General features: G+C 37.3%; 3 protein-coding genes across 4 annotated transcripts in view; all 3 read right to left on the minus strand.

Annotated features, from left to right (window-relative positions):
- Positions 1 to 2,994: 2,994 nt before the first annotated feature.
- ctsbb (cathepsin Bb) lies at positions 2,995 to 18,282 on the minus strand. The gene is given in 10 exon segments (NM_001431146.1): positions 2,995 to 3,681; positions 7,709 to 7,837; positions 7,947 to 8,063; positions 8,138 to 8,281; positions 10,254 to 10,339; positions 11,283 to 11,398; positions 13,692 to 13,806; positions 15,305 to 15,390; positions 16,000 to 16,117; positions 18,255 to 18,282. Coding segments are annotated over 9 exon segments (981 nt in total). The 5' UTR covers positions 16,111 to 16,117; positions 18,255 to 18,282; the 3' UTR covers positions 2,995 to 3,604.
- Positions 18,283 to 24,052: 5,770 nt separating this feature from the next.
- fdft1 (farnesyl-diphosphate farnesyltransferase 1) lies at positions 24,053 to 55,984 on the minus strand. 2 transcript variants are annotated; one of them, NM_001202525.1, is made up of 8 exons: positions 55,886 to 55,984; positions 44,732 to 44,829; positions 40,329 to 40,512; positions 37,497 to 37,625; positions 33,974 to 34,165; positions 26,865 to 27,041; positions 26,334 to 26,486; positions 24,060 to 24,419 (listed from the first exon to the last, which is right to left on the minus strand). In NM_001202525.1, the coding sequence occupies exons 1-8, from the start codon at positions 55,982 to 55,984 to the stop codon at positions 24,195 to 24,197; spliced, it is 1,257 nt and encodes a 418-aa protein (NP_001189454.1). In that variant the 3' UTR covers positions 24,060 to 24,194. The 2 variants fall into 2 exon arrangements, with proteins under 2 accessions (XP_021324186.1, NP_001189454.1); XM_021468511.3 differs by lacking the exon at positions 55,886 to 55,984 and having other exon boundaries at positions 24,053 to 24,419; positions 44,732 to 45,166.
- Positions 55,985 to 68,842: 12,858 nt separating this feature from the next.
- The window catches only part of gata4 (GATA binding protein 4), a 15,759-nt gene continuing 12,512 nt past the window's right edge, over positions 68,843 to 72,089 (minus strand). Inside the window, 4 exon segments of the mRNA NM_131236.2 lie at positions 68,843 to 68,940; positions 69,272 to 69,393; positions 69,852 to 69,933; positions 70,039 to 70,164. Of these exon segments, the coding sequence (NP_571311.2) occupies positions 68,854 to 68,940; positions 69,272 to 69,393; positions 69,852 to 69,933; positions 70,039 to 70,164 (417 nt within the window). The 3' untranslated portion in view covers positions 68,843 to 68,853.

Consider the following 72,089-nt stretch of genomic DNA (forward strand, 5'->3'; position numbering starts at 1 on the left):
ATAAACATATTATATAAGCATAAATGTAGCTCCTAAATCAGTGAAAGTTGTAGCAAGTTATATATACAGTTGAAGTCAGAATTATTAACCCTCCTGTTTATTTTTTTCCATAATTTCTGTTTAACAGAGAGCAGATTGTTTTCAGCACATATCAAAAATAGTTTTAATAACTCATCTCTAATAACTGATTTATTTTCTCTTTGTCATGATGACAGTAAATAATATTAGACTAGATATTCTTCAAGACACTTCTATACAGCTTAAAGTGACATTTAAAGGTTTAAATAGGTTAATTAGGGTAACTAGGCAGGTTAGGGTAATTAGGCAAGTTATTGTATAATGATGGTTTGTTCTGTAGACTATCGAAAAAAAAATGAGCCAAAAGAGGCTAATAAATTTGTCCTTAAAATGGTGTTTAAAAAAATTTAAACTGTTTTTATTCTAGCTGAAATAAAACAAATAAAACTTTCTCTAGAAGAAAAAATATTATCAGACATACTGTGAACATTTCCTTGCTCTGGTAAACATCATTTAAGAAATATTTAAAACAGAGAAAAAAAATCAAAGTGGGGCTAATAATTCTGACTTAATCTGTATATATGTATATATATATATATATATATATATATATATATATATATATATATATATATATATATATATATATACACTGCTGTTTGAGTGATATTGCTTATATATATATGATGATATATGATTGCTTATATATATATAAATAATGATTTTCCTTGCTTTTAAATGTTTAGATATTAAATTATAATTTTCTTCTAGTGTTAGAAATGAATGTGTTTTCTTGCAAAATTATTAAGCGAATAAATCTTTTTATGCATATATATATATATATATATATATATATATATATATATATATATATATATATATATATATATATATATATATATATATATATATACATATATACAGATTAAGTCAGAATTATTAGCCCCACTTTGATTTTTTTTCTCTGTTTTAAATATTTCTTAAATGATGTTTACCAGAGCAAGGAAATGTTCACAGTATGTCTGATAATATTTTTTCTTCTAGAGAAAGTTTTATTTATTTATTTTATTTTTCTGGTCCATTTAAAAAAAAAAAAAAAAAAATATATATATATATATATATATATATATATATATATATATATTTATTTATTTATTTATTTATTTATAATGCATAAAAAGATATATGCATAAAAAGATTTATTCGCTTAATAATTTTGCAAGAAAACACATTCATTTCTTAAACTAGAAGAAAATTATAATTTAATATCCAAACATTTAAAAGCAAGGAAAATCATTATTTATCAAGTTTTTAAATGTATATTTATATATATATATATATAAGCAATATCACTCAAACAGCAGTGTGATATGGCTGTATATCGGTACTGGTGGGAGGCGTGCGTTGACACAAGGACGCAAGCCAAGTGCTTTAAAGCCTCACCTGTGACAATATACTGCCAAATCGCTCACGCTACAAGTGTGGTATTGCATTTATACAACAGTTTGACGGCATAATCGTGTATATAAAAAATCAAACACTGAGATTCTCAAAATCCTTTTGCATGAGGAACTACTTTCTTCCGCCATTCATTCACATCTACAGCTGACATCAGAACAGCAGATCATTCTGCTCATTCACCAACGTCACTGTAGAGCTAGTGTTTGAATGATTCTCTAGCCTTATGTCTAAAATGATGACAAAACAGCTGATTTTGCTCACATTTTAAGATTATGAGGCTGAACAGCATGAAATGACCCAATAAATAACCCTGAAAAAGGCAAAGCAAAGCAAACACTTGCAGATTACTGTTGTGTTTGTGATAATGAAAAATGCTTAACACATGCGGGCATTTCTTCTTTCTTTCTGTTTGCTCTAGTCTGCAGTAACGAAAACAGGAGACGCATTAGAAACAGATGGCCATCTCCGGTTTTAAGACTTTAAGATGAGTCCCATCTCACACTCAACACCCTACAAATACTATGGTATAAATACAGCACTACCATATACAAGAGAAAGAGAGAGGTCGACTTAAAGTCCTTTATCTGTATTATAATGATTTGATCAGCTGTAGTTTAAAATTACGCTGTATTTTTCCTTCTCTAATGGCTTACTATAAGGTCTCTGTCACCATCTTGTGGCAGAGCATCAGCTGTCATTGCTCTGCTCAGTATGACAGAATGATGGCTGCCAAATGCTTAATCTCCGAGATTATAAATATTTTAAAATAGGCTGTTATCTTTATAAATAAACTGCATAGTTTCAATCTAAACAACTACATTCTCACCTAAGCCTCAAAAGTCCATTATGTTGTCCAACAGCTGCAATATTTGTCAGACTGTAGTGAGTTTATTGATCTGTTGTCACTCTATGTGGGCGGAGTAATACAGAAGGGTGAAAAGGCTGTACAAGTGCTAATATTACTTTGTTATCTCCAACCAGATTCGAGAACCAGACAAAACTGTTGTACACACACGCTTATTTCAAAATATACACCAAAAGACAACCAAAAATATATTTATTTTTGCAAATGTATGTTCTATAAACCCAAATTTGCCCATGTTTTTTAAGAAACACATTTATTTGTAACACCAGAAGATGTTTATTTAATGTCTAAACGTTCAAAAGCAAGGAACTTACTAATAACACTGACAGACTCCTCCCCCTTCCCATCAGCCAATCACTGTCTGCATAGTTAATAAGCATTATGACATAATCCATGGCAATGAGGTAAACCCTGCTCTCACTCTCAGCTGAAGACTTCCTTGAATGATTTCAGCAGTTTTGTGACTGCGAGATGTTTGTTGTGGCACTGTTCAGCAGAACTCTTGGTACGATCAGATGCTTGTGTAAACACGGGTCCAGGTCAAAATACTGGTTTGTCTTTTCAGCATCATTACTCCAGTCTCCAGTGTCACATGATCCTCAGAAAGGTAATAACATTTCAGTATATTGAATGTTCTATTCATATGTAAATTAGACAGCTTATAAAACGTGTTTTATTTAAAATTTTGTTGTTGTACCTCATAGAATCGTTCATTTTTGTTGTAGTTTCTCACTTGTAAAACACTTTGTGACTGCATTAATATGTTTAAAAAGTGCTATATACAGTAAATAAACACTTCCACACTTAAATGCTCCAGCTTACTGACAGAACAGCAACCACTGTGGAGGCGGGGCTAAAGATAGTGAGGCTCCATCGGATTGGTCAAATTTAGATAAACAACCAATGCATAAAATAAATCTAAATTATCACACATCTGCAATACTTATATTGCATATGCAGTACTATAACAATCATTTTGCAATACATTAAGCAGCCCTAGACTACATATATCCTATTATTTAATACAGAATATGTTATTGCATCGGTAGCGTAGAGGTTGCATTATTCATTATATTGCAGAATAGAAAAAAAGAAAACATACTTGTGTAATTTTTTATTTCCGTGCCATTCTTATCAAACTAAAAGTCCCAACTTAATGATTGTGTTTGAGTGTGATTTAGAAGCAGCATGACTGTGTGTGTGTGTGTGTGTGTGTGTGTGTGTGTGTGTGTGTGTGTGTGTGTGTGTGTGTGTGTGTATTCAGAGCTTAGGGAGTCCAGCCACCATCTCACTCTCAATCCCACATTCATCATGGCCTCTGAGGATCTTAAAATAACCTGCACAGATTTACACAACAACTGCATCAGATTGAGCGGCAAAACAATATTGACAGAACATTGCCATAATGTTTGTCATTACATTATGAAGCAATAATTTATCATAAAATAATTACGCTTTTTATGTAAAATTTAATAATAACTAATTATTTGAATAATAATGAATATATTATAATTAATAAATAAATAATCTACTTTTTATGAGTTTCAAACAGTTTTTAGAGATAAAAAATATAGTTATGTATCTAAGTGTTTAAAAAGTAATCTATTCAACCGGATGAACAGTAATCTATGTGGTTGAAAAAATAATATATCTAAGCCGTTGAAAGGTAATCTAACGGTTAAAAAGTAATCTAAGCAGCAGAAAAGTGATCTATTCAACCGATTGAAAAGTAATCTAAGTAGATAGAAAAGTAATCTGTTCAAGTGGTTGAAAAGTAATCTATCTAAGCAGTTGGAATGTAATATAAAGGTTAAAAAGTAATCAAAGCATTTAAAAAAGTAATCTATCTAAGTGGTTGAAAAGTAATCTAAGCATTTGAAAAGTAATCTATCTAAGTGGTTGAAAAGTAATCTATCTAAGCATTTGAAAAGTAATCTAAGTGGTTGAAAAGTAATCTAAGCGGCTGAAAAGTAATTAATTGGTTGAAAAGTAATCTTTCTAAGTGGTTATAAAATAGTCTAAGCTGTTAAAAAGTAATCTATCTAAGCGGTAGAAAAGTAATTATCTAAACAGTTGTAAAGTAATCTGTTCAAGAAGCTAAAAAGTAATCTAAGCAGTTCAAAAGTAATTAAATGGTTGAAAAGTAATCTAAGTGGTAGAAAAGTAATCTGTCTAAGCATTTGAAAAATAATCTGTTAAAGTAGTTGTAACGTAATCTATCTAAGCAGTTGAAAAGTAATCAAAGCAGTTAAATTGTAATTGCCTAATAAGTCGAAAAGTAATCTAAGCGGTTGAAAAGTAATTTAAGTGGTTGAAAAGTAATTAAGCAATTAAAAAGTAATCGAAGTGGTCGAAAAGTAATTATCTAAGCATTTGAAAAGTAATCTGTTCAAGTGGTTAAAAAGTAATCTATCTAAGAGGTTGAAAGTAACCTATCTAAGTAGTTGCAAAGTAATCTATCAAAGCAGTTGAAAAAGTACTCTAAGTGATTGAAAAGTAATATATCTAAGCGGTTGAAAAGTAATCTATCGAAGTGATTGAAAAGTAATGTATTTTAATGGTTGAAAAGTAATCAAACGGTTAAAAAGTAATCTAAGCAACTGAAAAGTAATCTATTTAAGCGATTGAAAAGTAATCTAAATAGATGGAAAAGTAATCTGTTCAAGTGGTTGAAAACTCATCTACCTAAGCGGTTGAAATGTAATCTAATGGTTAAAAAAATAATCTAAGCAGCTGAAAAGTAATCTATCTAAGCAGTTGAAAAGTAATCTAAGTGGTTAAAAAGTACTTTAAGCTGTTGAAAAGTAATTATCTAAGCATTTGAAAGGTAATCTGTTCAAGTGGTTGAAAAGTAATCTATCTAAGAGGTTGAAAGTAATCTATCTAAGTAGTTGAAAAGTTATCTATTAAAGCAGTTGAAAAGTACTCTAAGTAGTTGAAAAGTAATCTATTTAAATGACTGAAAAATAATCTATCTAAGTGGTTGAAAAGTAATTAAACGGTTAAAAAGTAATCTAAGCAGCTGAAAAGTAATCTATTTAAGTGATTGAAAAGTAATCTAAGTAGATAGAAAAGTAATCTGTTTAAGTAGTTGAAAACTAATCTATCTAAGCGGTTAAAATGTAATCTAACGGTTAAAAAAAATTGAAGCAGCTAAAAAGTAATCTATCAAAGCGATTAAAAAGTACTCTAAGTGGTAAAAAGTAATCTATCTAAGCAGTTGAAAAGTAATCTGTTTAAGTGTTTGAAAAATAATCAATCTATGCAGTTGAAAAGTAATTATCTAAGCATTTGAAAAGTAATCTATCTAAGTGGCTGAAAAGTAATCTATTTAAATGACTGAAAAGTAATCTATCAAAGTGGCTGAAAAGTAATCTATCCAAGCATTTAAAAAGTAATTTAAGTGGTTGAAAAGTAATTTATCTAAGCGGTTGACAAGTAATTAATTGGTTGAAAAGTAATCTTTCTAAGTGGTGGAAAAATAGTCTAAGCTGTTGAAAAGTAATCTATCTAAGAAGTTGAAAAGTAATCTATTTAAATGACTGAAAAGTAATCTATCAAAGTGATTGAAAAGTAATAGATCTGAGAGGTTGAAAAGTAATCTGTCTAAGCAAATAAAAATTTACTTTTCAAGTTATTAAAAAGTAACCTGGTTAAAAGATTAAAAAGTAATCTGTCTAAGCGGCTGAAAAGTAATTAAGCATTTGAAAAGTAATCTAACTGGATAAAAAGTCATTTATCTAAGTGGTTGAAAAGTAATCTAAGTGGTTTAAAAGTAATCTATTTAAGTGACTGAACAGTATTATATCTAAGTGGTTAAAAAGTAATCTATCTAAGCAGTTGAAAAGTAATCTAAGCAGTTAAAAGGTAATTAGGTGGTTAAAAGTTATCTAAGCAAATGGAAAGTAATCTACCAAAGCAGTTGAAAATTACTCTACGCTGTCAAAAAGCAATCAAAACAGTTGAAAGTAATCTGTCTAAGCTGTTGAAAGTAATCTGTCAAAGCAGTTGAAAAGGAATCTATCTAAGTGGTTGAAAAGTAATCTAAGTAGTTACAAAAAATAAGCGGTAAAAAGTAATCTGTTCAAGTGGTTGAAAACCAATCTATGTATGCGGTTAAAAGTATTCTAGCTGGTTGGAAAGTAATCTTTCTAAAGCAGTTGAAAAGTAATCTATCTAAGCATTTGAATAGTAATCTAAGAGTTTGAAAAGTAATCTAAGCAGTTCAAAAGTAATCTAAGCGGTTCAAAAGTATTTAAGCAGTTGAAAAAGTAATCTAAGTAGTTGAAAAGTAATCTATGTGTTTGAAAAGTAATCCAAGTCGTTGAAAGTAATCTATCTATGTGTTTGAAAAGTAATCTAAGTCGTTGAAAAGTAATCTATCTATGTGTTTGAAAAGTAATCTAAGTAGTTGAAAAGTAATCTATCTATGTGTTTGAAAAGTAATCTAAGTAGTTGAAAAGTAATCTATGTGTTTGGAAAGTAATCCAAGTCGTTGAAAAGTAATCTATCTATGTGTTTGAAAAGTAATCTAAGTCGTTGAAAAGTAATCTATCTATGTGTTTGAAAAGTAATCTAAGTCGTTGAAAAGTAATCTATCTATGTGTTTGAAAAGTAATCTAAGTCGTTGAAAAGTAATCTATCTATGTGTTTGAAAAGTAATCTAAGTAGTTGAAAAGTAATCTATGTGTTTGGAAAGTAATCCAAGTCGTTGAAAAGTAATCTATCTATGTGTTTGAAAAGTAATCTAAGTCGTTTAAAAGTAATCTATCTATTTGTTTGAAAAGTAATCTAAGTCGTTCAAAAGTAATCTATCTATGTGTTTGAAAAGTAATCTAAGTCGTTGAAAAGTAATCTATCTATGTGTTTGAAAAGTAATCTAAGTCGTTGAAAAGTAATCTATCTATGTGTTTGAAAAGTAATCTAAGTCGTTGAAAAGTAATCTATCTATGTGTTTGAAAAGTAATCTAAGTCGTTGAAAAGTAATCTATCTATGTGTTTGAAAAGTAATCTAAGTCGTTGAAAAGTAATCTATCTATGTGTTTGAAAAGTAATCTAATTTGTTGAAAAGTAATCTATCTATGTGTTTGAAAAGTAATCTAAGTCGTTGAAAAGTAATCTATCTGAGCAGTAAAAAGTAATTAATTGGTTTAAAAGTACTCTTAAGCAGTTAAACTAGCATTAACTAATGGACTAAATTTTTTAAAGTGTTACCGTCATATTTATTATATAATATAGTTTATTATTTTTGGTTAATATTCATAGTTTTGTAACAGTTAATTTGATACTGCATTATTTCTATACTAACAGTATTTTGCACAGAGACTATAGTGTTTTGGACCATTAGTGTGTGTTTTTTCTAACCGTTGTCGCCCCAGTCTGAGTTCCAGGAATTTGCCACCAGCCAGAAGGGTGTCCCGTTTTCTTCTCCCCAGCCGAGGATCTTCACTGCGTGTCCACCGAGAGCAGAACCAGTGAGATGCTGATAAACACCTGATGAACATAGTAAACAGGCTTATACTAACTACAGTATTATAATGGATAAGTGTGTGTTTGTGTGTAGTGTTATCATGTATAAGTGTGTGTGTGTGTGTTTTCTGACCGCTCTTATACAGTGGAAAGTCCTCATAAACAGTAAACGCCGCCTCTACAGGGCCGTTGGTGTAAAGTTCAGTCATGATCTGCTGCTGGTCCGATGGGACGTTGTACACTTTAGAGCCTGCAGGGGGCGACAGACTCAGTCAAGGGCTCTCAGTAGTGAACAGAGGAAGGCCAGCAGATACAGATACTCACCAAAGTGTTTGTCCTGTTTGTAGGGGACGCTGTATTTTGGGATACAAACCCCTGTGCATTTGGGTGTGTCCTGTTCACCTGAACACGGCGGTCGAGTGCCGTTCACATGATGCTCACAGGGAGCGATGGAGTACGGTCTGCAGCCTGCACACACACACACAAACAACTCAGAGACAAGGAAATATACCCTGTAATGCTTTGATTTGTTTTATTTTATTTTATTTTTTATGTTATTTAATTTTTTTTATTTTATTTTAATTAAATTTAAAGATTAGTTTGTTTTAACTTTTATTTCAATTTTATTTTATGTAATTTTTATTAAAATTTTATTTTATTTTATTTAAATTTTATTTTTTTTAATAAATTTTACTTTATAAAATTTTTATTTCAATTTTATTTAATTAAATTTTAATTTAATTAAAATTTTACTTAATTTTTTATTTACATTCTATTTCATTTTATTTTAATTCAGTAAAATCTTATTTTATTTAAATTTATTAAATGTTTATTTAAACATATTTTTCATATTTTTATATGTAGTATAAACTTTTAATTTAATAATAGATTTTTTGTTTGTAATTTATTTTAAATTATTGCCAATATTTAGTTATAATTTAATTTAATTTTTCAATTTTTATTACATCATCAGAAGTTGTCTGCCATTCCAGAGCAGAAGCAGATGGGCAGACATTGAATAATATTACTTATACACACACGCACACACACACACACACACACACACACACACACACACACACACACACACACACACACACACACACACACACACACATATATATATATATATACACAAATACACACACACACACACACGCACACACATATATGTGTATGTGTGTGTGTGTGTGTGTGTGTGTGTGTGTGTGTGTGTGTGTATTTTAGTGCATTAACGCGTGCGATTAATTAGAAAATTTTAATGCATTAAAAAAAATTAACGCAATCGACGCAGTTGCAGGTGGACGTGTGTTCAACATTCAAAGAAATATGGATAAGACCAAGGAAGCACTTTTTGAAGGAAAGTTTCAGTATAAAACAATTAATGTGGCATCACCATGCTCTCCAGAGATTCATGTAATTTCAGGTATTTCATTTTTAACTTTCGACTTTTTTTTCAATGGAATTTGAAAAACCTTCGCATTTCGTGACTCGGTGTTCCTTTAAGGTAATCAAAAATCGCTGCTTACACGGTAGACTTTTAATAAGAGTATAATCTTATTCACATTAAAATCGGAGTATTGGTGTCTTATGTAAATGTACTCAGAAAGTCTCTAGTGAAGTCGCGAGCTGTCAAAGATAGCGCATTACTCTGCCTTTCAGCATGCGCCCTCCAATGTTTCGTTAAGTTTAACGTGTTTCCTCATTAAACACAACGAATGTGTCAGCTTTGCGTCGTTGTGTCAGAATCCTTGTGAAATACAGCCATACTTAAGAACATTTAGTTTAAGCATATTTGATGAACGCGATCATGCGTGTTAAATCTGAAGGAAGTCGCTCCAGCGCGTTGTGTGTGCGTCTGTGTGTGTGTCTGTGTCAGGCACGTTGAGGGGTGGAGTGAGCGACGAACTTGAATGGGTAAGTGTGCACGCGAGACGTACCTAAAGAGCAGTGGGGTTGAATTGTGCGCGACGTACCTGAAGAGCTAGGAGGGATACGGTGGAGAGGGGTGTGCAATGTATTTAAGGACCGGGTGGGAGACGTGCGACTTATTATTATAATTTTCAATTTTCCATATCTGTAATGCCTGTATTTTGCCATTTTTGCAGTCCACTTAGAATCCAACATGGAAATCAATGTTTTCTTTATTGGCATTGATTGTTTTGAAATTCAAATGGCATTGACATGCCTGTGTTTTAATTTCTGTAAAAAATATGGCTGTCAAGCAGGATCTTGATGGTTTATTGTGATTATGTTGTTTACATGCAGAAATCTGTGTTACAAGTTAAACAAAATTTCTAATAATGAATTATATTTTGAATTTAAATAGTATTTGTCTTGCGTTTACATTAATTTTACATTTGATTAGCCATAATTACAAGTGTCAGTCTTTTAAATGCGATTAATATACTAACATATAATAAAGATGATCCAGACTCACCCACATCAGAGTTGTACAGTCCTCCAGTCACTAGGCCGGATCTTCTCCAGTAATCCCAGGCTTCAGCCGGAAAACCTCCAGAACAGCTGACAGAGAGAGAGATTCAATAAACATGTTCCACATGAATAAATACGATGGTAATTTAGAGTAAATAACTGTGTTTTGAACCATACTATAGTAACATATTATACTGTATACATTAAAGCATGGCGAAGCGGTGGCGCAGTGGGTAGTGCTGTCACCTCGCAGCAAGAAGGTCGCTGGTTTGAGCCTTGGCTGGGTCAGTTGGCATTTCTGTGTGGAGTTAGCATGTTCTGCCTGCGTTTGCGTGAGTTTCCTCCGGGTGCTCCGGTTTCCCCCACAGTCCAAATACATGTGGTACAGGAGATTTGAGTAGGCTAAATTGGCGGTTATGAATGTGTGTGAATGAGTGTGTATGGATGTTTCCCAGTGATGGGTTGCAGCTGGAAGAGCATCCACTGCGTAAAACATATACTGGATAAGTTGGGGGTTCATTCTTCTGTGGCGACCCCGGATTAATAAAGGGACTAGTCCAAAATGAAAATGAACGAATGAAACTGTGGTGTACTATAGTATAATATACTCCTATAGCGTCATTTGCTTATATAACTATAGTTGTTGTGTTCCCATAGCAACTGTAGAATCACCACAACAGATGAAATACTATAGTTGTTGTGTTACCATAGCAACTACGGAATCGACCTAAACGGATTAAAAACTACAGTGGTTGTGTTACCATAGCAACTACGGAATCACCACAACAGATCAATTACTGTAATTATTGTGTTTTCAAAGCAACTATAGAATCACCATATCAGAATATACTATAGTTGTTGCGTTACCATAGCAACTGTAGAATCACCACAACAGAATAATACTATAGTTGTTGTGTTACCATAGCAATTCTAGAATCACCATAACAATAAACACTATGGTTGTTGTGTTACCATAGCAACTGTCACCAAAAGTTAATTCCAGTACTTTAGTACAGTTCTTGATCAGACGCACCCGAATCCACACTGATCACAGCAGGACAGCAGATCTTCAGCTGAGATCTCCGGAGACTGCTTCCCTTTACTGTGGATGCAGATACGATCAGAGATGGACTCCACTGCACCGAACGCCTGCACAACACACACACACACACACACACACACACACACACACACACACACACACACACACACACACACACACACACACACACACACATATATAAAATATTGTGTGTTAATATTTTCAATATTGTTGTCTAATTGTTACAATATTTAAAAACAATTTCTGTACACACAACAACACAAAACATGCACACAAACAATACACACACACACAACACAACATAGAGACAAACACATACAACACACAACACAATGCAGTGCATCCTGAAAGTATTGATGTCGCTTCACTTTTTCCACATTTGTTTATGTTACAGTCTAGTTCCAAAATGGATTCAATTGATTTTTTTCCTCAACATTCTACACACAATCCCCCATAATGACAATGTGAACAAAGAGTTTGAAATTGTTACAAATTTATTAACAATAAAAAAAGCTGTAAAATCAGATGTACATCAGTATTCACAGGCTTTGCTCAATACTCTGTTGATGCACGTTTGTCAGTGATTACAGCCTCAAGTCTTTCTGAATATGATGCACAAGCTCTGCTCATCTGTCTTTGGGAATATTCGGCCGTTCCTCTTTGCAGTACCTCTCAAGCTCTATCAGGTTGGATGGGAAGCGACGGTGTGCAGCCATTTTCAGATCTCTCCAGAGAAGCTCAATAGGATTTAGGTCTGGGCTCTGGCTGGGCCACTCAAGGATATTCCCTGAGTTGTTGTAAAGCCACTCCATTGATATTTTGGCGGTGTGCTTTGGGTCATTGTCCTGCTGGAGGATGAAGCGTCGCCCCAGTCTGAGGTGGAGAGCACTCTTGTGCAGGTCTTCATTCAGGATGTCTCTGTACATCGCTGCATTCATCTTTCCCTCTATCCTGACTAGTCTTCCAGTTCCTGCTGCTGAAACACATCCCCACAGCATGATGCCAACACCACCATGCTTCACTGTAGGGATGCTGTTAGCCTGGTGATGAGCGCTGCCTGCTGTTCTCCAAACGTAACGCCTGGCGTTCACTCCAAACAGTTCAGTTTGAGTCTCATCAGAGCAGAGAGTTTAGTTTCTGATGCTCTGAGAGTCCTTCAGATGCAAACTCCAGGCGGGGAGTGTCTTCCGTCTGGACACTCTACCATACAGGCCTGATTGGTGGATTGCTGCACAGATGGTTGTCCTTCTGTAAGGTTCTCCTCTCTCCACAGAAGAACGCTGGAGCTCAGACAGAGTGATCATCGGGTTATTGATCAACTCCCTGACTAAGGCCCTTCTCCCCCGATCGCTCAGCTTAGATGTCCGGCCAGCTCTAGGAAGAGTCCTGGTGGTTCAACATCTTCCACTTACGGATGATGGAGGCCGCTGTGCTCATTGGAACTTTCAGAGCAGCAGAAATGTTTCTGTAAGCTTCCCCAGCCTTGTGCCTCCAGACAATCCTGCCTCAGAGGTCTACAGACAATTCCTTTGACTTCATGCTTGGTTTGTGCTTTGACATGCACTGTCAACCCTGGGCCCTTATATAGACAGGTGTAGCCTTTAAATCATGTCCAATCAGCTGAATTGAGCACAGGTGAACTCCGATGAAGCTGCTGAAACATCTCCAGAATGATCAATGGAGACAGAATGAACCTGAGCTCCATTTAGAGCTTCACACCAAAGGCTGTGAATACTGATGTACATGTGATTTATCAGCTTTTTTATAATTAATAAATTTGCAACAATTTCAAAAACTCTTTGTTCACATTATGTTCATGTTCTCATTATGGAGGATTGTGTGTAGAATGTTCAGGAAATAAATAAATTAAATCCCTTTTGGAATTCCTAATCTGCAATTGCCTCTCTGGATATACCACTAACTGTACTCAAAAAATAATAATAATAATAATAAAAAAAATGACTAATGCTTTCCTTCTTACACTTTACACACCTGAATCTTGCCTATAGCACTTATTCATTGTTGCTCTTATTGTTGTGTAAATTGCTTCCTTGTCCTCATTTGTAAGTCGCTTTGGATAAAAGCATCTGCTAAATGACCAAACGTAAATGTGGAATAAGGCTGTAACATAAACAAATACGGAAAGCGACATCAATACTTTCAGGATGCACTGTACACAAATAACATGCACAATACACACACAAGTCTGTCTGAGTGCACTTGTGTTAGTGTCTGTGTGTGTACATGTGTATGCATGTGTGTACTAGTGCGTTTTTGTCTGCTCGTGTGTGCGATGTATGCACGTGTGTGTGTGTGTGTGTGTGTTCGTCTGTCTGTCTGTGTCTCTATTGTGTGTGTGCATGTGTGGGTGTGCTTTACCCAGCAGGAGCCGCAGGACCCTTGGTCTCGGATCTGGTTGAGGGTCTTACAGTTCGGCCACTGGTCCCGCAGGTCAAAACTGTCTGGAAGCTTCACGTTTGTGGAGTGTTTCACACTGCAGATGGAGAAAACACACACACACACACACACACACACACACACACACACACACACATACAGAGAAAATCAGTTCATTTTCAACTGCACTCACAGAAAACTAGAAACCTTCTCCAGACTTTTGCTAATCTTTTAGCAAAGTTCTCTCAAGATTAGGAATAAGACTTTCTCTGATTTGTTTTCTTTACATTTGTTTATGCTTCTACTATAGTTGAATGCTTGATTCTGATTGGCTGATGAACCTTCTAGGGTGTGCTGTTATTCTGAGGAAGGTTTATTTCCAGAACCTTTACACTCTCTGTTCCTAAATAAATATTATAATAAACACAACCAAAAATGTGCTGCTTTACACTTCATATGACATCACACCGCGGGTGTGTTGAATGCTGTATTCTGATTGGCTGAGGTCATTCTGAGGTGTCTGGTTATTGTCAGATAAACGTACAGCACACACACACAAACAACTCAGGGACCAGAAAACGTACACCAATTTTTATTTAAATTACATCTTATTTTATTTAAATTTACTACATTTTATTTACATTTTAATTTAATAACATTTTAAAACATTTTATTTACATTTTATTTTATTTAACTTTATTTTATTTGACTTTTATTTACATTTATATTTTAAAATATAATACAGATTTTAGATTTATTAATAAATTGTTTGATTAAAATGATTGCCAATATTTAGTTATTATGAACTGATTGGCTGAGAATCACTCTAAGGTGTTAATGTCAGATAAATGCACAGCACACACACACACACACACACACACACACACACACACACACACACACACACACACACACACACACACACACAATTTTATTTAATTTTATTTTATTTGCGATTTTTTTAATGTATTAAATTTTATTTACATTTAATTAACATTTTTAAATATTTTATTTACAATTTATTATTTTTTTACTTTTTTATTTGACTTATTTATATTTTATTTAAATGTAATTTTTTTTAAGCATATATTTAATATTTTAAAATTTAATACAGATTTTAGTTTTAATAATTAAATTGTTGGATAAAACTTATTGCCAATATTTAGTTATTATGAACTGATTGGCTCATGATCATTCTAAGGTGTTCGGTTATTGTCAGATAAAGGCACAGCTAGTAGTTCCGGCAGGTTTTGAGCACATCACAGCTCCATATCTTTACGCTGAATGATTTGAGTGATTTCACAGCTACAACAATCAAATACTCAGCTCTGATTGGCTCATGATCATTCTAAGGTGTTCGGTTACTGTCAGATAAACGCACAGCTAAAGTAGTTCCGGCAGGTTTTAAGCACATTACAGCTCCATTTCACTTCACTGAATGATTACAGTTATTTCACAACTACAACAGTCAAAAATGACATCAAAACACAACAGATGGATTTGGAGGAGACGTGTGAGAAACTAGTGCTGCAGCTAAGCTTGCAATGCATTTGTTTAAATAATAAATTCCACCAACACATTAGTTTTGGACTCACGTATGTGGCAATCTTGGGCCCTTCAGAACCGTCCCACACAGAGATTTCAGATATTTTTTTGGCACATTGTCGAAATTGACACCTGCCTGTGAAGAAATGAAAGAAAGGATTAAGAAAAGAGGAACAAAGGAGCGTGAACAGCTGTGGTTCCACTGCATAGAGTTATATATAAAGATATTCAGTTTGAGAACAACACTAAAAATATTTCCTAAATGATGTTAAACAGATTGAGGAGTTTTTCACAGTATTTCCTATAATATTTTTTCTTCTGGAGAAAGTCTTATTTGTTTTATTTCTGCTAGAATAAAAGCAGTTTTTAATTGTTTTAGACCCATTTTAAGGTCAATATTATTAGCTCTCTTAAGCAATATTAGTTTTGGATTGTCTCCAGAACAAACCACTGTTATACAATGACTTGCCTAATTACCCTAACTTTACCCTAATTACCCTAGTTAAGCCTTTAAATGTCACTTTAAGCTGAATACTAGTGTCTTGAAGAATATCTAGTCTAATATTATGTGCTGTCATCATGGCAAAGATAAAATATATCAGCTATTAGAGATGAGTTATTAAAACTATTATGATTAGAAATGTCTTGAAGAAAATATTCTCATCGCTAAACAGAAATTGGGGGGAAAATACAGCAAAATATGTTTGATTAAATAATAAAGAGACGAAACTAACTCCACACTCACCGTCCATGTGCTTCTGGCTGCATTGATGAAGCTGATCATCTCATCATGTGTGTGAAGCTGTGGACGAGCACACGTAACGGACAGAAGAGCGAACACACACACACGCCACATCCTCACACTGCAGGAGGAGAGAAGATATTCAAGATCAATATTCACTATTACTGTAAATTAATAAGTGTAACTATTGATTCATTTTCCTTCGGCTTGGTCCCTTATTTTTCGGGGTCGCCACAGCGGAATGAACCGCCTTCTTATTCCAGCATATGTTTAACAGAGTGGATGCTCTCCCTGCTGCAACCCAGTACTAGGAAACACCCATACACACTCATTCACACACACTCTCATGCACTACAGCCAATGTAGTTGATCAATTCCCCTATAGCGCATGTGTTTGGACTGTGGGGGAAACCGGAGCACCCGGAGGAAACCCACGCCAACACGAGGAGAACATGCAAAACTCCACACATTAACACCAACTGACCCAGCCGGGACTTAGCGACATTCTTGCCGTGAAGCCACAGTGCTAACCACTGAGCCACCGTGTCGCCCATGCATAAAATCATTTAAAGCAAGTGATAAAACATTATTTAAACATTTGTGAATGGAAAATGCATTTCAGGACTAATAAAATTACTAATGATTTTTTTTATAAAACACATTTTTGTGCAAATCTTTTTTATTATTTTTTTTAATATTAGACTTTTATGTTAAAATATTAAACATTTGTGATAAGCATTGCTGGTTAGCGCGCTGACATATGTTGTGGTAGCACTTCAGGGCGTCCCGAGATCGAATCCCGGCTCAAGGACATTTCCCAACCCTATCCCCCTCTCGAAATGTCTGGCTGCAGACCTGGTGCAGTGCAATCTGTGCTGCATCCAATGCTTTTTAATGGGCTCACCTAACCCCACCCTTCGCAGTGACGTCACTCGCTCCATTGAGTGCATTGTGTCTGACATTGTATCGCTGAGTGATGCAATCTCAGCTTGCATCATAAAGGCTGCATCCAGATATTATGGTCTCTTTCTCCCACTTTGCTTCCAGTCTAATTACTGTCCTATCTATTAAGGCAAAAAAAAAAAAAAAACTAACAAAAAAACATGTAAATATATATATATATATATAGATTAAACATTTGTAATTTACTTTTAAACAAAATGTAATTTACATTTTGGGCGAGGCAGTGGTGCAGTAGGTAGTGCTGTCGCCTCACAGCAAAAAGGTCGCTGGTTCGAACCCCAGCTCAGTTGGCGTTTCTGTGTGGAGTTTGCATGTTCTCCCTGCATTCGCGTGGGTATCCTCAGGGTGCTCTGGTTTCCCCCACAGTCCAAACACATGCGGTACAGGTGAATTAGGTAGGCTAAATTGTCCGTAGTGTATGAGTGTGTGTGTGTGGATGTTTACCAGAGATGGGTTGCGGCTGGAAGGGCATCCGCTGTGTAAAAACGTGCTGGACAAGTTGGTGGTTCGTTTGGCTGTGGCGACCATGGATTTAAAAAGTGACTAAGCCGACAAGAAAATGAATGAATGAAATTACATTTTAATGATGACAAACATACGAATGAAAACTTTTAATAACTAAAAATAAAACATAAATTTTTTTTTTTTTAATTAGGCATCTAAAATACTCAATAAACTATTCATAAAATAACCAATGAAACAATAGCATCAATAATTATAAACAATAATAATAAAATAATCAATAAAATATGAAATATTTGTCACATTTCTAAGTCTATGAAAGATTTTGCGATAACACAATCCATATAGGATCACTGACTCTATAGTTCTGTAACTGGAAATGTTAAGATAAATAAATAAATAACTCTAACTAATGTGAAGAGTTCAGATGCAAAAACCTCTAAGTGCCGCCTGAATTTTTCTCCTTAAATTAGTATTTTTCTCGGTATAAGTTTTTACGTATAAGTTGAGTAGGTTCCCTTTTATGTCAATTAATTTGTTAGTTTCATTGCTTTTAATTAGTAGAAATAAATATAGGAGTCCCAGAAAAATGTTCATTTAAGAAGAAAATTTCAGATGGCACTCAGAGGCTCTTGCATATATATATATATATATATATATATATATATATATATATATATATATATATATATATATATATATATCCATATATATATATATATATATATAACGAAACTCCGATCATTGATAAACATCTACGATCATCACATGTTAAAATAAAAACAAAATTAAATACTAAAGTCATGTTTTACATTGGAAAAAGCAGGCTTTACCTGAGCATTAAAGTCTGTTCCTCTGTTCCTCAAGCTGAAGATTCACTAATGTGATAACATACCCGGGTTTTACTGCATTATAAAGCCTCATGCTGTAAACCATCATGTGACAGAACGTCAGGTGGAAGTTACAGCCATCACAAGACAAGCAAAGTCTAAACGGAGGAACTGTTGATGTGTGCAGGTGTGAACAGCCGAAAAACATCTCTCACTGTGAACGACTGACTATTAAAAGCCTAAAATCTCCCAGTAATACTGTGTGTTTGTGTATAAACAGTGAATAGTGACTATTCTATGGTTGCTAAGCTGTTGATAGTACTTACATTGTTGCTAAGGTGATTTGGATGGTTGCTAGGGTGTTACAAAGTGGTTGCTGTAATGTTATATTTCCTGGTGAACTGATGCATGTGTGCTATGGTATTTCATGTGTTTTCTAATGTTACTATGGTGATTAAGATGGTTGTCAGAGTGTTGCTAAGCAGTTGCTATGATCTTATAGTTCCTGGTGAACTGTTATGTGGTTGCTATGGTGTTTCATGTAATTGCTAAGGTGAAATGGGTGGTTGCTAAGCCGTTGGTATGGCGTTATAGTACCTGGAAAATCGTTGCTAAGGTGATTTGGATGGTTGCCAGGGTGCTACAAAGTGGTTGCTATGATCTTAATATTTCCTGGTGAACTGATATGTGGGTGTTTCATGTAATTGCTAATGTTACTATGGTGATTTAGGTGGTTGCCATGGTGTTTCTAAGATCTTAGAGTTGGTGAACTGTAATGTGATTGCTATGGTGTTTCGTGAGATTGTTAGGTGTTACTAAGGTGATCTGAGTGGTTACTAAGCCGTTGGTATAATGTTTTGCCATTAGTATGGTGTTATAGTACCTGGAATATCGTTGTTACGGTGCTGGATGGTTGGCAATGTGTTGCTAAGCGGCTGCTATGATCTTATAGTTCCTCATGTACCGTTTATGGTTGCTATGGCGTTTCATGTGATTGCTAAGGTGTTACTGAAGTGATCTGGCTGGTTACTAAGCCGTTGGTATGGTGTTATTGTATCTGGAATATCGTTGTTAAGGTGTTCTGGATAGTTGACAGGGTGTAGCTAAGTGGTTGTTATGATCTTATAGTTCCTGGTGAATTGTAATGTGGTTGCTAAGGTGTAACCAAGGTGATCTGGGTGGTTGCTAAGCCATTGGTATGGTGTTGTGCCATTGATATGGTGTTATAGTATCTGGACTATTGTTGTTAAGGTGTTCGGGATGGTTGCCAGGTTGTTGCTAAGCAGTTGCTTTGATCTTATAGTTCCTGGTGAACTTTTATGTGGTTGCTATATTGTTCCGTGTGATTACTAATGTTACTATGGTGATTTAGGTGGTTGCCAGGGTGTTTATAAGACCTTAATAGTTCCTGGTGAACTGTTATGTGGTTGCTATGGTGTTTCGGGTGATTGCTAAGGTGTTACTAAGGTGAGCTGCGTGGTTGCGAAGTCAATGGGATGTGTTATAGTACCTGGAACATCGTTGCTAAGGTGATTTGGATAGTTGCTGAGGTGTTACAAAAGTGGTTGCTATGTTAGAATTCCTGGTGAATTGATATGAGGTTGCTATGGTATTTAATGTGTTTTCTAATGTTACTATGGTGATTTAGGTGGTTGCCAGGGTGTTTATAAGACCTTAATAGTTCCTGGTGAACTGTTATGTGGTTGCTATGGTGTTTCGGGTGATTGCTAAGGTTTTACTTAGGTGAGCTGCGTGGTTGCAAAGTCAATGGGATGTGTTATAGTACCTGGAACATCGTTGCTAAGGTGATTTGGATAGTTGCTGAGGTGTTACAAAAGTGGTTGCTATAATGTTAGAATTCCTGGTGAACTGATATGAGGTTGCTAAGGTATTTAATGTGTTTTTTAATGTTACTATGCTGATTTAGGTGGTTGCCAGGGTGTTTATAAGACCTTAATAGTTCCTGGTGAACTGTTATGTGGTTGCTATGGTGTTGCGGGTGATTGCTAAGGTTTTACTAAGGTGAGCTGCGTGGTCGCGAAGTCAATGGGATGTGTTATAGTACCTGGAACATCGTTGCTAAGGTGATTTGGATAGTTGCTGAGGTGTTACAAAAGTGGTTGCTATGATGTTAGAATTCCTGGTGAACTGATATGAGGTTGCTAAGGTATTTAATGTGTTTTTTAATGTTACTATGGTGATTTAGGTGGTTGCCAGGGTGTTCCTAAGATGGTATAGTTCCTGGTGAATTGTAATGTGACTGCTTAGGTGTTACTAAGGTAATGTAGATGGTTGGCAGAGTGTTACTAAGTAGTTGCTATGATGTTAGTTCTTGGTAAACTGATATGATATTATCAGTTTTTTAGAAATTGCTATGTTATTTCATGTGTTTTCTATTGTTACTATGGTGATTTAGGTGGTTATCAGGGTGTTCTTAAGCAGTTGTTATGACCGGTTCCTGCTGAATCATTATGTGGTTGCTTTGGTGTATCATGTGATTGCTAAGGTGTTACTCAGGTGATCTGGGTGGTTGCTAACTTGTTACGAGTTCCTGGAGATCAGGTGTGTTGTTGCTTTCATGTGACTGCTAGTGATGCTATGATGATTGGTCCTGGTGTGTGACTATGGTGCTTTATGTGTTTGCTAGTGTTGCAAAGGTAATTTGGGTGGTTGCTAGGGTGTTGCTAATCAGTTGCTATGGCATTGTTTTTGCTATGGTCTTCCAGCTCATCCCTGGAGTGTTGCTAAGATGATCTGGGCGGTTGTTAGGGTGTTCTTTGTTTGCTTCTAAAAGCGAATACATGCATACACATCACTGAATCAAATAAAAGTGTCAATATTTTTATTATTTCTAAATTTATATACAAACCAAACTCCCACATTACATAGCAATGCTAATTAACCCGATCTCCCGTATGTACACAGTTCTCACTAGCTTTTCCACTTAAAAGCTAAATAATAAGGACACTTTACTCTCGTACGTCCAGTAGAAACGTCAGGTTATTTGGTTGTTCGCTCCACAGTGATTGAACATTCAGACTGACCCAATGAGCATGGACCAACTCATGTGTACATTCTGAAAACATACATGATGAACGACAAATTTAAAAACACAACAACAACAAAAGAAAACGACTGGGTAATTAAGAAAATACTTGTAGACCACAGGGGTCAAAGCCAGTTCGTGGAGGGCCACAGGTCTGCACAGTTTAAGTTGCGGTGACACTAGAGTTTGAGCTTGCGAAATTCTGTCGTACGTTGCTGTGAAAAAGGTCGGGAACAAACAATATGGCCATTTAAAAGGCGAGCGATTGCTCCTTATTGTATATTCCTATCCAGCAGTACGTAATTTGTGTGTTGTCAGGTCCCGGAACAGATCGTGGTAACGAATCCGGCATGTTACCCGTGGATGAAGAGGTATAATTGTGTAGCAGGGGAGTGGGGTGTAGGTCTTTGGGAGTTGTCGGGGATAAAACTTAAGAGCCGGGGGTGGGGATGGTTTGGCTTGGCGTTGGATGGCGAAGGGGTGTCGCGGATGAAAGTGAAGAGTGACGGGCTTATCGGAGACGAAAGTGAATAGGGTTGGGGAGTCGTGGAAGAGAGTGAAAGTGAACGGAAGACAGAGGAGGAGGGCTGTTGAGAAGGAGGAACGGTGGTGGGGGGCGTTGGATGGCGGAGGGGTGTCGCGGACGAAAGTGAATAGGGTTGGGGAGTCACGGAAGAGAGTGAAAGTGAACAGCAGACGGGGGAGGAGGGCGGTTGAGAAGGGGGAGCGGTGGTGGTGGGGGGGTGTGGGGGATTGAGTTGGCTTGGCGTTAGACGGCGGAGGGGTGTCGCGGACGAAAGTGAATAGGGTTGGGGAGTCGCGGAAGAGAGTGAAAGTGAACAGCAGACGGGGGAAGAGGGCGGTTGAGAAGGGGGAACGGTAAAATGAGGTGCCAGATTAGATTTCAAAGGTGTCGGATCTGGAGTGTTCCGGCACAAATTAAGCCCTGCTGTCCAGAGAGGTCATGGTCTGATCCTCGATTGGTCTCTTGCAGTCACGTGATGTGATTTCGCAGGACGGAGTTCACCAAGCTTGAACTTTTAACGCAGTGAACTGTCAAATTTGACGCACGAGCTTGCGCTTCCGGTCTGATGCATTCGCATGCGTATGAATGGAAGTCTATGGGGAGTAAAGACCAACGTGACCGCAGCTTTAGTTCCAAAGCCCTAATTAAACACATCTGATCAAACTAACGGAGTCCTTCAGGCTTGTTCTAAACCGACTGATAAAGTTTTGCAGCGATAAGTGCGACAAGTTTGCTGCGTTGGAAAATTCAACCTTGGTGACCTGCGAAATGGCATCACTTGACTGCGTGAGACCATTCGAGGATCAAAACATGACCTCTCTAGACAGAAGTGTAAAATATAGACCAATCGCTCTCTTTTTTAAACGTCTAATCATCTTGTTTTATTCCGCCACTGTACGACAGAATTTCGCAGGCTTAAACTCTAGTGTGACCACAGATTAAGTGTGTTGACGCAGGGCAGGAGCTAACCTGCGTAGAGCTGTGGTTGTGCTTGACACCTGTGATGTAGACCATTAAGCGTTTGTATATTAGTGACACTATTTATTTATTTATATTTATATATATTTATATATATATATATATATATATATATATATATATATATATATATATATATATATATATATATCTCAGATATGTACATATGAAAATAGTGTCACTAACATTACATAAAATGTTTATTTTAATTATATAATAATATTTAATATTTTAACATTTTAAACGATATAATGATGTCTGGACGTCTGAATCTACAGGGTGGGCCATTTATATGGATACACCTTAATAAAATGGGAATGTTTGGTGATATTAACGTCCTGTTTGTGGCACATTAGTACATGTGAGGAGGCAAACTTTTCAAGATGGGTGGTGGCCATTTTGAAGTCGGCCATCTTGGATCCAACTTTTGTTTTTTCAATAGGACGAGGGTCATGTGACACATCAAACTCATTGGGAATTTCACAAGAAAAACAATGGTGTGATTGGTTTCAACGTAACTCTTTTCTTTCAAGAGTTATTTACAAGTTTCTGACCACTTATAAAATGTGTTCAATGAGCTGCCCATCGTAGTTTTACCATATTGTATACTATATTGTGTGAAGATACAAGATGTGCAGCACCTGAAACTACGGATACTGGAAGCCTGTGCTGGCATTTCTCCTGAAGTGTGGCTATCAGTGTGTGGAGAGTGGGAGAAGAGGGCTGCATTGACAATCCAGCACAATGGGCAGCACATTGAACACATTTTATAAGTGGTCAGAAACGTGTAAATAACTCCTAAAAGAATGAAATTACGTTAAAACCAAGCATACCATTGCTTTTCCTGTGAAATTCCCAATCAGTTTGATGGGTCACATGACCCTTTTCCTATTGAAAAAACTAAAGTTGGATCCAAGATGGCCGACTTCAAAATGGCCACCACCCATCTTGAAAACTATGACACCTCACATAAACTAATTTGCCACAAATGGGACGTTAATATCACCAACCATTCCCATTTTATTAAGATGAGTCCATATAAATGGCCCACCCTGTATATGTGAACATTTAAAGTCTGTTGGGCGGAAACTATAGATTTCTGTGCATGCATGCTTGATTTTTAGGATGTTTTGATTAAAATGGGGGAAAAATATAAATAAATCAAAAGAAAAAAAACATCCGAATAATTTCTAGTCTCACACATCCATCAGATGCACTAACGCAAACCAACATGACACGAATGAACTCATAAAACAGTCAGTCATATATATTATACACACGTCATACATATACATATATATAATATATGATCATGAATGCTTCACGAGGTCCAGTGAAGCAGCTAAAACGCCTCAGATTTGAGTGTGTGTGTTGTGTTTGTTCATGTGTGTTCTCAGTGTCCCTGCATGTCGGCGCCCCCTGCTGGTCCGGCGGTGGTGTTCAGGTATTGCCAGCTGAGTGCCGCCAGGATCATGGCCGCAGACACGCACACAGGAGAGATGTGGTGGTGTGCGCGGGATGACACACACCCCTCGTGCACACTCTTCTCTCGGATCACACTCAGGATCTGCAGCGTCTTCTCCCGCGACGGGTCTGAGATGGAAACTTTCTGCAGGATCTGTGGAGGAGACGCGGGATTACTGAGCGGGATTAGGATTAGCTGAGTGAACAGATTATCCACTCGATGAAGTGTGACAGTGAGCTCTGATTGGCCACAGCTGATAGAGTGAGCTCTGATTGGCCAGCTGATGCACTTAGCACTGATTGATCATAGTTGATTTGTTGAGCTCTTATTGGCCACATCTGATACAATAAGCTCTGATTGGCCAGCTGATGAATTGAGCCTTATTTGATCAGCTGATACAGTGAGCACTGAGCTCTGATTGGCCACAGCAGATACAGTGAACTCTGATTGGCCACAGCTGATTCAGTGAGTTCTGATTGGCCACAGCTAATAAGTGAGCTCTGATTGACCACAGCTGATACAGTGAACTCTGATTGGCTGGCAAATACACTTAGCTATGATTGGCCACAGCTGATACAGTGAGATCTGAATGGTCAGCCGATAATGTGAGCTCTGATTGGCCACACTTAATACAATGAGCTCTGATTGAACACAGCTGATACACTGAACTCTGATTGGCTAGCTAATACACTTCGCTATGATTGGCCACAGCTGATAAAGTGAGCTCTAATTGGTCAGTGATACACTTAGCTCTGATTGATCATTGCTGATACGGTGAGCTCTGATTGGCCACAGCTGATACGTTGAGCTCTGATTGGCCACAACTCATACAGTGAGCTCCAATTGACCGGCTGATACAGCTAGCTCTGATTGGCCACAGCTGACACAGTGAGCTCTGACTGGCCACAGTTGACACAGTGAGCTCTGATTGGCCACAGCTGATACGCTAAACTCTGATTGACCACAGCTGATACAGTGAACTCTGATTGGCTGGCAAATACACTTAGCTATGATTGGCCACAGCTGATACAGTGAGATCTGAATGGTCAGCCGATAATGTGAGCTCTGATTGGCCACACTTAATACAATGAGCTCTGATTGAACACAGCTGATACACTGAACTCTGATTGGCTAGCTAATACACTTCGCTATGATTGGCCACAGCTGATAAAGTGAGCTCTAATTGGTCAGTGATACACTTAGCTCTGATTGATCATTGCTGATACGGTGAGCTCTGATTGGCCACAGCTGATACGTTGAGCTCTGATTGGCCACAACTCATACAGTGAGCTCCAATTGACCGGCTGATACAGCTAGCTCTGATTGGCCACAGCTGACACAGTGAGCTCTGACTGGCCACAGTTGACACAGTGAGCTCTGACTGGCCACAGTTGACACAGTGAGCTCTGATTGGCCACAGCTGATGCACTGAGCTCTGACTCGTCAGCTGATAATGAGAGCTCTGATTGGCCACAGCTGATACAGTGAGCTCTGATTTGTCAGCTGATAATGAAAGCTCTGATTGGCCACAGCTGATACACTGAGCTCTGATTTGTCAGCTGATAATGAAAGCTTGATTGGCCACAGCTGATGCACTGAGCTCTGATTTGTCTGCTGATAATGAGAGCTCTGATTGGCCACAGCTGATACACTGAGCTCTGATTTGTCAGCTAATAATGAGAGCTCTGGTTGGCCACAGATGATACAGTGAGCTCTGATTGGTCACCCCTAAAATAGTGAGCTCTCATTGGCCACAGCAGATACTGTGAGCTCTGACTGGCCACAGCTGAACCAGTGAGGAGTGACTGGCCAATTTTAACAATAAGCTCTGATTGGCCACAGCTGATACATGGGGCTGTTGATTGGCCACAGCTGATACACTGAGCTCTGATTGGCCAGCTGCACATACATTCATCCTAAATGTGGGCCTGCCTACGTTGATTTGATCAGTATCTGAGTATCTACTCTTTATCTAGTGGTTGTATTGATGATTATGATGATGATGATGAATGTTTTATTTATTGCAATGCTAGTAACAAAGGCTATTTTCATGGCAAGAGCGATTACCTCGTGGCTGTACTGTGTTATAATGCTGTAAACGGCGCTCATGTTTGTGGCCTGCATCATGAGCGTCACCGCCTGGCCCTTCCGGATCTTCACCACACCCTGAAACACCTGAGGATTGTTGTAGCAGGCAGAAAGAGTCGCGATCGCCATCACCTGAACACACAACAACAACCGTCAGCATCACACTAGGAAAACTACAGTCTATTGAGCTTATTATTGACATATGATTACTTCCGTTGATTATAAGAGGTTAAAAACAGCTCGTTCTGCTGCTTGATGTTGCAGTGATGAACAAAAATGTTTGTAGATGACGTGGTAGACTGATTTCTGCAGTTTATTATTGCTAGATAATTCTCAAATAGGCACTTATGCATGGCAAAATAAGGTAAATACTGAAGTCAGACGCAGAATTACACCTCTGTACTGAATGATCACCGCATTCATATCCAACATATTATTCACATGCAGATAACATCGATATTTGTTCATGTTTGACATTTTAAAAGAGTGTTGATTTAATGTGTGTGTGACCTGTGGAATTGCGCAGAAGTTGAAGACGCTCTGGTTGCGCAGTCGGGACAGATACAGCATGACGTCCGGCACGTGTCTGAGCGCATCCGTGACCAGCAGATTCAGACAGGAGAGAGCAGAGCTGAGGTGCTGAGGCTGAGCCAGATCCTCCAGACCTGACGCATACTGACTCCACGCCTGCACACACATATAAATATATATATACACATTCAGAAACAGACAGACGAAACAAGGGTGAGTGATTACAGAAATGTAATTTGTGTGTGTTTTCAGTGAGTGTGTGTGTGAATCAAGGTTATAATAGTTTTAGATTTTTCATTAGTTTTAGTTTCTATTTCGTTTTGACTTTTCAGTCAGTTTTATTTAGTTTAAGGGTGCTTTCACATCTGTAGTTCGCTTCATTTGGTCTGGATCAAGGGTAATAAATGATTCATTGTTGCATCTTCTGCCGGCTTTGGGTGGTTTTCACACCACACTGCTGGCTTTGGTCCGAACCAGTTGAAACGAACCAAAATGCAGTCATCTGACAAAATCCACATCTCTCATTGGCCAGATGTTGTTGAGCATATTTCCTAAACTGCTTATTGATTGGTCAGAATTCACGTGCGGGAAAATGCCAGTGAACTCCCGCAGGTAAACAAAACCTTTTACTCTGGAGGGACGACTGCGCTGCTGATTGTATGACTGCTTTAGACAAACTATACATTACGAGAATGAAGCGCGGCTGGAAAACAGTGTTTAATGCATCGCTCATCACTTCAGGAGGAGCCGTGAATTAATTTAGCTAAACTGCGACATGCTCATCTTGCGGAAATATTACCAACGATCCATCAGGTAATGTTTTCCTCTCTCTCTCTCTCTCTCTCTGTTGGTAAAGCGCTGTCAACAAATATTTTCCTCCATATCCCATAATGCACAGCGCATCGGCCTACGGCAGCTGAATTAGTCCAAAAGGCGCAGTACTTTTTGTGGTTGGACCTGTTTTAATACGGATCATATTCTCACCACAAACGAATGGCTCTAGGGTTCGATTGAAAGCGGACTGAGACCACCTCTTCAAGCAGGTCTCGGTACGCTTATTTGGTCCGCATTTGGTGCGCACTCGAGTACGATTGCTGCATTCTCACCTGCCCAAACGAACCGCACCAAAAGGGGAAACGATCTCTACTGCGATTCAATCGAACTAAACAAGGCAGGTGTGAAAGCACCCTTAAAGGCAGATTTACTAATTTAATTAGTTTCTATATTTTGAAAATATCTAGTTTTAGTTTAGTTTTTATTAGTTTCAGTTTTTTTCTAAATGAGGATATTTGTTAGGTGCAAGATTCAAAATCAACAGGATAAATATTGGATAATTAAAACTCAGTCATACATTTTTTGAATCGTGTATTCAGAGGACACCATCATCTACCACAACCATCTCCCCATCCTCAAACTCAAATACAGCAGCCCACAGGACAGCAGCCTGAAGTACAATATGTGTGCAAGACTGCTCTGAGGTTAGACACACAGTAGTGATGGGAAGTTCAGATCTTTAACGCGGATGTTTGGACTCAACATTATGTAGTCAGCAATAGTCATTTCAGTCAGTTAAAACATCAGCATGATCTGAAAAATGTCTTACGCCTGTTTCACACCGCAAGCGTCAGCGGCGCGTGAGCAGAGCGTGAGCAGCGCGTATGTCGAGCAGTAGCAGCACGCAGGCGTTTGCCTTTCACACCAGCTGCGTCTGCAGCGCGCAGCTCTTCGGCAGCTGCTGCTGAGATCAACCTATCTCTGTCTATTCTATCTAGTTACCCCTCTATATACAAATACACTTTTTAAACTTTTCATCTGCACCAAGGCCCCTCCTATGCTGTTTCATTAACCTGCAAATGTTTATTTTACAATTTTTATAGATCAAATAGTGCTGTATGCTTCTAAAGCTAACTTATGAGAATTGTCTACAGTCAGAAGACAATCGCCTGTGATATCATGTCATTTGTTTTTTGATTATCAGGTTGCTGTAGACCTAGTTATAATCATATTTATACAATATAGTTATAATAATATTTATACTTGATCAAACTAGTGTTAATTTCTCCGCTTTAGTGATGTCCAGCGGCAGAATAACAGCTCGTTAATTCATGCTCGTGCAGATGATGAGACGGACAAAAGTAATTAATGCATGCCATTCTTTTACTTATTTTCGTGTTGTCAGATTCACAGTGCAAACAGCTCCCGGTAGGAATAATTCGAGTGAACATAAAACAAAGCCGATTAAAACTTTCTTGCTCTGCTAGCTGCACAGAACACAGCGAGCTCACATAATCCAGCATGCGTGTCGAACTACACTACCCACAATACACTTCGCTATGGACTACAAATCCCGTACATATTCTATTTCCCCTCTCCTACAACACTAGTGTGCAACTTAAGCAAAACTGATAGTAAAATAGTTTTACATTTGGTTTTGTAGTTCGGGCCTAAATAAATGTTTGTTGCCGTTTTTAATCGTTTTAAGTTCATTTGAATGACTATATATAAACCATTTGACATTATTAACGTATTTATTGGGTAAAATTGTTAGTTTTTACTGTCATTCGATGTGTTTTGGTCATTATCAATGCACTGTCACTTTAATTGAGCGTGAGCAGCGCGTCAAAAATAGACCCAGCGCCGAAACTATCGCTGCACTGCTGCTTCGGCGACGCTCACGCCTCGCTCTGACGCGCTGCTGCTGCGTGCGGTATGAAAGCTCTAATCTGTTAACATGGACGCCGAAAACACACGCGCTGCTCACGCTCTGCTCACGCGCCGCTGACGCTTGCGGTGTGAAACAGGCGTTACAGTAAAGTTTTGCAACCCAACTGAATCATGATTCACTTATTTAAATTACATTACGACTTTCTGTTATGAACTAAACTTACGTTTTTCACCAGATCCTCTCATTTAAGCCCTCGGTTTACCCGCGCTGCTGTTGTTTAAGTTTAGTTCAGTCACACAGCAGGCTGCACTGTTTGTGTTTGGTTCACTGAATCACGCATGCGCAGTATCATCTGTTACCCGCCTCTCAGTGTAATGTTACTGTTCTAATAACTGCATGAGAGTATATATTGGATTATTTAGAGTCAGATGGGGTATTAGGCTTGTTATAAAGTAAGTAGTTTGTGGATGAGTGCTTACTGGAGACGCGAATCGTTTCAAATGATTCAGTTCGATTTGGTGAACTAGTTCAACTGGTTCACTTAGAAGATCCGGTAAAAAGAATTGTTCGCGATCACAATACTGAAATAAAACCCAATATCGGGCACAAATGTGTTAAAGTAATAGTTTAAAGTGTCTGTATTTAATGCTGTCACCGTGCTGCTGTCATGTCCACTCGTTGCTTTTGTCGCAGGAGCAACAGCGAGGAAGACTGCAGGAGAACCGGCTCGATCTGGCCAATGGCAGCAGGAGTACAGACTCTGAGGTGCCGCACGAGTCAAACACCTGCAGCGTGGATTATATTTACTTTTAAACGGCTCACAGTAAGATTATGTATAAATACATTCACAAATACGAAAACAAAGGAGATTTTTGCTATAATTTTTATTAGTTTCAGATAGTTTTGTATATACACAATACAGTTTCAGTTAGCTCTAGTTTAAAAAAAAAAAACTCTCGTTTCTATTTTTATTTCAGTTAACGACAAATATTTTACATTTTAGTTTTCATTATTTCATTCGTTTACTTTAACTATAATAACTAGCGTAGCTGTGTGTGTGTGTGTTTGAGTGAGAGAATGTGTTGGTGTACATGTGTGCGTGCATGAGAGTGTGTGAGTAACTGTGTGTGTATGTGAGTGTGCATGTGTGCATGAGAAAAAGTGTGTGTAGCTAAGAGTGTGTGTGTGTGTGTGTGAAAGATTGTGTTTGTATGTATATATGCGTATCAGTAAGTGTGTGTGTATTAGTGATGTGCGGATGGCGGTTATATCCGCGGGCGCTGTGGATAATCCACGGGTCGGGTAATAAAAAATACATTATGATTAATTGCGGGTCTGTTGTGGGTGGATGTAGCGGGACATGGCAATTGACCAACGAAAAAGCAGAGTGGGCTTTGCAAAATGGGAAGACGAGACGCCCAAAATAATGGATGAAGTGCAAGAGAACTGTTCACACTGCAAAAAATGCTTTTCTTGCTTTCTTTTCTTACTCTTAATTTTTTGTCTTGTTTCTAGTCCAAAAATCTAAAACTTCCTAAATCAAGAGGAATTTTCTAGACAAACTAAACATATTGTCTTGTTTTAAGATATAATATGCCAATATTAAGTGAGTTTTTCCTTAAAACAAGCAAAATAATCTGCCAATGGGGTAAGCAAAATAATCTTACATCAAAAGAAAAAACAAGATTATTTTGCTGACCCCATTGGCAGATTATTTTGCTTGTTTTAAGGAAAAACTCACTCAATATTGGCATATTAGATCTCAAAACAAGACTATGTTTAGCATGTCTAGAAAATGCTTCTTGATATAAGAAATTTTAGATATTTGGACTAGAAACAAGACCCAAAATCTAAGCAAGTAAAGCTTTTTTTTTGCAGTGCAAAGTTTCAGTTAGAGGAGTCATCAGAGGAAAATCTGCTCTCGTTCTGGGAGAAACCAGATCGCTTATTTCCACAACTCCAGCATCTTGTGCTTTCTTACAACAAGCGGTGTGAGCGAACGCTCATTCAGTGCAGCTGTCCGTGTTTTGGAGGCGAGGCGGAATCGCCTGAATTCAAGCGCAGTAGATGCTGTTCTGTTTTTGCACAGTGCAAAGAGAAAGGCTAAGTGAACACAACAGCTGCCGTTTCGGCTGAAGTGGCCCCCTTTCTGTTATCTTGTTTCTGTAAAAGCTGAAAGTCTTATTTGTTCTTTCTGTATTTGAAAATGAAGAAAATGTCGTCTAAAGACAAACTTCTGCTTTTATAAATAAAACGTTTACGATTAACGCACAATATCAGAGATGCGCAGATTAAAGCTCACTGAATCTGCTGTTATTATCCACGGTGGCCTATCATCTATGGAAGCATACGAGTAGCATAATTCAATTCAAAATGTAATATGCAAAATGGCAATGCAATATGTTAAATGGCAATGTATTTCTGTATTTGAATTTGCATTTTCCAAGACATATGAGCAATGTTTGGTGCAGAATGAAAATGTAAATTAAATTACATTGTTTGCATTTCTCATTTCAAACACTGTTTTAATATGTAAATTGTATCCACATTTTAAAGCTTTATAAGTAGCTAAATTAAATTGAAAATGCTATACAAAAACTTAATTTGATGTGAATAAAGTACAAGCAGAAACTGTAGCAAAATGATAATTTAAATGTTATTTGTCCTAAATGCATTTACGCTCGCGTCTAGGAAGCGCAGGATTACATTTTCAGCATAACAGCATGGGATGTGTGTAGCAAAATTAATTTTGAAATGTAATACGCAAAACGATAATGCAGTATGTAAAAGGCAGTGTATTTCTGCATTTCAATTAGCATTTTCCAAGACATATGTGCAATGTTTGCTGCAGAATGAAAATGAAAATGAAAAAAAAAACATAATGCATTTTCATTTAACACATCGCGACGAATGAAAGCCAATTTGAAATTGAAAATGCATTCTGGCCTGGCCACGCCCACAGACGGCCGCCGTTGCTGCCAGGCGGGTTTTAGGTTATGTCGTCACAGCTGCCGCGAGGACTATTAGGGACATTTGGCAGCATAAACATGGCGAAGTCTGTTCCTCAGCAGCTTCGTGAAGCTGCACGAGCCCTCGAGCTTGAACTGGGAAATAGTTTAGAAAACCAATCACCTCCTAGCTCAGTAAACTTGGCTTAAGGTTTGATATTCGCGCACGCAGTTTTAGGGATCATCTGCAAATTACATCGACAGAACCTAAAGGGGCTTTAGCTGATGTGTACTGTATGCTTATGACAAGAGCTATTGCCTATTTCTGCATTGTATGTACCATATAGTTAGAGGTATAGTAGCTTTGCTACCTGTATTAAATCAGTCTGGCCTCTAACCATTTATTGGAATCTCCTCAATTTTTTTCTGCTTTGCGTTACTGTGCGTTTTGGTTCTGTTGATGTAAATCGCAGATGATCCCTAAAACTGCGTGCGCGAATATCAAACCTAAGGCCAAGTTTACTGAGCTAGGAGGTGATTGGTTTTCTAAAGTATTTCCCAGTTCACGCTCGAGGGCTCGTGCAGCTTCACGAAGCCGCTGAGGAACAGACATCGCCATGCCTCGCGGCAGCTGTGACGACATAACCTAAAACCCGCCTTGCAGCAACGGTGGCCGTCTGTGGGCGTGGCCAGGCCAGAATGCATTTTCAATTTCAAATTGGCTTTCATTCGTCGCGATGTGTTAAATGAAAATGCATTATGTTTTTTTTTATTTTTCATTTTCATTCTGCAGCAAACATTGCACATATGTCTTGGAAAATGCTAACTGAAATACAGAAATACACTGCCTTTTACATATTGCATTATCGTTTTGCATTTTACATTTCAAAATTAATTTTGCTACACACATCCCATGCTGTTATGCTGAAAATGTAATCCTGCGTTTCCTAGACGCGAGTGTAAATGCATTTAGGACAAATAACATTTAAATTATCATTTTGCTACAGTTTCTGCTTGTACTTTATTCACATCAAATTAAGTTTGTGTATAGCATTTTCAATTTAATTTTGCTACTTATAAAGCTTTAAAATGTGGATACAATTTACATATTAAAACAGTGTTTGAAATGAGAAATGCAAACAATGTAATTTAATTTACATTTTCATTCTGCACCAAACATTGCTCATATGTCTTGGAAAATGCAAATTCAAATACAGAAATACATTGCCATTTAACATATTGCATTGCCATTTTGCATATTACATTTTGAATTGAATTATGCTACTCGTATGCTTCCATAATCATCATGCCTAAAACTAAGAATTAAATTATTAAAGTGACGATCGGGTGCGGATACATTTATCAGATAAAACTATATGCGCTGGCAGGTGGATGATTAATATGACGCCGTGGATTCGGGTGTCATTTCAGCTCATCCGCAGTGTATATGTTGATGTGTGTGTGTGTGTGTGTACCTCCTCTGGCCAGAACGCTCTCCCCTGCTGCTGGTCCTCCAGATAATCTCTGATGATGTTGGTCTTCTGCAGGAACAGACCCATAGAGTTGGCCAGCTCTGTGTCCCGGCCCACCTCCGGCTCCTCCAGCTGGGATGCGGAGAACAGCCGGGAGAGCCCGATGCCCACCAGCCCCGCCACATAATGACAGTACTGCGGAGACACATGCAGACACGTCAAACACAAATAATTAAAGAGATAGCATTCCACCTTTTCCAAAGCCACATTTAAAGTACACATGACATCAAATCTAACCATATTGATTTGGTCAGCTCACATTGCCAGTTTTGTGCTGAACAATTCATCTGTGCATGTCATTAAGAAAAATAAATAGCTTGTCCTTGTAATCATTAATTGCAATCTGAAAATGCACTTCCTGTTAGTGTTCAGTTCAATTGTCAGATTATGTATTGGGCGTGGCTAACATACTTAACCACGCCTCTTTGTCAGTGCCATGACAACAAACAGTTTTGGTGGGGAGGAGGAGTCTGTTAGGTTGCATTAAAGCGTCACGAAACACCAAAACACATGTGTTTGAGCTGTTGACAGTGGTATATGTGTCCCACACTGCTAAAAACACTATTAGGACACCTATATTTTACTAAAAAGTGTAAATTGGTTGTTTTTGCGTTATTTCAAGCAAATTCGTACTTCCTGTTTGAAACGAATTTTTGAAGCTGCGTCACGGTCATGACATAATAGCGTGTATTCCAGCGTGCAGACTGGACGTCTGTGCCAGAGTGAGTCTTATTACGTCTTACAGTGTGCTGCATTAATGCATGAGTAAGGCTCGGTTCAATCCAATCAGCGCGCTCTATTGTGCACCTTCATTAATATTCATTACTGTCACAGTGTTCAGACGACAGAGACGCCACGTTGTGTTGGCAAAACAAGCGTGAAGTGTTGCTTTTATAGTCTGCTGCAGTGAAGTTTTGTTTTCATTTTCTCTCTGTGAGAGCTCAGCTGGAGTCACGTGTGGATTAACAGTGTACGCGACGCTCGACAACAATAACTTACGTGTCTAAGGAGGATTATTGTTTACCTGAGAGCTGTTCTCATCTGCAAACGCTGAGATCCGGATTGGCTTGTAGTCTCCTCTTCATAAAGACGCGGCTCTAGTTGCTGGTGATTGTCCTGTCTCTACAGATTTGGTAAGTGAGCGACCAGCGATCTTTGTTTATTCAGTTCGTATTTTATTCGTATCGAACTAACTACTGCACCGAGTGTAAACATGTTAGCACCACAACCAAACTTTAACCTCGTGTAGGATTTTCACCGCATTTAGTGACCGGAATAACACACGCGGCTTTCTGACGCTACCTGCCGTGTGCATCTAAGTTTCCGGGAAATGCAGAGGTTTTTTTTCTCTCATTCGCCGTGCGGTATCAAACATTGCATGAAAAATACACGCTTAGAGCAGATCCTCAAATCAAATATCTCGTTTGTCGCGAGGGGCATGAATGAATTCCCTGAATGAAAGAGCCAAACTGCAGTTAAAGTCCACCATTTAATAATCTGGCAAATAATTCGACTACAGATGTCCATGTAAACACAGTCACTTTGTCCGCTGTGGTTGTGTGTTTTGACTCTGAAACTCAGCGCGTGCCCAAATAGACACTCCCACACCCTCCCACTTTTCTTCCTCCGACACTCCCCCCTAAACAGAGCTGGACACGCCCACTTTTCTGACTTTTTCCAAAGTAGAGGTGTGAAAACTCCTGCAGAAACGAGGGGGCTTCATGGCCCTTTAACTCTCCCCAAACCCTTTTCCCCATCTTTCTGAATGACACGCCTACTTTACTACATCCAATCAGCTCGCAGTAAAAAACAAGCAACGCCCACTGTGTCCTCATTTAATATTCCATTTCTCTAGGAACTGCATCACAATACAAAAAACAGTCACAGCTTCAGGTTCATGTGGATTTTAAGCACTTTAAGCAATTTCCAGGCGCATTTTCCAACTTTTAAAGTGCGACAAATTACACTTGAAGTTGAAGTTATTCGTCCTCATGTGAATTTTCTTTTTTTTTATATATATATATTTCCCTAATAATGATTCCACGCATGTTCTCCGTGTGTTCGCGTGAGTTTCCTCCGGGTGCTCCGGTTTCCCCCACAGTCCAAAGACATGCGGTACAGGTGAATTGGGTAGGCTAAATTGTCTGTAGTGTGTGTGTGTGGATGTTTTCCAGAGATGGGTTGCGGCTGGAAGGGCATCCGCTGTGTAAAAACTTGCTGGATAAGTTGGCTGTTTATTCTGCTGTGGCGACCCCGGATTAATAAAGGGACTAAGCCGACAAGAAAATGAATGAATGAATGATTTCCACAGTATTTCCTATAATATCTACTGTGAAACGTGTCATTTTTATTGTTGATCATCAGTTGGCAGCATGAAACCTTTAGATCCTTTAGGCCTGTGCTGAAGAGTTTCAGTCTTTTATGAGGCGTTCAGTGGAGGAAAACAGCAGATTATAGCGTGTGCTGAAAATTTTACTGTGATCTAGCTCCCGGCTGTTAGTCCCCTCAGCTGTCAGATCTCCGCAACTCTCACATGGTCGCCCACTGAAGCTAAGCAGGGCTGCGCCCGGTCAGTACCTGGATGGGAGACCAGATGAGAAAGCTAGGTTGCTGTCAGAAGTGGTGTTAGTGAGGCCAGCAGGGGGCGCTCAACCTGTGGTCTGTGTGGGTCCTGACTCCCCAGTATAGTGACGGGGACTCTATACTGCTCAGTGAGTTTTGATTGAGAAGTTAAACTCTTTGTGGTCATTAAAAATCCCACAATGTCCAAAACAAGTAGGTGTTTAACCCCAGCATCCAGGTCAAATTTGTGCATTTGGCCTCTGAGTGTCCAGATAACCAGAAACTAAGCTATTTTTGCACTGTAACTGATGATCAACAGTATAAATTACGCATTATCCCTCTTAATCCCAACAGGGAAAACCAGAAACACTCAAGAATGCAAGATTATATGCTGTCAGGGCTTTACAATCAATAAATGCGATTATAAAGGATGTAGATCGGGCAAAAACAGCCCCAACATAACCAAAAGAGAGTCGATTTGCACAGCGTGTATTGTTGAGCTTTTTTAATTTTCAAAGCATTTTCTCAAAATACATGTCAAAATAAGATTTGCACCAAATATCATCTCATTTGCTGAAACACTGAGAAAGATGTGGCCAAATTAAGCCTCAAAATCAGCCGAGCATCAGTCCACTGTGTCCTATATGTTATGTAACTATAGGTGCACTTTTGAAACCTAAAATGGGAACACGTCACGTTGTTTTGTTAGTGTTAGATTAATTATTATATACGGATGATGCACGCTGGATGGGCTGTAGAACTGCCTCTGCTTCTACCCACTAAAGTAAAGCTTATTAAAACTAAAAATGCATTAGTGTGAACGGCTCCAACAGAAACAGCACTCGCAGCTCTTCTGCATCTGTTTCTGCTGAGTTATATGCATGTAAATCACGGTGAAGTTTACCTTGTCCCACTCTTTCATGGAAGAAACCTTCTTCTCCAGGAATTCAGCCATTCCTACACCCATCCGGTGGCAAATGTCTGAAATCACCTCCCGATACTCCTGACCCAAATTCCTGAACTCCACCGAAATCTGAGGGAAACAGAGCGTTAAAATGAATTAAAACACATTAAATTAGAATATTAAAGAAATAGAATGATCAGCAAAGTGACTGCAAACGTGAAAGTGTAATTGAAATGCAGCACACACAAAAATGAGGGGGAAGATAAATAAATGAATAACAAAAAATTGTAAAACTAAAACTAAATGGAACATAAATAAAACGTAATTTTTAAAGTGTTACTTTACTCATGTCAGCATCTTTGATATACTCAGTATGGCAGGCTAATGGCCGCCGAAGATCTGTCTCTCAGAAATTGTAAATATTTTAAAATAGGCACTATTCTTATAAATAAACTGCACAGTTACAATCTAAACTAAAGGTCTGCATTACCAGGGGACCAGACCAGGGGCCTCATGTATCAACGCTGCATACGCACAAAAACTTTGCGTACGCCAGGTTTCACGCTCAGAATCGCTCACGTTTGGATTTACCAACAATGAACTGAACGTGGGAATGTGCGCAGCTTCACGGCAGCTTTCTGGCTGGCGTACGCACATTTTTTGTTCGTGTCTGTTTTATTTCCGTTGGCGACTCCTAGAGGCAGTTGTGTTAAATTCCTCTCTACAAAGTGTCTGAGCCTTGCAATGGCAGCTGTATGAGACGGGTTCATCTAGCAGGTATATAAGGTTTCCATACCATACAGTTGACCAGCCAAACATTAAAGCACAATTTGCAGCGGTCGCCTGTTTTCCCAATGTAATCTGAGCTATCTACCGCACACACATTGCTATAAAGGCACTACCTGAAGATGAATTTGCATGCGTGAATCAGAAACATTTCCATTCAATAAATGTGCAAATAAAATATGATGCACAGACTTATTAATGATTCCTACTGGTCTTTCTCGTGATAAATAGTGGGCAAAATCTGATATGTAGCGGGGGAAAAAAGAAGAAAGAGTTCATCAGACGCTGGATTCGAGCCGAGTTTATGCTCGACCGTGTCAGTACATGATCACATGCGTCTTATGAGGTGCGCCACTGAGACTGCTAAGAGTACTGCAACATTTTACACCTATAAACCACACTATTTCTCTTTTAACTCCACAGTGCGATGTTCAGACCCAACTGTGTTAACCGCATCAGCTAAACTCTTCCACTCTATTTTTTTCTTTTGTTGTTAATTCTGGAGAACAAACTTGCAAATAACACCGCTTTTCTCTGGTCTACCTCCGAAAGCAGCACCTCCAATTCACATTCTGTTCAAAGTTTCTCTTCTTGCTTGCTTTTGCCGTTGCTTTTTCGTTGGGTTTTTTCCATTAGCATAGTCATTAGCATATTCATACGGGGGAGGAGGCAGGGAGGGGTTTTGTGCTCGTGCATGTTGCGCTCAGTTTCACGTTCATTCAGATGTACAAAAGAATATGTGTGAGATTCGGCGTACGCAGTGTTTCATACATCTGAATTTTTTTCTGCGTACGCACATTTACAGCTTTGTGCGTACGCAATGTTTTAGTAAGATTTCCACGCAAGTCTTCGTACATGAGGCCCCTGATTTCTGCGGCGCGGGAATAAATTTCCGAATAAAGGGCGGGAGCGGTCGGTAACTGGTTTAATTTTGGACGGGAGCAGGCGGTCCAACAATATCGCTCCCGACTTCCGAGCGAGCAAGTATGCGTATGTATGTGTGTGAATGAGACAGCTGCTGCGTTTAGCTTGTTTGTTGCTGTGTGTGTGTGTGTGTGTGTGTGTGTGTGTGTGTGTATGCGCCCGTGAATGAGAGGTGTGTTTGCGCGCGCGAATGAGAGAAAGAGCTTTGTGCTGTCTGTGTGTGTGTGTGTGTGTGTGGTGATGCCTATGTGTGTGTGTCACTTGGTTGGTGCTTATGTGTGTGCACGCGAATGAGAGGTGCGTGTGTGTGTGTGTGTGTGTGTGTGTTTGCGCGAAGAGAGAGCTTTGTGCTGTCTGTCTGTGTGTGTCACTTGCTTGGTGCTTATGTGTGTGTATGTGTGTTGATACAGATAGCTTGTTATAGGCTGTCCAGACTCCGTATTGCTGGGTGGTTTTCGGTTTTGTTCTCCGCCCCGCTCGTTAGCGGGAACGGGCGCAGCGGGTAGAAAACTATATAACGGGGCGGGTCGAGCAACAGGACAACAAATGCTGAATATAAGCGGGAGCGGTCAGGTTAGGGCTAAAACCTGGCGGGAGCGGGATTCAACATTTAGTCCCGTGCAGATCTCTAATCTAAACAATGACATTCTCAACTAAAAAAGCCTTAAAAGTACATTACGTTGCCCAATAGCTGCAATATTTGTCAAACTGTAGAGAGTCCTCTGCTTGTTGCTGACTATGGCAAAATATTGCACTGTTGCATAAATGTATATAATTCTACATGCATTCGTTCATTCATTTTCTTGTCGGCTTAGTCCCTTTATTAATCCGGGGTCGCCACAGCGGAATGAACCGCCAACTTATCCAGCATATGTTTTACACAGAGGATGCCTATCCAGCTGCAACCCATCACTGGGAAAAATCTATACACACTTATACACTATGGACAATTTAGCCTACCCAATTCACCTGTACCACATGTAGGCGACAGCACTACCCACTGCGCCACTGCGTCGCCCCAAAACTACATGCATCGTTTTTTTTTTTTTAATAACTGTATATTTAGTAGTAAGAAATAAAAGTTCTGCAGTGTTTCGAGTGTGTTGTTGATGTTGTACTGACGGTGGGGAAATCCTCCAGCACGCGCCGGTCCTTCTCTCTGCTCTGGCTGAAGCTCCACTCGGGCTGGTAGAGGAACGTGTGGAAGTCCTGCAGCAGCGGCAGCTTCTGCTCCAGCGGGATGCTCATATCATCCTCCACCGTATCCAGCGCTCGCAGAACCAGGTAGAAGATACACACCGCATGCCTGACACACACACTCACACATTTAAATGCACTTTCATTATATATACAATTTGCATAACATGCATTGGGTATGAAGGCTATTGTGTGGAGTACGCAGCTACGCCTGCTTAGAATATTCTTCAGTCTACATTGAAATAACAAATAAATGGATCTATTTAGGACATCACCTCAGACGGGTGAATCTATGATTTGTTTTTATTTGTGAAATGTTTTTATCTCATTTTTAGCTGCAATATCAATTAGCATTTTCAAGCAAATAATATAGTCTTGCGTTCCTCAAGGTCATGCCTGTATTCCTGCACTCAGATCATCCGTATTACCATTATTATCAATAGCAATATAATTATTGGGATATTAAACATTAAACTCCATGCACAATATAACAAAGCTTGCATTTTTATACACTACGCTTAATATAAACTATGGAAATGCAGGGTTTTGCTAAAATAAATGTCAAAACTATGAAATGTTATAGTTGAAATGTTATATTATAGAAAAAGTAAAAGGTCTATATGACAATCTAAAGTCACTTATAAAAGTAGTTAAATATGTTCCTTAGTTAAAGGAAAGTAATGTTAAAGTGTGTGTTATCTACTTTTAAAAGTGTAAAATAGGCTCAAAATTGTAACATATTACTTTATTCCCAACACATACGTGCATCACCGATTAGGCAAGCAGCAAAGGAATTTGCACAACTTTAGAGACTTTATAAACTAAACAAAAGTGTGTTCCTAAAGGGCATGCATGTACTCCTGCATTCAGTAAAGCACATTGTGCCATTCTTCTTAATAGTATAATTTAGGAAAAGTAATCTTTGCATATTTTAAGTAGTGAAATCCTATCAGCAGCCAATGACTATCAAAGTACAGCACTGTTCACAGTCAATTAAATAGTGCTAATGTTGTTTAATAGTCATATTGCATGCAATTTCAGACCAAATATTAAAAGTAGCATGGTAAACAATAGGGAGCATGTCACAAGTTGTCTCTCAACAAATGTGCAGATATAAAATCAACTTTACAGCAGTAAGAATTTGCACAACTTTAAAGACTTTCTAAACTTCTTAAACAGCAAAAGCTCGTGTTCCTCAAGGTCATGCATGTATTCCTGCACTCAGACCATCATCATTACTTATAATTATTAGGATATTAGATTGCATGCACAATATTACAAAACTTGCTTTTTTTTTATAAACTATGCCTAATATAAACTATGGAAAGTAGAGTTTTCCAAAAATAAATAATAAGGTCTATATGACAATCTAAAGTCACTTATAAAAGTAGTTAAATATGTTCCTTAGTTAAAGGAAAGTAATGTTAAAGTGTGTGTTATCTACTTTTAAAAGTGTAAAATAGGCTCAAAATTGTAACATATTACTTTATTCCCAATGTGCATCCCCGATTAGGCAAGCAGCGAAGGAATTTGCACAACTTTAGAGACTTTATAAACTAAACAAAAGTGTGTTCCTAAAAGGCATGCATGTACTCCTGCATTCAGTAAAGCACATTGTGCCATTCTTCTTAATAGTATAATTTAGGAAAAAGTAATCTTTGCATATTTTAAGTAGTGAAATCCTATCAGCAGCCAATCATTATCAAAGTACAGCACTGTTCACAGTCAATTAAATAGTGCTAATGCTGTTTAATAGTCATATTTGCATGCAATTTCAGACCAAATATTAAAAGTAGCATGGTAAACAATAGGGAGCATGGCAGAAGTTGTCTCTCAACAAATGTGCAAATATAAAATCAACTTTACAGCAGTAATAATAATACTTATTTACTTTACAATTACAATTTGCACAACTTTACAGACTTTCTAAACTTCTTAAAAAGCATTTAGATCATCATCATCATTATTATTATTATTAATAGCAATATAATTATAAGGATATGAAATATTAAACTGCATGCACAATATTACACAAACATGCTTGTTAGGTCTCATGTGGGAGCTGTTTCTTGTGGTTCTATTTTGTGATTTGCACAGCCTGCAAGGTTGCCTATTTGTGGGTGGGTCATCTCACCTAAGACCCATGTGGTGCCTATTAAAAGGTCCAACATTTGACATGAAAAGAGAGCTCAATTAGCCGGACCTCCCTACCTGGCATTTTGATTATTTTATTTCATTTAGTTTTGGATCATGAGCTCAGTTCTCTACCATGCACACGCTTTTCACTACTGACGTCCATTTAAACTGATTTGGATTGCTTGAAGTACTTTTGTTATTTATGCCGTTTTATTAATAAATCATTTCTCTTTTCTATTTACCTGCTCGGCATTGTCTCTAGTGTTACAATTTTGAGCTGGTTGTAACATGCTTTTTTATAGAATATGCTTAATATAACCTATGGAAATGTAGTGGTTTCCAAAAATAAATAACTATATAATACGTCTCAAGCTATGAAGTTGGTAGTTTTTTAGTCTCAGTGTTGGGGAAAAAGTAATAGGTCTATATTACAATCTAAAGTCACTTATAATAGTAGTTAAAGTAATAAAATATGTTCCTTAGTTAAAGGAAAGTAATGTTAAAGTGTGTGTTATGTTCTTTTAAAAGCGTGAAATAGGCTCAAAATTGTAACATGTTACTTTATTCCCAACACATACGTGCATCACCGATTAGGCAAGCAGCAAAGGAATTTGCACAACCCCAAAAGCGCGTGTTCCTAAAGGGCATGCATGTATTCCTGCATTCAGTAAAGCCCATTATGACGTTCTCCTTCATAGTATAATTTCAGAAAAGTAATCTTTGCATATTCTAAGTAGTGAAATCCTATCAGCAGCCAATGATTATCAAAGTACAGCACTGTTCAGTCAATTAAAAAGTTGTTTTCAAGTCATATTTGCATACAATTTCAGACCAAATATTAAAAGTAGCATGGTAAACAATAGGGAGCATGGCAAAAGTTGTCTCTCAACAAATGTGCAGATATAAAATCAACTTTACAGCAGTAAGAATTTGCACAACTTTAAAGACTTTCTAAACTTCTTAAACAGCAAAAGCTCGTGTTCCTCAAGGTCATGCATGTATTCCTGCACTCAGACCATCATCATTACTTATAATTATTAGGATATTAGATTGCACGCACAATATTACAAAACTTGCTTTTTTTTTTATAAACTATGCCTAATATAAACTATGGAAAGTAGAGTTTTCCAAAAATAAATAATAAGGTCTATATAACAATCTAAAGTCACTTATTAAAGTATCTAAATATGTTACTAAGTGCAATGAATGTTAAAGTGTGTGTTGTGTTATTTTTTTAACGAGCAAGACATTATTATAAGCTGCTTTTGACAAAATCTACATTGTAAAAGCGCTAAATTAATAATTTAATTATTAAAACGTTATTATTTTTCAACATGCACATGCATAAATTGAGGTAAAGTTGATTTTATATTCGCACACTCGTTCAGTGACAACTTGTGACAGGCTCCTTATATTGTTTACCACGAATATTCGGTCTGAAATGACATTCAGGTATTAGCAGTATTTAATTAACTGTCAACAATGTTGTACTTTGATAGTCATTTGCTGCTAATATGATTTCACTATATAATGTGCAAATATCACTTTGGTCTTCTGAAATTATATAAAGGAGAAAGTCAGAATGTGTAAATATAAAACCAGCTTTACCTTAATCATGCATCACTGATTACACTGATCACAAATGACTTTACAACTTTAGGACTTTGCACAACTTTAAAGACTTTCTAAACTTCTTAAAAACCAAAAGCGTGTGTTAAGGGCATGCATGTACTCCTGCATTATTGATGTAAAGCTAGTTTTATATTTACACATTCTGACTTTCTCCTTAATATAACTTTCGAAAAGGGATGTTTGCAAGTTCTAAATAGTGAAATCACATTAGCAGCCAATGGTTATCAAAGTACAACACTGTATACAGTCAAATAAATAGTGCTAATGTTGTTGTCAAGTCAAAGTTGCATGCGATTTCAGACCAAATCTTAAAAGTAGCATGGTAAACAATACAAGTTAGAGACCATGCTGCAAGTTGTCACTGAACGAATGTGTGCACATATAAAACCAACTTAACCTCAATAGGAAATTTGTTTTAAAGACATTCTGAACTTGCATGTGTTCCTCAAGGTCATGCATGTATTCCTGCACTCAGTAAAGCACATGTTTATCGGCGGAAAACGCGCAGCTGTTGCCCGGGCTCAGGCGCGCCTCTCCCGGCTGCACAGCGCAGCTCTTACCGCAGCTCCCCATCCAGGGCCTGGATCACCGCCGCGAAACTCCGGCTCGTCTGGTTCAGATAGGCGTAGCAGGTCCTCAGGGTGTCGCTCATGGAGTCCTGGCAGGAGAAACACACATTAGCTGGGTGTCTCAGAGCCCGAAGAGGGTGTGGAGCCCGAGCTGCCAACCGGGCCTCCAGCGCGCCGCTCCGCCCGGGACAGAGCACCGAACGCGGGGAGCGCAGCCACAGAGACCGCTTCAGCACGGAGAACGACACCGCGCTCTTCCCGCACACTCCAGCCATCAACAAACCAGCTCCTGCAGCCTTTGCACTTCTTTACAACTAATCCGTGCTATTGTTTACATGCAGAACTTTATTTTAAACGCGTCTGTCGGGCACTGAGGGGAAGTTATAAGCGCGTGCACCCGCCACAGCTGCGCGCTCCCGCACCACTGATATGTAAACAGAATAGCAGCACTTCAGCATTATTACTGGCTGCGATCTGACTCTCCTCCCCGGTTTTTATACTGGAAAACTCCAGCGTGCTCTTCTGTGAAACACTCAACAAGTCAAGTCTGGACACACCTCCAGCTGCAGGCCTGTTTTGCACATTACTTCATCAAAACCGTGTTGGAAAATGTAAAGACAGAGGCGCCCCTAGAAATTTTTCGTAGGGTTGCCAGATGAGGCCACACATCTTGGGATGGCACACAAAAAAATAAGGAATTCAGTGTAATATTTTTGGTTTTGGTAAATGGGATAGTGTGGTTTTAATTCATTTAATAACTCCTAAAACATTGCAATTTATTCCTTGAAATAATTCAGCAAGTACATGTGCAAATATAAGTCAACATTTAGTTTAAAACACTTTTCAGTTCAGTTAAATTTCACATACTTTTATTGTACAGCATACAGTACATGCCATGTCTAAAATTAAAGATTGATAAATTAATAAAACAGACAAATGAACAAACGGCATTACTACATACAAACACACTCCATATACAGACTCATTTCTCATAATATCATTTATCCATATTCCCTTTTGAGCCACAATATTATTATTACTACAGCTTTTTCTATTAATGTACCTTTTTGCAAAATACATGCACAAAATCACTGAGATTTCTGGCCCTTGTAAGTCAACAAGCAAAAATAGAGGTGCTAAATAAGATAAATACTTAAAAGTTGATTTTAAAATGCATTTATTTATTTGTTTATTTTGCATTTGTAATTTTTAATCTAATGAAACACAATTTTTAATTTCAAAAACAATATATTTTTTAATAAAAAATGTACAATCTTGTGAATTATGTTATTAGAAGTTTACCTGTATTTTCATTTGTTTAAAGATGTGTAGTATTCAAAAGCAAACGTTCTGTAGAAAAGCGAAAACATTAAGCAATGCAAACCGAACTGACCTAATTCTGGGCCTTGTTAAGTAACGTTAACACATTTAGTATTGAACTTGAAGGGTCAACATAGTATATAGAATAGTATGACATATAGTTGATGTCAAAATTATTCACCCCCTTTTGAATTTTCTCCTTTTTAAATATTTCCCAAATGATGTTGAACAGATTCAGGAAATTTTCACAGTATGTCTGATAATATTTTTTCTTCTGGAGAAAGTCTTATTTGTTTTATTTCGGCTGAAATAAAAGCAGTTTTTAATTTTTAAACACCATTTTAAGGTCAATATTATTAGCCCCTTTAAGCTATTTTTTCCAATAGTCTACAAAACAAACCATCATTATACAATAACTTGCCTAATTCCCCTAACCTGCCTAGTTACCCTAATTACCCTAGTGAAGCCTTTAAATGTCACTTTAAGCTGTATAGAAGTGTCTTGAAGAATATCTAGTCTAATATTATTTACTGTCATCATGACAAAGAGAAAATTAATCAGTTATTAGAGATGAGTTATTAAAACTATTATGATTAGAAATGTGTTGAAGAAATCTGCTCTCTGTTAAACAGAAATTGGAGAAAAAATAAACAGGGGGGCTAATAATTCAGGGGGGCTAATAATTCTGACTTCAACTTTATATACCCATTGCTGTCTGTTAAAGGTGTGAGCGTGCTGTCTACAACTATCGAGGAAAGTGACTTCGGTGACGCCAATCAATCTACAATAATTTAGTGGCTGCATTTTATTTATTTATTTTTATTTACTTAAATATTGTGAATTTACGTAAGTATTAAGGGTGTCACGATCCTCCAAATCCTCGATTCGATTACATTTTCGATTCTAAAGGCACGATTCGATTCGATTTTCGATTATGAATAATTAATTAATTAATGACCAATTAATTATTTGTAGCCTACTGTTTAACCTACCTGACCTGCATGGTCTTTGTTTTACCCATAAACAAATCATACAGTAAATGAATAAAGGTAAGATACACACATAATTACCACCTGTCAATCACTTTTTCTGCGGGACTCGTGAATAGGCAGTGATCTGTGTCGTTATAATGGCGTCGGTAAAAAAGACGCACAACCAACAGGAACCAGCCAACAGTATCTGAGGTGTTCACTAAAATGACTGAGTACAAGTGTGAAAGTGAAAGATTGAAGCAGTCCTCTGACTGCCTGGACCTGCTGTCTCGAGCGCATGGTTGTGTGTGCGTCTGTGTCTGTGTGGTCACGTGATGTGCATTTTCAGAGGTAGAGAGGAAGGAGGGCTGCTCAGAAATGCTACACGCCACTGTGGATGTCAAATCGTTGTTGTTCTAAAATGCCATTTAAAAACAAAGACAGTGTAAACAGGGCCTGACTGTGAACTTTTCGCGAGCGAATTTGCAGCAGGTGCGGGGCGGAGGATCGCGATGCCAGTGTTGTCTATCGGACGAACCGTACGTAATACGTACATAGCAGAGCTTGCAAAACTGTGTTTTTTTTGTCGACAACACAAACGTTGTCAACATAACTCACTGGAAATCCAAAATGCTTCCACACCGGCGACTTCATTGAAAGAGGAGAGGGTTTAAGCTCTGTCGACGGGTCTCCTGCTTCTGCAGTTTACTTCTGCAGTGTTTTTTTCCCGCTTGGCAAGCCAAGCTGACGTGACATGGGGGCGTGGCAGCATCGACGATTCTATTGTTTGATTCGATAATCGAAATTGAGCATAAATTTTGATCGATTTCGATTTGACACCCCTAGTAAGTATATTTAAAATAATAATATCAACAGCAAAATCATATTGGGGTGGCCACAGAGATTGCAAGAGTTTACACAAGGGAGGCCGTGGAGGTGCCCCTGTGTAAAGCCTGATTTATACTTCTGCGTCAAGTGACCGGCGTAACCCACGGCGCATGCAACGCACGCAGCTGTGCATTTATACTTCTGCTGTCTCTGTTGGTCTGCATTAACACTTCTGAAACGCTAGTTGGCAGTGAGGTGTAAATGTTCCTCTGTGTCGAGTTTCTTCGCTGCTGTTTTGCTTTTCCTGAACACTTCCGGGATGTCCAAGTGGCTCAAACTCGCTCATTTTGAGGCAGGAACTGGCGGACGTGCAACAAGTTTAACTATGAGGTAAACACAAAACAAAACTTTCCATCCGCAGCTCCTTCATGGGACTCCACACTTGTAAACAATCGCTCCATCAGGCTCGCGGCATTCACGCGGCTCTCAGTCCCGCCCAGACTCGTCAGCGCTACCAAGCCGACCAATCACTGAGCTTGCGCTACGCGTCGTGTAGTTACAATTTTTGAGAGGTGCACGTCAGCGACGCCGACGGCCACGGCAAAGGGCTATGCGTCAACGCCGTAGCATACGCCGGCGTTTGACGCAGAAGTATAAATCAGCCTTAAAGGCCTGGATCAAAACTTCTTTTCACGTGCACAATGACTGAACACAGGCACAGTGTTTTTTATTCTCAACAAGTGGACCTTGTTGACATTTATTCACTTCGTTTTGAAGTCATTCATCTTCTTGTCGGCTTAGTCCCTTTAATAATCCAGGGTCGCCACAGCGGAATGAACCGCCAACTTTTCCAGCAAGTTTTTACGCAGCGGATGCCCTTCCAGCCACAACCCATCTCTGGGAACTCGTTTTGATGTAAATACTCTATTTAAGAGACATTTTAAAGATATAGTTCATCCAAAAAATTAAAATTTACTCACTATTTACTCAGCCTCAAGTGAGCTTGACTTTCTTACTTCTGTTGAACACAATAGAAGATATTTTGAAAAAAACTGGACAGTAATTATTGACTTTATTTCGTACTATGGAAGTCTATGGTTACAGGTTTCCAGCTTTCTTCAAAATATCTGTTTCATTTTTATTTTAAATTTTGGACACCCGGGGTTTGATCTTCGTACCTCGCTTAAGATGATTTGGCAGATCCTGAATCTGTTCATCTTGATAACTGATCTCTCGCTAATTTGGTTCTTCAAACAAGTTCGAGAATCAGATTAAAATGTCTGGATGAACTGATCTGGGATCGCTGCGTGTCTTGTGAAGGACAGATCTATCCATCCTCGATATTATGATCAGCAATGCAACGATTGGCTGACGGCAGCGTAATGACATCATCTGATTAATATTCAATTATCCATGTGAGCAAAATTACATCAAATTCGCAGTAAACTGTTTGTTAAATATGACACGCAATAACTCTCCACATTTGTTGTGAGCTGCAGGCTTTACACTTTCATGTGTCAAGAGTATTCATCATGTATTTCCATGCATATCAATGGATTTAGTTCTACATTTAGACAAGTTTTTTTTTTTAATCATAGTAGCCTATAGGCCTACTCAAGGTTTTTTTAATCAGCGCATTTTTTTTAGGAGCTTTGATGTGGAGGCTGAAGTATGAGCAGGAGCGCTATCCTGCTGGAGAATTGTCCCTCTCCTGTGGTTTGTAATGTAATGGGCAGCACAAATGTCTTGATACCTCAGGCTGTTGATGTTGATCATCCACTGCAGATCTCTCGCACGGCCCAATTCTGATTGTAACCGAGAGGAGGAGTTTAAAATTAAACCCCGCCCCCTACTCAATATTCAGTTTCAGTCAGAAATGTGACATTACAGAAATAAACGTCTACAGTAACTTCTAGTTAATAAGGACGTCAAAGGGAGTTTCAACCCAAAATATTCCTCAGTATGTTTCCTCTTCTGTTCAACAGAACAAAGAAACTCAAACAGGTTTTGGAACAAGTCAAGGATGTATTTTCATTTTCAGATTTATTTTAAGGTTAGACAATCATTTAGTAACGTTTGGTAACGTTTTGGGTAATCTATCTATCGTGTTAGTCTATCCATCCATCCATCCATCTAAATATATATGCCTGTCCATCCATCCATCCATCCATCCATTCATCCATTCATCCATCTATCCATCCGTCTATCTATCTATCTATCTATCTATCTATCTATCTATCTATCTATCTATCTGTCTATCTATCTGTCTATCTGTCTATCTATCTATCTATCTATCTATCTATCTATCTATCTATCTATCTATCTATCTATCTATCTATCTATCTATCCATCCTTCTGTCTGTCTGTCTATCCATGTCTATTCATCTATCTATCCATTTATCTGTCCATCCATCCGTCTGTCCATCTGTCTATCCATCTATCTATCAACCTTTCCCTATCTATCTATCTATCTATCTATCTATCTATCTATCTATCTATCTATCTATCTATCTATCTATCTATCTATCTATCTATCTATCTATCTATCTATCTATCTATCTATCTATCTATCTATCTATCTATCTGTCTGTCTGTCCATGTCTATTCATTTATCTGTCCATCCATATGTCAGTCTGTCCATCGATCTGTTCATCCATGTCCATCCATTCATCCGTCTATCTATCTTTCCGTCCGTCTGTCTGTCTGTCCGTCCTTCCTTCCATCCATCCATCTGTCTGTTCATCTGTCTATCCATCTATCTATCAATATGTCCCTATCTATCTATCCATCCATCCATCCATCCATCCATCCATCCATCCATCCATCCATCCATCCATCCATCCATCCATCCATCCATCCATCTATCTGTCTATCTTTCTGTCAGTCCGTCCGTTCATCCATCCTTCTGTCTGTCTAACCATATGTCTATCCATCCATTTATCTGTCTGTCCATTTATCCTTCTGTCTGTCTATCCATATCTCCGTACATTTATTCTATCCATTGTTTTTTTTAATCTAAATTTGATCTGATGAGGCCTTACAAACTTACAAACTAGCCCCGCCTCCCCAGTAGTTGCTGTTTTGCTATTGGCGGGAGCGACACAAAGCTGAACTGAAAATAAACATGGGCGGAGTCGAGACGACAATAACAGCCAATCAGAGTCAGAATATCTGCTGAGGTGGTCTCTAAATCATAATGTTAGTCTGAATTAAAATTAATTAGATCAGAAAATACATATTTTACCTAATTACTGTAACACCATTAAATAAATAAATGATTAAAAAACCTACATCTTTTCCATGTAAAGTGAGATTTTGTCCTATAACCATTAGAGACAGGATGCAAAATTTCTATTTTAAAAACTATTCATATTTTCCCTTTTTGATTTTACGTCGCAGCAAAACAACAGCATAAACTAAAATGACAATGATCATCCTCAGGTACTGATTATGGGCTTTATTCAGTGTTAAATGCTACTAATGTGAGTTCCAATACCATTTTACATGACATTTATTGCCATACTACTGAACGCAGCAGCAGATACAGATGGCATTCAGTGCAAACCAACAACATCAGTCACTCGGTAGCCTATTAATTATGTTAAAAAGGTTTAATAAGTATTAATTAGAGCAATCTACAACTTCGTTGGCAGTGCAGTGGCTGGTATTTAAATGTTTCCGTCAAGTCTTGTCGCATGTTGTTAGTGTGTATTTGTGGATTAGCTGTCAAACACACGTAGTCAGATCATCATCTCCCCCTGTCTGACCCTCCAGTCCTCCAAGCTCATTATCTAAGTGGAATCCTCGAGTCTCCTTTCGGGGAAAACTAACCTTCCCTTCAAATCCAGGATTAAATCAAATCCACTGGATGCTGACACTGTGCTTTTGCCCATGCATTATGGAACAAATATGTGGAATATTATGCAGCTGTGACTCATGCAACTCCAGAGTCATTGTTTTATTTTATTAGCATTAATAATCTAATAATTAATTAATGCATTAATGCACATAGGCATCAATATTATTTCACGATATTGCGATTACTGCTCTAAAATCTGTTCTTTTTAAATGTCTGGGAGAAAAACAAAAACTTTCGCCCATTTGAACACATTAAACTTTATTTTTTGAAAGATTTCTAATATTTTGGAGCATTAAACATGTCAGGCCAAATAATGAAAATGAATCATTGACTTCTGCTGGCTTCATTAGTTTCCAAAACAATTTCTTTACAATTTAAAAAGGCTTCTTTGGATATCACTACTGTCTTAAAAAATAAAATAACGTAAATAAAAAATCTTACACACACCTTAGGCACGATATTACCTGAATTTTTGGCGGCTTTAAAATCTTGACTTTTCCAAACCGCGGTATACCTTGAAAACGGTTATCATCCCATGCCTAGGCACATGCAGAACAGACTGCAGCACAGTGTAGCCTATTATAAGGCAGTGCAAAATGACATTATATATCATATAGACAAATATAAGTCTATCGTTTCATATTATGCTCAATTGTGTATTTCGTGGTGTCACAAAAAGCATTGTTTACAGTAATAATTTTTTTCCATCAAATTTTTTTTTTTTCAAACACAGAAAAACATGCCGCAGACAATCAGCATATAGCAAAGTGCGTAGATATACATGCATAACCCAGTGTACAAGTTGTTAAGTATAGTATTAATAGCTCCAGCAATAACAACAATATTGTCAGTAAAAAGAAAAAACTGAGGAGTAATGACAAAGACATAATAAAGCAAATGATATATATATATATATATATATATATATATATATATATATATATATATATATATATATATATATATATATATATTAGGGGTGTCAAAAATAATCGTTTTTTCGGTGCACTGCGATGCAGACGCGGACAATTCGGTATCGGTTCAGTAATAATCATAACAGGTTGTTACTGACGTCATTTACCTCATATGCGCTCTGTCGCGAGGGAGGCGATCGCGAGTATTTACAGCGCTCTAACTACTTAAAACTCATAAACTGTGCACAATTTCACTGTGTGTGTTTGCTGGATCAGTCTTTCACTGACATATACAACAATAGCCCCTATTTCACTGAGATCGAGAGAATGAAAGTAGCCTACACCATTTCTTTCTCTCTCTCTCTTTCTCTGTCTGTCTCTCTCTCTCTCTCTCTCTCTCTTTCTCACACACACACAGTGGCCCATTTGACCTGCTGGCGTGGCTTTTCTTCTCTTCTCGGCTGTTTTACAGCGTTACTTTTGCATCCAGAAACGAGCGTGTGTCTGCAGAGTTTTCTCCACCGTGTCTATCATACATCAGCTGTGAGATCGCCGCTGCCGCTTATCAGCATCACTCATCTGTGAAGAGCGCAGCGCGCAAGAGCCAATCGCAACCGTTTTTTTTTTGAGGGTGTGACCAATCAAAGGGGTGTAAGAGAACTAGACAAGGATCAGAAAGTGAGCTGGATGTTTATATTTGTTTATATTATTTGCTAAATGCTCGTTTTGTTTAAAGGTACAGTTTATATTTCTGACTGTTTGTATTAAATGACAAAATTGTATTACAAATAGTATATAAATATAAATATATTCATACATTTTAATACAAGAATTGCTGCTGTGAAGAAAATATAAAACTGTGTATGGAAAGCACCGTGATGCACCGAAATATCGAATTGAACCGAATCAATGGCATGATAATCGTAACCGAACCGTGAGACTAGTGTAGGTTCACACCTCTAATATATATATATATATATATATATATATATATATATATATATATATATATATATATATATAAATAAAATATACACACACAAACACACACACACATAAAAAATAATTTCCAAACCAAAAAAGGCAATAAGCCAAATCTGTATTTAGGGTTAAGTAAGGTTAAAATTAAGGTAATTAAAAAAAATAAATAGAAGAATGGTGATAGACACATAGAGATAGGTATTTAAAGCTGTGCTGTTTACAGTAATATTTTTATAATATGAGTGCAATATCACATCAGGATGACATGAATAACTGCAATAATAGCACGTTGCGATCTTGAAAACACAATGTTTACATTTTGCATTTTATTTAGCAATACTTTTTTAGTTTCTTCGTTGGATCTGTAATCTAGGCATGGGATGATAACCGTTTTTTAAATTATACCGCGGTTTGGAAAAGTCAGGGTTTTAAAACCGCCAACATTTTCTGTAGTACCGCTCCTAAGGTATGTGTAAGATTTTTTATTTACATTTTATGTTTGTTTTTTAAGACAGCAGTATCTCCAGCAGATAAGATATCCAAAGATGCCGCTTTAAACTGTAAAGAAATCTGTGTTTTAGAAACAAACGAAGACAGCAGAGGTCAGTGATTCCTTTGAATTATGTAGCCTGCCATGTTTACAGCTCCAAAATATTAGAAATCTTTCCAAAAAAATGTAATATATTGTGTTTAAAGGGGAAAAAGTTGTAGTTTTTTTACCCAGACATTTAAAAAGAATATATTTTGGAGCTGTGAGCACAATACTGTGATATTTTTATCCAAGGTTAACATACCGTTAGAATTTTATACCAGATTTTATACTGTAATCATTAGCTTTTGAAAAGTGTTTAAATTTTACTAATATTTTTTATTTTATTTCCACATTAATATTAATTTGAATGAATTCTACATTTATGATAACACAAATAGTTGACTGCTATGTCATCATAAATTGTGGAAATAACCCATTGAAGGTTTTAAGAAAACGCACAATATGACATAAGTGAAGTCAACTTTCACTATTTTTTCACTGTTCACTTTTATTCTAAATCTTGAACCTTATTCTTGAGAGAAAAAAAATGACCAACGAAAATGTCCGAACTCCGAAGCACCAAAAGCAGCCTATTAAAGTTACTTTAAATACCAATTAGGCTGTGTATAAAAATCCTAAATCAAACAAAAAGTTCTCAGGGGTAGCTTAAATAATGTGTCGATGCTCTTTGTACAAGGGATTTATAAGATTAAACATCAAAATCAGTCCAAGGCACAAAATGTGGGGAAAAAAGCCTTTATTGACATGGGTGTTCATTAAAACTGCGGCTACATCAGGCTACCCTTATGAAAATGTGTAGGTGCAGTTTAAAGAAATAGCCAAGTCAGTAAAGGCTTTATATTATTTTTTTTCCACATTTTTCGAGTGCCTCAGACTGACTTTTGATGTTTATACTAATTAGGCTGAATTTATGAATTATGAATTTTCAAGAGAGGCTAGAAGAAAATCATGAAGCTCTTTTTTATATTTATTATAAATCTTTAGGAAATATTTCTGATACATCAAAAATGAAGGAAACAGGCTAATCCAGCTAAAAAATAGTGCTTAAAATGCCACTTACTGGAGTATTTAAACATCATAATTATATAGAAAATGAGGTGAATAACTGCAAGAAAGTCCACGTTTTGAGAAAAAAAGAACCAACCCTTTCACCAGGCTGGATACGGGCCTGATATATGATACATGATACAAAATATACTAAATAAAATCATTTAAAGCACAGAGGAAAACACAAGAACAAAAATAAAACATATACTTAATAAAAACAAACATTATTACTGTTATGATTTAATAAGGTGTCAATAAGGAAAGTAATATTAATGCTGAGTAACCTAATTAACCGGGTTAATTAACATTTAAATGTCATTTTAAGCTGAATACTAGTGTCTTGGATATCTAGTCTACTATAATGTGCTGTCATCATGTCAAAGAGAAAATAAATCAGTTATTAGAAATGAGTTATTAAAACTATTATGTGTATAGATAGATAGATAGATAGATAGATAGATAGATAGATAGATAGATAGATAGATAGATAGATAGATAGATAGATAGATAGATAGATAGATAGATAGATAGATAGAGTATGTACAGTTATGACAAACACGTTATATAAATATAATATATAAACTCCTGCTTGACTGGCATTATCAGGATATGACATGATTTACATCGTGAACTTGCTGTAATAGCAGTAAATGCTGAAAATGTATCGCTTACATAATCCAGTTTGGGCATGACAGCTCGACATCCTCCCAGTTTGTATCTGAAGAGGTTTATAATCTCCTCCGGGTGTCCGAGAGACTTGACGATGTCCATCTCTGCTGAAGATCTTCTCTACAAGTGACAAACTGTAGTTACAAATGCGTCTCCATTCAAACCCGCGCATATCCAGAAGCGCATCGCCTCAATCCCGCACTCACACGATCGACCCACGCCGCTCATTGGCTGTGGCGTCATGGGCTTAGAGAGCGTAGAGCAATCAGCGGCGAGAGCGACTGGCGTGGTGGCCCGCCCTGTAACCAGTAGAACGCGCGCTGAGTGGTGAGAGGCTGCTGATTGGTTGGATCAGCGTTGACGTCAGCAGCATTAGGAACAACTTGGGGTGTATAAATACAAGCAGAATCACCTGAGGTGATTATTAGATGTAAAATCTCTCTGTGGTGCTCTTTACTGGACTTTTATAAGCTAATTTAATTTTCCAAGCACCTTTAATATTTTGATTTTATTGCAATTTATTTAAAAACTGGTATTTTTTTATTCTTGAGATTATGTTTGGCTACTTTATTTCTCAACTTTGAGATGATAGCATGTAATATTGTAAGTATGTGCCATTTTGTTTGTATGTTCAGCTTGATACAATAATAAAAAATCTCTCTTAAATGCATGTTATTACATTATGTGATACATTTCTATATATTATATATTATATAATATATATATATATATATATATATATATATATATATATATTCAGAAATGTAAGTATAAAAGCGAATCTCGCTTCATGGTGGTAAAATAGAGATTATAATGTACATGAGTGTGATGTCAGTCTAAAAAGAGAATAGCGATTAAAACGATTAACTTATATTCACCGGCCACTTTATTAGGTACATGTCCAACTGCTTGCTAATGCAAATTTCTGATCAGTCAATCACATGGCAGCAGCTCAATGCATTTAGGCACATAGACATGCTCAAGACGATATGCTGCAGTGTAAAGCGAGCATCAGAATGGGGAAGAAAGGGGATTTAAGAGACTGTGAACGTGGCATGGTTGTTGCTGCCAGACGGGCTGCTCTGAGTATTTCAGAAACTGCTGATCTACTGGGATTTTCACGCACAACCATCTCTAGGGTTTACAGAGAATGCTCCGACAAAGAGGAAATATCCAGTGAGCGGCAGTTCTGTGGGCGCAAATGCCTTGTTGATGCCAGAGGTCAGAGGAGAATGGCCAGACTGGTTCCAGCTGATAGAAAGGCAACAGTAACTCAAATAAGCACTCGTTACAACCGAGCTCTGCAGAAGAGCATCTCTGAACACACAACACGGCCAACCTTGAGGCGGATGGGCTACAGCAGCAGAAGAGCACACCGGGTGCCGCTCCTGTCAGCTAAGAACAGGAAACTGAGGCTACAATTCACACAGACTCACCAAAACTGGACAATAGAAGATTGGAGAAACGTTGCTGCTCTGATGAGTCTCCATTTCTGCTGACACATTCAGATGCTCGGGTCAGAATTTGGCCTCAACATCATGAAAGCATGGATCCATCCTGCCTTGTGTCAGCGGTTCAGGCTGGTGGTGGTGGTGTAATGGTGTGGGGGAGATTTTCTTTGGGTCCATTAGTACCAGTTGAGCATCAAACACCACAGCCTACCTGAGTATTGCTGCTGACCATGTCCATCCCTTTATGAGCACAGTGACTCCATCTTCTGATGGCTACTTCCAGCAGGATAACGCAGCATGTCATAAAGCTCAATCATCTCAGACTGGTGTCTTGAACATGACAATGAGTTCACTGTACTCAAATGGCCTCCACAGCCACCAGAGCTCAATCCAATAGAGCAGCTTTGGGATGTGGTGGAACGGGAGATTGGCATCATGGATGTGCAGCCGACAAATCTGCAGCAACTGTGTGATGCTATCATGTCAATATGGAGCAAAATCTCTGAGGAATATTTCCAGTAGCTTGTTGAATCTCTGATATGAAGTATTAAGGCAGTTCTGAAGGCAAACAGGGGTCCAACCTGGTACTAGTAAGGTGTACCTAACAAAGTAGCCAGTGAGTGTGTACTCATCCTTTAATAATATTACACAAATAATATATATATTTTTCCATTAAAAGTGCATTTTGATATCTTTATTATTTAAATTTGATGTATATTTGTTTGTAAATGTATGATGATGGGCGGTTCATTCCACTGTGGCGACTCCAGATTAATAAAGGAACTAATCCGATAAGAAAATAAATGAATGAATGAATGATTATGTATCCTCTCTTCCTCTTTTTTTATAATTTATTTTAAAAAATATTTTCTGTAGTTTATCCTTGTTAGGACATGTGAAATATTATGTTGAATAATGAAGTATAACGGGACTGTACATGCTAGTTCTTGGGCGATGCGGTGGTGCAGTAGGTAGTGCTGTCGCCTCACAGCAATAAGGTTGCTGGTTCGAGTCCAGGCTGGGTCAGTTGGTGTTTCTGTGTGGAGTTTGCATGTTCTCCCTGCCTTCGCGTGGGTTTCCTCCGGGTGCTCCGGTTTCCCCCACAGTCCAAACACTTGTGCTATAGGAAAATTGGGTAGGCTAAATTGTCAGTAGTGTGAATGAGTGTGTGTGGGTGTTTCCTAGAGAAGGGTTGCGGCTGGAAAGGCATCCGATGCGTAAAACATGTGCTGGATAAGTTGGTGGTTCATTCCGCTGTATTAATTAAGGGACTAAGCCGAAAAGAAAATGAATGAATGTTCTAAAGAACATTTTCTATCATATTTTAAATAGTGAGGGATTTTTTTGTATAATTAAATATTATTTAATGTAATTTTATTGTAAAAATAGAATGTTATGTAATAATTAATAATAATAATTAATAAAAAATATTCCATACATTTATATAGCGCTTTTCTTTTGACAAAGCATTATTAAGTACCCCCCCAAAAAAACAAAAAATACAGAGAGGCAAATTAAAACAAAGCACAAAACAGAAACGCAAAAGCCTCTCTCCGGCGTCCCACTCGTCAAGCCCTGGCAACCACTCAGATTGGCCACCGAAGCCACCACGTCACAGAAGATAGTGACGATTGACTGCTCCTACAGCCAATAACAATTCGAAGGGGGTTGAACCTGTGAAACCGAAAGAGAGAAAAGAGAGACAGAGAAAACGGATGCGCATAGGCGCAAGAAAGAAAGAGAGAGCTAGAGAGACACGCATGCAAAATTCAAGGAGCGTAACAACGACGTTTACTGAGCAGTATAGAGTCCCCTTCACTATACTGGGGCGTTAGGACCCACACAGACCGCAGGTTGGGCGCCCCCTGCTGGCCTCACTAACACCACTTCCAGCAGCAACCTAGTGTTCCCATGTGGTCTCCCATCCAGGTACTGACCGGGCGCAGCCCTGCTTAGCTTCAGTGGGCGACCATGTGTCGCAGAGAGCTAGCTGCTGGATAATAATAATATAAAATAAAATATCCACCACCCCGATCAGGGAGCAGTCCAGCAGTCAAATTTATTAAAAAATATATATATTTATTATTTTTTTTTATTGTAAATTCATTTATTCATTCATTTTTTTGTCAGCTTAGTCCCTTTATTAATCCGGGGTTGCCACAGCGGAATGAACCACCAACTAGTTCAGCAAGTTTTTACACAGTGGATGCCCTTTCAGCCGCAACCCATCTCTGGGAAACATCCACACACACATTCACACACACACAACGGACAATTTAGCCTACCCAATTCACCTGTACCGCATGTCTTTGGACTGTGGGGGAAACCAGAGCACGCAGAGGAAACCCACGCGAAGGCAGGGAGAACATGCAAACTCCACACAGAAACGTCACCTGAGTCGAGGCTCGAACCAGCGACCCAGCGACCTTCTTGCTGTGAGGCGACAGCACTACCTACTGCGCCACTGCCTCGCCTATCGCTGGATAATAATAATATAAAATAAAATATCCACCACCCCAATCAGGGAGCAGTCCAGCAGTCAAAATTATAAAAATATATATATATTAATTATTTTTTTATTGTAAATTATTTTTAAGAAAACTAATCATTAAAAATGTGAAGACTGCATTAAGATAAAACAAAGAAAAGATTATGAATTATATATTAAAAAAACACCAAAATTAATAATCAATTACATAAAAGTAGAAAGGCTGCGTCAGGACTTGGGCCCCATGTCTGGAGTTGCCTAGGGCCCCCAACTAACAAAATCTGCCCTTGGATGTAACCCCGATGTCCTGGCCAAATTCCCTTTATCAGCCCTCACGCATCATCCTCCCAATCATCCCCATGAACTGAATTGGCTCTATCAGTCTCTCCACTCCACCTATAGCTGGTGTGTGATGAGCGCACAGGCTCCGTTCTCCTGTGGCTGATCATCATCCAAGTGGAGCTGCACACTGGTGGTGGTGTGGAGAGACAACCGCCAATCTCATGATTGTGAAGCACTTTGGATGTATGGCCATACACGATTAATGCTCCATATAAATACACACAACATTACATAAATCTTGTAACGGTCACACTTTACAATAAGGTTCATTAGTTAATTAATGCATTTACTAACATGAACAAACAATGAACAATACATTTACTACTGCATTTATTCATGTTAGTTAATGTTAGTTAATGAAAATACAGTAGTTCATTGTTAGTTCATGTTAACTCATGGTGCATTAACTAATGTTAACAAGCATTTGGATGTTAATAATGCATTAGTAAATGTTCAATTATGATTAATAAATGCTGTACATGTGTTGTTCATGATTAGTTAATGTTAGTAAATGCATTAACTAATGAACCTTATTGTAAAGTGTTACCCTTTTAACACATCTCTGAAACTGTATTGCTTCAGTCATTGACAAATTAAAGAACACCAGGGCAGTTTTTAATTATTAAATTATGACATTTTATTAAACAGATTTCTCGGACTCTACAAAATGGAAAACCTCAGTTGGGTTTACAATTACAACCAGTTTAGTTTTCACATACATGTTGCGTAACTTAACAACAACAACTAAACATGGAGTGAGTTGTTCTGCATTTTACAGACATCTTATATACAGGTAATACTATATAAAGCTAATATAAGACAAACAATTACAAGAAGGCTTTTTCTATACATGCTGATGATGAGAAATGCTAATGATGAATGCACAAAATGCACAGCTGGACAGTTGAAAATGGAAAGCGTGGGTCTGTTTCTTAGAAATAAATACAAGAAGTTCTTTTAAAACCAGATATAATTGAAGGAGCTCAGCTTTCTTTGTTTATAAATCCGATTTTAAAAAGGAAGTAAAACTTGCGGTGAGGGTTATTTTTTACCCAGATTTAAGGAAGTGTGTTTTAACTAAATCATTGGTCATAGGAAATATAGTGACAGCAACACTGGGAGCAAAATTAATAATATTGCAAAGGTGTCCGATCTCAATATTAGGTGCTCTTGACCATAAACCTAAACACTGGAACAAATCTTGAGGTATCTTTGAACACAAAATTGATAGTTATTTGGAATATATACTCGAGATTAATAAGATTTATGACTAAATATGAATATTTAATGTAAAATACTTAGCAGGAGTGCTTTGAGCTTCACTTTAAGGAGACCTAAAAAAAGTCTGATGTGCCTAGAGTGTGTGAAGTTTCAGCTGAAAATAGCACACAGATAATCATCTCTACCTCTCTGAAACTCACCCTCTCAGGCTTTGATCCTAACTGTGGTGTTTTGGTGACTGTCGCTTTAAATTCAAATGAGATTGTGATGTTTTCAGAAGAGGGCGGAGCTACGCAGCAGATTCAAAACTCAAATGGCTTACGGCTGCTTCTCACTTAGGGCTTACGCTAATAAGGAATAGATGGTTACTAGTGGGCGGGGCTTTCCCCATATGATGCCAATCAAAGTGTTTCTGCAGACTGTTTTCATCAAGGCTGATTATAAACAATAGAATTAATTCATGCCTACCATTAGAAGTTGGATATATTCACACACTGCTAAAACACCACAGTGTTTAAACCCTTTATAAAAGTGATTTTTACATAATAGATCCCCTTTAAAGCCTGATTTATACTTCTGCGTCAAGTGACCGGCGTAACTCACGGTGCATGCAACGCGTGTGGCTGTGCATTTATACTTCTGCTGCTGTCTCTGTTGGTCTGCATTAACACTTCTGAAACGCTAGTTGGCAGTGAGGTGTAAATGTTCCTCTGTGTTGAGTTTCTTTGCCGCTTTTTTGCTTTTACTGAACACTTCCTGGATGTACAAGTGGCTCAAACTCGCTCATTTTGAGGCAGGAACCGGCGGACGTGCAACAACTTTAACTATGAGGTAAACACAAAACAAAAATTTCCATCCGGAGCTCCTTCACGGGACTCCACACTTGTAAACAATCGCTATATTGGGCTCGCGCCATTCGCGCGGCTCTCGGTCCAGCCCAGACTGGTCAGCGATACCAAGCCGACCAATCACAGAGCTTACGCTACGCGTCGTTGCGACGTGTAGTTACATTTTTTGAGAGGTGCACGTCAGTGACGGCGACAGCCACGGCGAAGGGCTATGCGTCAGCACCGTAGCATACGCCGGCGTTTGACGCAGAAGTATAAATCAGCCTTAAATATTGTCTCTAAACAATTTTTCACATGCAGAACTGCAATACTAATTTTTACAATATTAATTGTCTGAAGTATTGCATTTTACATTGCAAACTTAGTTGCTTTTATTAAGTCATAACGCTATTATGTGCACGTTGAGTCTACATAGAAATAGTGTGTCATGAATTGAATGATCAAAACAATAGATATTTATAAAGGCAACATTTGACCATTAAACACACAGCAACCAGTCTGCTGTCTCTATCATATGCTACTGTGTGTACTTTTGTGCTGGTTTAGGCCTGTCTGTAGAAATAAATATGACAATAAAGCAGGTTGCACACCAGACAGTACATTACGCACATTACGCGGTTTAAAGTATCAAACACCAGACGTGCACATTAGCATGATATTTAACATGAAACTAATCAGATGGCGCTCTGTGGCGCGGCTGAAATATGAACTGCGTCCTGAGTCGTAGCTAGGCGCCGCTGACAGCCGCCGACTTGCGGCGCTGGTGTGTGTACCCTGATAGAAACCTATGTTTAGAATTCTAAAATGCATGGCGCTGCGTGGCATTGCGCGTCGCCGAGCGGCGCTTCTGGTGTGCGACCTGCTTAAAACCGCCAGTAGGTGGCGACAAGTGATTCAAAATCATTCATTCAAATGTTTCATTCAAAACAGCTGATTCTTTAAAAAAATGTATGAATGAATCATTGAATCAAAGGAATCATTTTGAAACAGATTCGTTTAGGAAAAAGCATTATTGCTATAAGATGCATTAATGTTTTACTATGGCTTTTCTGGAACTAATTTCAGTGGAAACCGAAAATAAAAACAAGATGAATATTTTACTGTGTGTATTAGGTCTGTCATGGAGAAATACCGCCAGTAGGTGGCGACAAGTGATTAATGATTGATCAAATGATTCACTCAAAACAGCTGATTTTTAATTTATTTATTTTTTTTTAGAAATGTGTGAATGGATCGTTAAATTGTTGACTCAAATGGTTCGTTTAGAAGCAGATTCATTTAGAAAGGAAGTAGAGTTGCTATGAGATGCGTAAATGTTTTACTATGGTGTTTCTGGAATTATTTTCAGTGGAGAAACAGAAAAAAACAAGGTTATAACACAATACTGTGTGCACTTTTGTGCTGGTTTAAACCTGTCATGGATAAATAAATCTGACAATAACACTGCCAGTAGGTGGCGACAAGTGATTTGGGATCATTCATTCAAATGATTCATTTAAAACAGCTGATTCTATTTCAAAAATGTATGAATGGATCATTGAATCAATGACTTAAATGATTCATTAAGGAAAGAAAGAGCTACTATGAGATGCGTAAATGATTTACTATAAGTTTCTAGAACTTTATCAGTGGAGAAACAGAAAAAAAACAAGATTTTATTGTGTGTATTTTGTAGAGAATAAATAAATAATACAACAAAACAGCCAGTAGGTGGCGGTAAGTTACTCAGGATCATTCATTCAAATGATTCATTCAAAACAGATGATTCATTTTTAAACAATCTATGAATACATGATTGAATCATTGACTCTAATGAATCATTTAGAAACAGAGTGAGTAGTGTAGGAAAGAAACAGAGTTGCTATGAGATGCGTAAATGTTTTACTATAGTGTTTCTGAAATTATTTTCAGTGGAGAAACAGAAAAAAAAAAGGTTAATATTTTACTGTGTGTATCTTTGTTCTAGTTTAGGTCTGTCGTGGATAAATAAATATGATAATAAAACTGCCAGTATGTGGCGACAAGAGATTCATGATCATTCATTCAAATGATTCAATCAATACAGCTGATTCTTTATTAGAAATTTGGGAATGGATCTTTGAATCATAGACTCAAATGATTCGTTTAGAAGCAGATTCATTTAGGAAGGAAACAGAGTTACTGTGAGATGTGTAAATGTTTTACTTTGCCTTTTCTGGAACTATTTTCAGTGGAGAAACAGAAAAAAAAGATTATATTATTTTACTGTGTTTGTTTTGTTGAAAATAAATAAATAATACAATAAAACAGCCAGTTGGTGGCGGTAAGTGATTCAGGATCATTCATTCAAATGATTCATTCATAATAGCTGATTCGTTTTGAAAAATCTATTAATAGATCACTGAATCATTGACTACTGATTCATTTAGGAAGGTAGCAGAGTTATTATGAGATTAATAAATGTTTTACTATGGCATTTCTAAAACTACTTTTAGTGGAGAAAAACAAAACAAAACAAAGCAAGGATGCTGTCTCTAAACTGTCAAATTTGTCTAGGCTGTAGATTAAAGGTAATAGTGTTGTAAATAAAGTTTATCTTCTTGCACTGATTAACCGTTTCACATCATAAGATCTCAAAATCAGGTATTCATTTAGTTTTGCCTGTACAGTATGTGCTTTTTTAACTCTCAAAGTGCCGGTACACATTTATTACTCAGCCAGGACTAAAGTTTCAGCTAAACATCTACTTTTATACAGGGGGAAAGTAAGATGTATCTAGGATGCCATGAGTTTGAGCAAATAAGCTTTTAAATATGGGGTGAACTGTCCCTTTAAATGAATAAAAATGCAGCTGTATTGCTTTAATAATGATGGCAACACTTTAATTAAAGCACTAATTTTCACTGATAACCAATGGCTGCAGGAAAAGTCTCACTACTGTATGTTTATATGAAGTGATTTATTTTATTTGTGATTTTTGGGTTTGTTTTAAATTTCAATTTAGATTTGACATATTAGAAAGTAATCGCCTAATAAAAGGACAGCTTCAATTCAATTCCTTTGTGTGAAGATCGAATTGTGGAAACATGATTTAAATTGAATCGTGACTTGAGTGATTCGTTACATCACTACTAATGTACCTGTACAAAAATGAAGTATACTGTGGGCTTTGAGGGTTAAAGTAATGCTTTAATATAATAAATCACATTCTTTGGTCCGCTTATAGCAACTTTTAGTTTAAAAAAAACATTTATTAGCCCTTCATGTCAAATTCAAATTATTTTTCAAATATTTTGAGCATATTATTAAACAATAGCTTTAATAACTCATTTCTAAAAACTCATTTCTTTCGTCTTTGTTATGATGACAGCACATAATATTTACTAGCTGTTTTTCAACGTACTAGTGTTCAGCTTAAAGTGACATTTAAAGTAGGTTAACTTAATTAGGGATGTCGTGCGACAACAGTTGTTTGTTGTAGCCAATCGAGAGAGAAAAAAAATGTGTCTAATAATGTATTATTTTATTCCAGCAAAACTAAAAGATATAATAAAATATAGTGCCGAAAGAAAGATTAATCACATTCAAAATAAAAGTTTGTTTTGACGTAATATAAGTGTGTATTATATATTTATTATGTATAAGTGATTCACGGAAACAAAACTATACAAAACGATTTTTTATAGATATTAAAATTTTTGGTCCCACTTTATATTGTGGCCTTAACTAATATGTACTTACACAGTAATTAATAGTTTGTTACAATGTACTTATTGTGTAAATGCATGTATTTATTGTGTACTACTGCTTGATTAAATACCTGCATGTAATTACATCTGTAATTTACTTTTGTAGCTCAATTGTAAATACACTGTTGACCATCCCTTACACCTTAACCTACCCTTAAACCTACCCATACCACCAAACCTGTCCATAACCCAACCTCTATCCCAATTCAAGAGCGCCACAAGTGTTCTCAAATACATTATAAACACAGTAAGTACATTGTATTTATTTTTGATGCAAGTACATAGTAGTTAAGGACACCTAATATAAAGTGGGACCAAATTTTCTATAAATTGTATCATAAACATGTATATTTTATATCTCCATATAAATAAAACAAATCAAGAATATGCATGCCTGTGTTATATATATGAACAGTTCAGATTCAGAAATGGCATCTAAAATTTCCATCAAAAATGAGCATTATTCTCAGCCTCAATTGTTTATGTTGAGTTATTTCACTTTGAAAACCATGTTATTAATAACCAATAACATATATATATATATATATATATATATATATATATATATATATATATATATATATATATATATTAGGGCTGTAACGATACACGATATAAAATCGAAATCGCGACACTCAGATCTACGATCCTGTGTCGCGGTGTGATAAGGGAGAATCGCGACACACCCCGTGACTACCTTTCCAATAACGTCACGCGTGCCTGCAAAAGTTGAGCTAGTTGAAGAAGAACGTGAGGAAACACTTTTCTTCCGCTCGACATAACGAGCAATGCTCCGTTTAAGCCCTTGCAATAAGCGTTTAACCGGGAGAACTCGCACGGAGCTCTTAGTAAGGGATCGTCTGAATGTGTCAGGAATATCAAAAACAAAACCAACTTAACCCCTCTTGACAACAGACAACGGCAGAAACATTGCCAGTGCTGTCAAAGCATTGTTGTTAATGTGGCTGCGCAGAGAGGCATGGGCGTTCACCAGATGCCCCGACTCCTCTGCAGAGGAAACTTTTCTGTAACCGTGCGGTGAGTTTTGTTTAACCCTTTGGGAGTTAACGTTACGTGCTGATTGACAGGTTCGCGATGAATGAGGCCAGGAAACAGGACGAAGCTTTCAGTTAAGATGAACACAGTTTCTATAGTTATACTTTATTTGTAGATAAAGGTATATGACTGTATATAATCACTCTATCTTGCTGGAGTTTATAGCCGTTTCGCTTTACTTCAGGACGCATAATGCCGCTCTGAAGGTAATCGCTTAAGTTATCCAGAGCTGTATGAATGTACAAATCTTGAATATCATAATATTATTAAATCTTACAATTGTAACAACACAGACAGCAACACTTTTGCACAATCGATACCCAGCTGATTCAGTCGTTTCATAAGAGGACCGCGCTTCTTCTCTTCTTTTTTCCTTGTCAACATAAAGGCAGGGAGATGCGCCTTGTTTTCGGCTTATAAAGCATGTATGCACATTAATGCAATATCATATTTAAACAACAAAACTGTTTACAAAAAGTCTACATATGCGCGCGTGTTGTTGTTTCATCACGCAGCGCGCGCACTTGAACCGGAGGGAGAGAGAGGAAACCATCAGGACTTATTCTTTAAAATAATGAATTAAAATGTAAAAGGTTTTGTTATTATAATAATAACAGCGGGGCATTAAGTAAATGCATATTTTCCGTGGAGCGGGCAATTTGAGGAAGTCTGCGATTTTTATTTGACGGAAGAAAAAACATGATTGGAAAAAAACATCCTATGCCAGTTGTTAAAAAGAATCAGTCAGTATTTTCGTTTTGTAATATAAATTAATTATTTAAATGAAAATTATTTAGGGCAGTCCTATTTATTTTATTCATTTTATTTAGATTATTCTGCTCTTCTGTGCTAAACACTGCAGGTGCGTGAAGATGCTCTGTTGTTCTGTTCTGTTATTAATATGCTAGCATTTAAAAATAAATCAGTAGCTTATTTTCAAATGCAATATTTAATGTGTCAGACACAAAATAGACAGGTCAATTTGTTTAATATAAAATTAATAGTAATCTGACCAGTTAACCGTTATTATAATAACCGATTAATGAGCGGCGGTTGTCTGTTAGCGAAATTAACCGAAATGAGCATCCCTAGTAGCCATTTAATTTACTTTTTCTATGTAAGACAACTTGATTGAAAAATAATTTTTAACATACTTGAACCATCTACACAATGGAGTTTAGTTCTGTTTGGTTTTTCAAAAGTATTTTGTTACAAAGAAAACAAAAATGATATAATTTTATTTAATAAAAAATAGTTTTAAAAATCTTTTTTCCCCACCCCACACGAAAAAAAAATCGTGATACGAATCGAATCGTGGGTCAAAAATCGTGATACGAATCGAATCGTGGGTTTGGTGTATCGTTACAGCCCTAATATATATATATATATATATATATATATATATATATATATATCACCCGAGTGTATATATATAAAAATATATATATGTGTGTGTGTGTGTATACATTACACACACTTAAATTATGACTTTTATTTTGGATGTGATTAATGCAGAGCATTAATATAATATGATAATAAAGTGAAAAATGCCTTTGCTCTGCTAAATAACACTTTTGAAAATATATGAAAGCATGATTAAAATTTCACATTTGCTCTTCAACTGTACATCATGATCTGCTTGGTTTGTGTTTAATCCTGGAGTTTACAGTCAGATGCTGTCAATCTGAAGTCAGCACAGCGTTCAGGGTCACCCTGTATGTACAGTTTCTCCAACCATGTGATGCCGTCAGGAGTGTGGGTATGTGTGTATGTGTGTGTGTGTGTGTGTGTGTGCATGTGTGTGTGTGTGTGTGTGTGTGTGTGTGTGTGTGTGCGTTTATGCCAGAATCAGGCTGTTCCACACTTCACTCTTGGTGCTGGAGGATCCGCTTGGAGAGCCCATATATGCTGGAAACGCAGATACCTGCATAAACGAAGCAAAGACTGCGTGCATTAATGTCTGTTTAAGATGAATCGCTTGTTGAGCAGACTTATACATTACAGTTACTTTGAATAAACTCAGTTAGTAAATGACTAATATTATGAATAAGAAGAACATCTCTTTGTTCACGTTGTCATTATGGGGGATTGTGTGTAGAATGTTGAAGAAATCAATATAATCCATTTTGGAGTAAGACTGTAACATAAACAAATGTGGAAAAAGTGAAGCGCTGTCAATACTTTCCAGACACACCGTATACTGTATGTTGTGGTTGAGGTGTGTGTAGAGTGGTCAGCAGTGTGTGTTGTCTGACCTGTGTGTGTATGTTGTGGTGTGTGTAGAGCGGTGTTGTGTCTGGTTCAGTCTTGATGGGTCGCGTCTCTTCTGTTGGACTGGAGTTCACAGCGCTGATCGCCGACTGACCTTCAGAGGAGCCTTCAAAACACACACAGGTGAAAGGTCAGAGGTCACCATCACTTTTAGCCATTCATTCATTCAATTTCCTTCAGCTTAGAGTCTGATTTATCAGGGGTCGCATCGCATCAGCGGAATGAACCGCCAACTATTCTAGCATTTGTATTAAGCAGCAGATGCCCTTCCAGCTGCAACCCAGTACTGGGAAACACCCATTCACACACACACAAACACACACACTACTACGTCCAACTTAGTTAATCAAATCCCCTATAGCACATGTGTTTGGACTGTGGGGGAAGCCGGAGCACACGGAGGAAACCCACACCAACACAGGGAGAACATGCAAACTCCACACAGAAAGCTTTGGACAAATTCTCAACAGATATAAAAAGCTAATTCAAAATCAATTGAAAAGGTTTTGACGTTCAGTTTACAATAAACAGTTGGGGATATCTGACAGCAGACAGGACACTCACCGGGTTTGGTTTTGCTGATGTTTTTGGGTTTGCGCTTTCGTGTCTGAATGCCCTCTTTCTTCATGGCGAGAGGACGAGGAACCTGAGCAGAAGAACAGCAGAACAAACACTCAGAGCTGTGGTTTTACTGGTTCTCTATCTCCATCTGCTGGACACATGTAGTACTGCAGATAAAGAGATTTCTGACCCCGTGGAGCTTCATGTAGAGTCCACAGGCGTTGCAGACTGGCTCTCCTTCTGCATTGCGTCTCCAAAGAGTTGTTGTGGTAGTCTGACAGTTTGTGCAGGATAAACCCACCCGCCTGGACGCAGACTGAGAGAAAAAGGGGGAGAGAGCAGTGAGGAAGAGATGGAATATAGAGTGTAAACAGTGCAAATAAGCATGCAAAATAACATAAAGCATGGCAAATAACAGAAAGCACTACAATACGCATGCAAAATAACAATAAACATTACAGTAAGTGTGCAAAATAACAATACAAAATATGCAAAAATAATAATATTGTGCAATAAGCATTAAAAATAACAATAAACACTGCAATCAGTGCAGAAAATAACAATAAACAAAGGAATAGGCATGCAAAATACCAATAAACACTGCAAAAATTGTGCAAAATAACAATAATAAATGTGCATAAATAATCACTGCAAAAAATAATCACTGCAATAATCGTGCAAACTAGCCATAAACACTTTAATAAGCATAAAAAATAACATTGAACACTGCAATAATCATGCAAACTAGCAATTAACACTTCATTGACTGTGCTAAATAACAATAACCTTTGCAATAATCATGCAAAATAACAATAAATACTGTAATAAGTATGAAAACTAACAATAAACACTGCAATAAGCATGCAAAAATAAAAATAAACAATGCAATTAGTGTGCAAAATAACAATAAACACTGGAATAATCATGCAAAATAACAGTAAACACTTCAATAAGCGTGCAAAATAACAATAAACACTGCAATGAGTGAGTTAAATAACAATAATAAATGTGCAAAAACAATAATATTTTACAATAAGCATCCACAAAAACAATAAACACTGGAATAACAATGCAAACTAACAATAAACACTGCAATAAGCATGCAAAAATAAAAATAAACAATGCAATTAGTGTGCAAAATAACAATAAACACTGGAATAATCATGCAAAATAACAGTAAACACTTCAATAAGCATGCAAAATAACAATAAACACTGCAATGAGCGAGTTAAATAACAATAATAAATTTGCAAAAACAATAATATTTTACAATAAGCATGCACAACAACAATAAACACTGGAATAATAGTGCAAACTAACAATAAACACTGCAATAAGCATGCAAAAATAAAAATAAACAATGCAATTAGTGTGCAAAATAACAATAAACACTGGAATAATCATGCAAAATAACTGTAAACACTTCAATAAGCATGGAAAATAACATTGAACACTACAATAAGCAAGTAAAATAACAATAATAAATGTGCAAAAACAATAATATTTTACAATTGGCATGCACAACAACAATAAACACTGAAATAATAATGCAGACTAACAATAAACACTTCAATAAGCGTGCAAAATAACAATAAACACTGCAATGAGAGAGTTAAATAATAATAAATTTGCAAAAACAATAATATTTTACAATAAGCATGCACAACAACAATAAACACTGGAATAATAGTGCAAAATAAAAATAAACAATGCAATTAGTGTGCAAAATAACAATAAACACTGGAATAATCATGCAAAATAACAGTAAACACTTTTATAAGCTTGCAAAATAACATTGAACACTACAATAAGCAAGTAAAATAACAATAATAAATGTGCAAAAACAATAATATTCTACAATAGGCATGCACAACAACAATAAACACTGGAATAACAATGCAAACTAACAATAAACACTTCAATAGGCGTGCAAAATAACATTAAACACTGCAATAAGCATGCAAAATAACATTAAACACTGCAATAAGCACGTAAAATAACATTAAACGCTGCAATAAGCATGCAAAATAACATTAAACACTGCAATAAGCACGTAAAATAAAATTAAACACTGCAATAAGCATGCAAAATAACAGTAAACACTGCAATAAGCACGTAAAATAAATTAAACACTGCAATAAGCATGCAAAATAACATTAAACACTGCAATAAGCACGTAAAATAACATTAAACGCTGCAATAAGCATGCAAAATAACATTAAACACTGCAATAAGCACGTA

Source organism: Danio rerio, chromosome 20, assembly GCF_049306965.1.
Source record: "Danio rerio strain Tuebingen ecotype United States chromosome 20, GRCz12tu, whole genome shotgun sequence".
Classification (NCBI taxonomy): Eukaryota; Metazoa; Chordata; class Actinopteri; order Cypriniformes; family Danionidae; genus Danio; species Danio rerio.

Excerpts from the sequence above, each read along its gene's own strand:
- fdft1 (XM_021468511.3), bottom strand. The coding sequence starts at position 45,015 with ATGGCTGGAGTGTGCGGGAAGAGCGCGGTGTCGTTCTCCGTGCTGAAG. Across the intron at positions 40,513-44,731 it reads GCCCTGGATGGGGAGCTGCG|GCATGCGGTGTGTATCTTCT; the intron begins GTAAGAGCTGCG and ends TGTGTGTGTCAG. Across the intron at positions 37,626-40,328 it reads TGCTGGAGGATTTCCCCACC|ATTTCGGTGGAGTTCAGGAA; the intron begins GTCAGTACAACA and ends TGTTTCCCTCAG.